The sequence below is a fragment of the Perissodus microlepis genome, chromosome 20 (genome assembly GCF_051167445.1).
Source record: "Perissodus microlepis isolate ML-2025 ecotype Zambia chromosome 20, ASM5116744v1, whole genome shotgun sequence".
Classification (NCBI taxonomy): Eukaryota; Metazoa; Chordata; class Actinopteri; order Cichliformes; family Cichlidae; genus Perissodus; species Perissodus microlepis.
In genome coordinates, this window is record NC_140480.1 from 3,148,942 (window position 1) to 3,212,056 (window position 63,115).

Consider the following 63,115-nt stretch of genomic DNA (forward strand, 5'->3'; position numbering starts at 1 on the left):
AATGCAGTAGTGTTAGAAACATCTCTGTTAGCTTTCTCTTTCCCCCCTCCACTCCTCTGCACATGCCCAAACCATCTCAGCCTCCCTTTCTCTAACTTTGTCTCTAAACTGCTCAACCTGAGCTGTCCCTCTAATATACAGCCCGATCTGGTCGGCCCCAATGAAAATCTTCTGCTCTGCTACCTCCAACTTGGCCTCCTGTCTTTTTTGTCAGCACCATCATCTCCCTTTCATTCTTGCTGCTATCCTTCCGTCACAAATCACCCCTGAGTGCATTTCACTGAATATAATCAGAAATCAGGAATATTTAAAAAAGTTATCTTAAATAATATGACTGGCAGAGTCTGGCCATGATCATTAATAATTAAAAGTTATAAATAGCATTAGAGCACTTTATTAAAAACATTATTACAGTCTAATTTTGGTGGTAAATAATAAAACATCTGGATCAGAATATCTGTGAACCAAACTATCCCAGATACATTCACAGGATGTTGCTGTCATGCTTTAGTTCCTGGGCAGCTGCACAGTAGCTGCCATATAAGCATGCAGATAATACACTTCTCAAAACATTCCAATGTGACCATAAAACAATCTGAGCAATTTATATTTTGTATTTTTTCACTACAGGCGACACCATATAACCCCCCTCCCCGGCATCCATTTTATCAATATTAATCCGGAGAGGCAACACTGACCTCTAGTGGACATATATTTAACATGCAGCGTATGTCGCACACTGACACACGCTTTGGTCATATTGAACACATGTAAAAGGCAGATACTACGCATGCAGATGAAATGTGACAGTCGCAGCTGGGGACCTGGGATACGAGCTTTCCGACCAGTATAAAATAATAATGCTAGGAGTTACTTCCGCCTGGATCCCATAGTGCACACTGATGGTAGAGAAGTCCTCTCTCCCCCCTGAATTTTTTCCATGCAAATGGCTGTTTAAAAAAAAAAAAAAAAGTTAATAAATAATTATTTTAAGAACAAGCTGCTGGTTGTTCAATGAATTTTCCATTTTCTCCCGTATGAACGCAGATAGATTTGTGACGTATAAATGAGGACGAATGACGAAAGTGCGTGTGCTTCGTCTTAATTGGATGATGCACGGACATGTACTAGGAAGTGATGCAAACTCCGGCCTCTGAGTGGACAGATTTTTATTTGTGAGTGCTCTATAGAAAGAACCTAATCATAATTTATCACTTTCACTGCCATTGACCCAAAAGGCACATTTTTAATAGAATATTAGTGATGAGCTTTACTGTATAAGATTAGCATGATAATATACAACTGTTCTCTGTTCTATTTTGAAGAAGGAATACTGTAGACTGCCTTTTACTCTAGCCCAGTCCTTTTCTGACATACCATAGCTTACCTTTCAGTTAAAAAAAAAATAAATTTAAAAAAATATAAAAGATGAGTGGGGACAGTTGCGACATGTTTTTCCACTTATCTCAGTTACTCAGAGACAGTTTGGGCTACACTGATCCAATTTGGATATATTAAGCGTATATCCCTGCTCTAATTACTTAAGTCCACTGAAAGATGAATATATACCTATCAATCACAATTGTATTTTAATCTATGATATAAGATGGGGGGGGGGGGGCACAAGCAAAAGCATGGTGTTCTGAAAATAAGCATTGTATTGCATTGTTGAGTGCATCTAAGTGGGCTGTCTGGGGTCCTATCATGCAACCTCACAGACATCTGGTTACATGGTAAGGCTTGTAAAATACAAATACAAATAATGTATAGGCCTGCATCAATATACCCCAATTATCCACAATAATATTAGAAAACCACTAAACAGGAAGTCAGCTTTGGTCACATTACAATGCAGTGCTTTACTTACAAGTCGTTGGGTCTACCCATCTAAACATTGCTGCAATGCACACACCCCAGTAGCAAGTGCCTTTGTATAACTACTAGAGTGAAAGCGTGTCTGTAAAGACCGCAGGTACTTAGTTACAAAGTTATTATACAGTATTTGTAAGAATTAGTTTGAATTTATGAGCAAGATTTCAAGGGGGGAAAGGAGCTTAGCAAGCAAATCAACTTTAGTATCTGACTGTTTCGTAACTGAAAGACAGGTTGCAATCCAGCTTTTTCCAAAAGCAATTCATGCTCTGCAGAAAAAAGATTCAAAATGCACTCAAACAGGTGTGAACTCTGATTACTCATTCAGCCAAACACTAAGTTGTTGAATGAGTACTGAGCCATAAAGTTATAAAGCATACAGCTACCAGTGGGGATCCATTATGTAATTCTTCCTTTTACAAGTTGATAATATTGGTATAACCATTGCGCTTATCTTCTTGTAAACTGCGGTTCTTATTTGTGAAATTATAGGATACCTACAAGTGTTTTTCACTGAGGACTGTGTACATGTTCAACTTCACTACAGTGAAGTTCAATATTCAAACAAGCGCAACTGAAAAAATAGGCAATCAATTTGTAGAAGTGTTTTTAAAGCAGTGGTGTTGTGCATTAGATGGTATAAAGCGGATAGAAGTTTGGTATCCAGGGGTTGTAAAAAATTTCTTCTATAACAAGCATGATTAGAGGCAGTAATCTGGACTCGTGCCTAACAAATCATCACTAGCTTGAGATCAAGTTGCCTATGACGCATCTTTTTTATTTAGGGTCGACAGCAAATATCCAAACATAACTCTTTATTCAAGTATTAAAATGTAAAGCACATTATTTTGAACAAAGTACAAGAGTCAACACAATTAGAAAAGCATAACTCAAACGTTTCCTTCACAATCAATGTGTAATACATGTCACTTCTCACACTTATCGCCTCTCCTCGGGCTCCTCCTTAGTTGTGTAATGCATAGAAATGTTTGCACAGTAGCTTTAGTAAACTACAATCCTGTGTCCCAAAAATATCTCAGTTGGTCCCTTAACTAAAATAAAGGGAATGACAACAAAATGAAAGTATCTGATGAACGGATCTGACCAAATTAACTAAAGTGGCCGCTAGCCAAGCAAGTTACTGCACTTAGCAAATCACTTTCACACATATAGACTGATCGGATCTGAGGGGTTTTCCAGCATTTGGAGTACAAGAATGTTTATGGTGAAGCTAATAACATTATTAGCGTTAGTATACATATCTTCATGAGCTGTTTAGCATTTGCACTGAAAGCCAGATAGTATAGCTACAAACATAATGCCGCTTACCTATTAAATAACATCAAAATAAGCCCAAACCTATCAGGAACATCATGCTTGATTTTTTTTTTTTTTTAAATCAAAAAATCAATGTAAGAAAGGCACAACAAAATGAGATCAATATCCCAGCCTAAATTAGAATTATTGTTCTCGCACAATTTCTTTTTTTCTCTCTCTCCACCGTGTATTTTAGAGTACTTATTTAGATAAATTAATTGAAAACAGTTACCTCATTTTAAATGAGAAGATTAGCAGGCAAACCTCCCAGTTTGACAGGAACAGAGGCATGGATATTTAAAGAGCTTTTGTGCCTATGATTTGGTTTAACTGGTCTATATGCCCTTGATATTTGACATCGTCATAAATCTGGTAATCAGAGTAGCACATTACTTACAACTGATGTAATGGGTTCAACACTTGGGAGACATCTTGAAATAACCAGCGTGACCAATGGGAAAAACCCAGTGGGAAGTCCAAATGCAAGTTAAAAAGGTGCTGCTATGAGACATCATTTAACATTCTTCCTGTTAAAGCGAAAATGGATGAAGGGTGAAGAAGACACACGAATGAAGCAATTGACATCACCTTGTAGCCACTTTGTAGGGGTTTGCCCCGAGCACTCTCAAAAGAGGAAGCAAAAACCATTATTTCTACTTAAGTGAAAAACATACTTCCTTACCAAAGTGCCTGTGAGTGCTTTAGATTGCAACATCTTCAGAAAATTAATTCAGTTTATAGAAGCAGTGCTATCCTTGCGACATGAGCCATGTACTGACTTTATAACGTGGAATTAGTAACAACTCAACAAACATTTCTGAGGGGGGCAATTCAACAAAATATGTCTGCTTATATAAGAAATAAGATGATCCCCAGAGAAGAAATACACATTAATATAACATAAACATTAAACTTAAGATTTCCTAAACAATATTAAGTACCATGAATTCCAACAAATCACAATGCTCTTAAATATGTGCGTCACATATCAGTCCCTGCTGCCAACAGTGGAAGCTGTAATACACGGATGCACTGCACTCCCAAGTATTTTCTTCCACGTGTAGCACTGGGATAAACTGAAAATGAGCAAACTGAGGAAGTGAACTAGTGGAATGATATGGGCTCTGCTGCAGCATTAGACTCCTGTTTGCTGAGGTCTTTGTCTTCAGTCATCTTTTAAGAGACGGGCAGTCTCAAGAGCAAAACCTGGAGCTGAGTCATGTCCACTGCAAGGACAATCAGAAAGTCCTACAAAATCCTGGAAGAGCCTGTCACTTTCCTGCCATCAGTCCGCTGTGATGCCCTTCTCTCTGAGCTCCTCTGTCACTCGCACCAAGTACGTGGGGTCAGGATAGCCGAAACTGTAAGAAGGAATAAAAAGCCATCACTGCGCCGGTATGAGTTCAAGCTCAAGTAATAGTGGCAACAACTGACAGCACTTCTCTGTCAAGAACATGGATGAGATGCATTACTAACTGTTCACCTCCAGCTGAAAGTGAGTACATACCAGCGTGGCCCGCCCCATATTGAGGTCTTGTGGTGAATGTCATTCCAGGTGATGACGTTTTGCATGCCCGTAGTCATGGAGGTACCGATGGTGAAGATAAGGCGCTGTTCAAAGGCCCGGCGTAGCAGGCCCAGCACACGGTTCCCCTCAGGGCTGTCAGGGAGGTAGGCCACACGGTCTGTTCCTGGGTACCGCACACCCGGGTTGGGATGTTCTGGCTATTAAGAGTTAAAGTGTGATGAGCTTATAAACGCATAAATGGCTTTAAACAATCAAATGCCTCAGTTCTGGGGCACTGCTACACATCCAGGTCTTGTATTTTTAGCCATATTTTACACAGCAGGAATGTGTTTTTTATATAATCTATTACAGCTACTTTGTAATTTTGACAGTTTCTTCAATCCAGGAGAGATTTTAGGAAACAATAAAGACAATCTTAAACCTTAATTTGATAAGAGATAAGGCACCTGTGGCACATTCTGCCCCTTCTACTTGGCATCGGTTTCCTGGGAAGGGAAACCCCACAAAAGTGCAGTTTATTTTTTCAGGGGAATTCCGACATTGACACTTGTTTAAATTTCCTACTGTGTGGAAACCAACTTTTGTTCTCAACAGATGTTTTCTCAGCTCAAGTTTGACGTTTACACAGTAAGACACAGAAAAGCTGAATACAATCTAGCGTGACAGGGTTTGGAGAGATTATGACCCTTATTATGTAGATTATCCTGCATCCTTAGAATAACCTTTTAAGGTTAATGAACTTCCCTCTGGAAACTGTAAATTTGTGGCTACATTAAAGGTCATTAAAGTCAAACAGCGAGACATCAGTCATGACAGAAAGAGTAAATATACGCGGTCAAACTGAGGAGCGAGACAGTCATCATATGTGCAATATGGTTTATTTTATGCCAAAGTAAGACTCTCTTACATAAATACACTCCTATTCTTAATTATTCACTGGAATTCTAATGATTAACAATGTTTAACAATCTGAATTATAAGTCCAACAAATTTCTTTACACACACAAAAATGATTACTAAAACTTTTTCCCCTGAGTTGCATCTACTGTCCGCATCTACTCACCGACTGTAAGCCAGGAGGGAAGCTGTAGATGATGCAGATACACCCATAGCCTTCATGGCCAGGAAGCTCCAGATCAGGATCTCGCTCTACAATCATCGAGCCATTGGCAGGCTGATTCCCAATCAGCTGCCCATACACCAGCCGACAGACGGGACACGCTTTCTTCACTTTAAAGGCTTGATCCAGGCAACAGCGACAGAAAGAATGGCCACATTTTTCCAGGGTAGTCTTCTCCACTATGTCCCCCATGCAGATCGAGCAAGTATTACTGTCCTCTGTTTCACCGTGGGAAGCCATGCTGGAGTCCACATCTTTCCTCTGGGCAGCCTCGTGGAGCATGACGCACGCCTCCTCGTCAACAGGCTTCTTTAACCTCTGCTGCTGTCTCTGGGAGCGTCGAGGCTGGGGAGGTGGAGGCTGGAGCAGGCTCCCCTCTCCGTTCTGCTCCAGGACTCCAACACAGGGCAGCAGAGCCCTCTTCCTCTTGGATCCCCCCTCCTGTTTGCTCATTTCTTTGCGGGCACAACGGCATAAGTCAATGAAAGCTTTTCGCGTCTCGCTGGAGATGGGTCCATCCATCACACCAGCCCCGACGCTCCTCGAGCCTTCCACCGGCTGCAGCCGAACAGCACAGCAGCCCCCCCTCTCTCCTCGCCTAATGATACCAGCACTCATCCCCTGCTTGTGCTGGAAGTCAATGAGCCAGGGCCGCCCAGCTGCAGTCAGGTAATCCCACACTGCCTGTGAAACCAGCACCTCATCACTGCCCTGGCCAGCACTCACACTCATCTCATCAGAGGAAACTGCACAGAGAGGCACATGAAAGTCATCAGTGTTTGAGCAGCAGAAGCAAGTTCAAACAAAAAGTGTTGCACCACGCTTTTTCATAAGCATTCATCTTTTAATGAGACATGGCCACAGGAGTCTTTTCACCTGTGCTGTTTTGTGCTTTTCTATATAATTTGGGCGCTGAGGCACACGCACATAAAACCACCATAGCACTCGCTGTGTTTTGCCTGCAGTGTATCTGTGCATGAGAAATTAATCTACGTCTATTTGCAGCGGATTCAGAAAGAAACACATAACAGGCAGCGTCGCGGCACTGCTGAAGACGTATCAGCTGTTCCCAAATTCAGACTGTAAACAAGGGAAACTTAATCCCGTCACACGCGCGACAACACGAGGGGGGGGGAGCCCACTGACAGCGGGGGCCACACGCAACAAAAACACTTGAGAGTGACACTTGTTTTGTGGTGAAAGGGTTACCTTGTGATCCCATAAATTCCTTCAATCGCGAATAAAGCGTCCTGTTGAACAGAGAAAGAGAGGAAGAGACTGAAGCACTGGAATAAACGTAATCACAGCTGCTCGCCGATATTTACACGGAGGCATTCTCCACCGCGGCAGCAGCGATATCGCAACATTAGCTTAGCCTCGCACACATTTAGCTTGAACATTTAGCTAGCTTAAGTGTCTCCACCACCCTCACCACACCAACCCCTCCACCTCGATCACTTCGACACCTCACCCTTTGCCGTAGCTCGTCGCTGCCTGTCAGGGAGGTTTCTGGCTGGATTAAAGAGCACTGAGCTCCATCGGAGGAGGCCTGTGTTGTTGTAGTTCTTAGTTATTGTTGTTGTTATATCTGACGTGCTGCTGCAGTTAAGCTAATCTTTTTGTAGTCAAGACATGATTCACATCTCTGAAGGATTTAAAACGGACGTTCCCCAAACCCTGCGCCTCCTCTTGTCAGTCACGCCTGTGTTTGCCTTCCTCATACGTCCTTGGCGTAACACGGAGTAAATAGCATTTGTAGTTGCTCTTCTTATCTGGCTCCGAGCACACTAGCCGTGTGTCCGCCTTTTACAGTCAGATAATTTGTTTCTCCTCTTCATTCTGCCCGCATGTGTCTGAGCTTTCTAATGTAACCGTGCCCTTTCTGTTTAGCGCGTGGCAGCAAACATTATTAAGGAAACTAGGACCTACGAGAAAATGTGACCAGGAAGCTCGTCACTAAGCTGACATGATTGGCTGACAAATGGTGTGTGTGTGTGTGTGTGTGTGTTTAATAATGTGATTCATTCTGTAATGTCATGATTATCAGCTTTTATGATAACAGAAGAATGCATGGAGCATGACAGCTTCTATGTGATATTTTATTTATTAATGTCACAGTTTAGAATGTTCTGTATACTACAAATAACAATACTGATATCTGTCTACTTATCTATCTAATCTAACTGGATATCTTATCCAGTTTAGGGTCTTGGGGGAGGATAGGGTAAGAATTCGGATGCACACTGGACACGTTGCCAGGGCTAACACAGGGTTAGAAAAACATTGTAGTAAGCATATGCACCAGTAACAATATATTATTTGGAACATGGTCATCATTTACTATTCATCCTGTGGTTACTAAACAATGCAAAAGTCTTGAGCCATCCTTCATTTGTTTATATTTTTTATCTACGAGAATAAATGGCAAATAGATCATATTTATTAATGTGCTTATTAGAGCAGCTATTTTATTACCAATATCAAAACATTAATTAAAAAAAATCCCTTTTCTTATGCTTATAATAAGGTTACACGTTTTTCTTTTACTTGCCTGTGTTTATAATTTTTCTGAACAATAACCAAGATCTGAGATCAGGGTTGCATTAATGGGAAATGACAGTAATCCGCCATCATCCTGTCATGAATTTACTCTGTCCTTAATGAGGCAGCAACACGGAGCCTGTTAAAGGAATTATTAGCCCTCACAGAGAGGAAAAGATAAGGCAACTCACTGCTCGCAGAGATGACTGAGGAGATACACCACACTAAACATCTGTTCATTTTCATTACAACACTTTCTTGCCAATTTATCAATTAAACAGCTATTGAGTCTATAGACATCAATCAGCATCTGTTCGTAGAACAGGAATAGAAAACAACAGTTTCCTATTCACTGTGATAATAAAGGTTTCCTTTAAGCCTAAATATGTCTTATAAAATACAGCTCAATATTATTAACCAATAAAAGTGAGCCCTTTGACATTTCTCTTATTCTATAAAATTTTTACTTGTTTTTTTTTTAAGCTAATTTGTATATTAGTTTTGTTTCTTGGCGTTCTATCTTTCTGAAATAGATAGCTCCATTGACTCCATCATAATCAAACAGATCATAAGTAAACTTCTGACTTTAAAGATTTTTCCTGTGTGCTGGAATACATACGATCCTTGAGAAACTGGGACTGTTGTGGAGGTCTGCACTAAAAAGCTTGTAAAGAGATCAAATTAATATTGAGCAGAACTGAATTTAGCCTTTTGGTTCAGCCCTCTGCATCAGTCTCAGTTTCTCATTAATTAATTCCCACCCCTGTTAAAAAGGAACAAGCAATGTGCTTAAGAAATACAGTGTTTTTACAATATCACAGTCTCTATCCTTCTTCTTTTCACTTTATGTAGGTTTGTGTATGAATGAATAATGAATGAATGAATTATGATATGTGTGCTTTCAATAAAATGAAGTCACACGAGACACTAACACACGTTTACAGATCTACACATACGATACTTCACATTTTCAAATAAATGTTGATTTAAAAGTTGAAGTAAGTTTTCATCTTCCACTTAAAACAACAGTGGACACAAGGGCATAAAGATCCTTCTCCAGACTGATGTATGGTGCACAGTTCATGAAAAAGGCTTTCAGTGAAACAAAAATTCTAATATAAGTCTAATAAAAATTTAAAAAAAATAAAAATTAGAAAAAACATGTCAGCTGCTTCCTTCTTTGTCTTAATTTCCACAAACTGCTTCAGGTGAATATCTGCGATAATGGCTACCCGTCCAAGGTGTACCACCATCTAAAGAGGTTGGAAGGTTTTGTTTTCTTCACTGTCCAATTGCTGCTACAGCAGCGAAACAGAGCATCATGAAGCAAAGTAATGCAAACAGTTCTTAAAACCATCGCCCTTAAACTGTACTGCGATAGTGACTGTCTTTGCTTTTTAATTTTTTTTTAAGACAAGATGAGATTTATATGTTTAAAATATAGTCATATCTTGCTGAAGACACCATGCCTTTAGCACAGTGACTAATGGGTCATTATTCACTGAGACTGGGGCAGCTCCAAGCTTTGTGCACCTGGCCTTTTATTTCTGCTACACTTTGAATATTATATCTCAAAAGGGTTTTTAGTATTACACGTGTCATTTTTATGCTTTCTTCATGAAAATTGTCTCGGAGAATGGCACGGATACTTTATTGCTCTGAAGAATAATACATAAATGATAGATTACAGTAGAATTACCAAACCATTATGACAAAGTAATCAAAGCCCTCTATAAATCCAGCCATGGGGGGCCACAAGCCAGTGCTGGTCCAAAGCCCGGATAAATGAAGAGGGTTGTGGCAGGAAGGCATCTGACATAAAAATCATTGCCAAATCAAGAATGAGATTCCCATACTGGATTGGTTGGAGCCTGGGTTAACAATGACACTGAAAACTGTGCTAATGTTGGCTTAAGACAAAAGAAGGAGAGAAGGGGAAGTGTGTTTGGAAGGTGGGCTATCTTGTAGAAGGAAAAGACAAAGACCACAGAAAAGATTAATGGATGCAGTGAAGGAGTGGACACAATAAGATGCTAGAGATACGGTGATTATGGAAGCAGCCAGAAGAAGAAGAACCAAAACCCTCTATGACTGTTTACATTGTTCAGAGATTTAATGTGCACCATCTTACTGTGCACAGCTTTAAAATAACGTTTTTGTTTTGTTTGTTTGTTTTTTTACATTAATTACATCTAAAGCACATTCAACCATTTTTTGCAGCATACTTGTCAGGCCATTAAAGGCGATCAGGACAGTAAAAAAGAAAGAAACTGGCTTTAAAACTCACAAAAAAACAAATTATGGATTATTATCTGGCAGAAAAACTAGAAAGATAAGCAACAAACTATTGTTAGATCATCATTTCTTTAAAAAATCATTAACTCACAAAATTAGTTGGTTATAAAGCTGCTGGGGTAGCTTTAGGTAGATGAAAAAAATTGCAATATTGAATTGATAGTGTTGATAGTGTCTACTCTATCAATCTACAAAATAAAGTACATCCTGTCCCTTACATTTCATCATCAATTTCATCATCCACTTACAGGTCTCAAAACTAGATAAATACAACTTCAGATAGACAGCAATCCATGACATATTATACTGTGCCATTATTTAACAAAACTATGCCAACATGCAGAAGCACTGTGTGAAAAACACAGATGAACTCAGTACCTTGTAGATCACGGCTGGTAGAAATGACTTGAAGTTTACTGTCAGATGTTTTTCAGTCTCTCGCATAGTTACAGATGAATTTATGCCCACTCGTTTTTACAATACTGCTTCAGTTCATTGAGGTTTGTGGTTTAAGCTTGCCCAAAATTGGGTCATGCAACAGAACAATGAGTCCAAGCACAGCAGCACATCTACAACATGGCTGGGAAAGAGAAAAAAAAAGATAATCAAGATGCTTTAGTGGCTCTGTCAAAATCCAGACTTCAACCAAGTGAAATTCTGTAGTGCAGCTGCATGTTGCATGACTGAATTTTGGCAAGACTTTAGCCGTCAGGCGGACAGATTTGCATTTTGGTATACCATGAACTCCCCCATTGTTGCCTTAATGAGTGCAAGGTGTGCAGGTCGTGTGGTTGCAAAATAAAAGCACCTCAACAACCATGCTTGAAAGTTGGTATGAGACGTTTGTGCTAATATGCTATGTTTGGTTTTCTCCCAACGTTGTGCTTTTGGCCAAACCTCTCCACTTTGGTCTCTCCGGCCCAAAAGACATTGTTCTCGAAGTCTTGTGGTTTATTCAGGTGTAATTTTGCAAACCTCCGTATTTTTCTAATTGTACTGTCGCGAACATTTAACCTGCAAATAGAGTCTGAGTAGCACTTGGGGTTTTTGCAATTTATCTGAGCATTGCATCATATGACTTTGAGGTGAAGTTGCTGGAACGGCCATTCCTGGGAAGATTGTTAACTGTCTTGGGTGCTGGAACACCCATTCCTGGGAAGATTGGCAACTGTCTTGGGTGTTTTCCACTTGTGAATAATCTTTCACACTGTAGAATGATGAACTTTAGATTGTTTGAAAATGGTCTTATAACCCCTCCTAGGCTGATGGGAAGCAACAGTTGCTTAAGGTCATTGCTGACACCTTGCATCCTTAGAATTGTGTAAACAAACACGTGAATGCTCCACACCAGAAAAATGCCCAAACCTCTGCTTTTACAAAGGCGCTCACATTTAAATGTGATCAATTTGTCAAGTGCATTTATTAACAGCACCTAGCTGCTACTTACACTTTTAATTCTTATGGAAACAGTAATAGTGTGCTTACTTTTTCACACACTACCTTAACTTTTGTTAAATAAATAATGACATAGTGTAATATGAGATATTTTGTTGTTTATATGACAATGTTTTTACCCAATTTTAAGACCTGCTAAGAACCAGATTACTTTTGTTAAAGCCTAATACAAAAAACCTGACAAATGAGTGTACATTCAGTAAAAACTTCATACAGCAATCCCTCCTTCTTTGCTTCCACTGCCTCCTATTAGATCCATGGAATCAGCTGTTCATAGTCTACCACACCTTAATAAGCTGGAGTGAATGAAGGACTGTACTGTCACCAGTAACCTATACCCTTCAGCAGAATACATGAGGCATGCAAAATGTGCCATTACTGTCTGATTCACATAGCTCCCCTTTCAAATATTAACTACCTAACTTCACTGCTTCTGTCCCACGCATTCAGAAGCTGCAAGCATTGTTATTCTACCCGTTATCATCAGTGTCATCTGTGGCTCAGTCCTCAGTGAACACTCATATGACTGTGTTGTCCTCTTCTTTCCATCCACTGGCTTTTGTTCTAATTGTGCTTTTTCTGGCAGCTGCCAAGCCTCATACTGGCTATACTGCCTCTCTCCTCTCCTGTTCAAGTACAACTGCTTGAAGCAGCTCCCAAAGTGACATCAGCTAGCCACTGATTACATCCCCCGATGGCCTTCTGTCAGTTTTCATGTGATTTTCTGTGAGCTTAAGTGCTTTAGTTTACAAAGAAAGCCACTAGAAGTAAAACACAGAAGTAGCAGGTGCATATGACACCCTCCATTCCCATGGGCCTAAAAAGCTGTGCTTCACTATGATTCATAGCCAAGGACAATGCTAGAAAGTCATCTATCGAGCAAGCTGTGAAGCTAGATGCTTTGGTTTCCACCACTGTATCTCGGGCATTTCTTGTCTGTTTTGTAGTAAGATAGGCGTCACTACATTCACTCCTTCAATTATTTTTTTTGCTCATATTTTAACTTTGTGTATGAGTCTTTTGTGTGTATTGTAGCATGACGGGAGGAGTACTTTGTGTGAAGACTCCATTTCTATCCAACGTTTGCTAACATGAGCAAAGCATTTGCAGTGAACCTCTCCTGGGAGGTGGTTTGCGTCCCGTTAATCAAAATTGGCTGCAAATTGATGGCACTCAAACAATCCTTCTTAATGAAGCGAGCAGGTGAAATTAAGTGGGGGCTGCATTAGGAAGGTCATCCAGCATAAAAAATAATCTACCAAATCAAACATGTGGAGCTGCCTAGTGACACCTTGTGAATAAGGGAGTAGCTTTTATTCCCTTATTCACTTTTATGTTTTTGTTTTTTTACTGAGAGGTCAATTTTGCCTGTAGAACACTTTCTACTTTAAGGATTTACAGCTATATGCTATAGAACATCATCGCTTGATGAAGGCATATAAAATAAGAGTGAAGCTTTCCAGTCTAAAACCCTGCATTATTTGTAATGACCAGCAGGAGGGAGAATCCACTGCATGGAAGCTTGTTTACACCAGTGAGGGAAAAAGAAACATTTTGATTGGCAGAGCTAAGTTTAACTTTAATGTTATCTCAAAATGTTGAGATAACTCAAAATTTTAAGTTATATTCTCACAATTCTGAGTTAGTAAGTCGATATTTTGAGGTAGTATCCCAAATTTTTGACTTATCCATGGCAATTGTTTTTCAGTTGAACAAACAAGCTTCTATAGGTCACATATGAAGGGACCCGAGATTTATTTTACTAGACTGCTATACAGTTTCTATATAGTTTCAAGTTATTTTTTACTCACTAACTCAAACTTGTAAGAAAATAACTTGAAATTTAAAAAAAAAAACTCAAATAATTGCCACCAATATACCCAGTGCATTGGTTGCTTCGTGCATGGCCGGTAACATTATCACGGAGTCACTTCTATTTATGCCGTTACAGCACAGGTAACCACAGTACTCTCCTGAATGATACATGTAGCCACTCAGACAATACCTCCACATCAGCACTGATATAGGAGCAGAAGAAGTCAAAACCAGAAGCAAAGAAAATTGCAGTTGAAGTTTTTGTTCAACCTTGAGACCTCAGAATTAGGGAGACATTCGGGGGGGGGGGGGGGGGGGGGGGGGGGGGGAGTATACATATATATACAAAAAACTTGAATTTTACAGTGTTTATTTATCGGATAAAATAAGTTAAATGTCAGCGTTATTATTGTCCGGCAGACACGCCCTTCGCGGTCTAAGTGGGCCAGGTCCCACCAGGTAGACTGGAAGTGAGCAACTGTGAAATGGGATGGTCTAGCCTTCAGAGTTACGTCATGAGCTCTCTCGGTGGAGTGAAACTCTGCCGTCTGCTCCTTGCTATCTAAAATATAACCGGACGCTGGCGTAAATTCTCGACCATCTCACACTTCTGTTTAATCCGTTTTCTGTTTTATTCAGCTGTGTGAAAAGCCCCAGAGGAACCCTCCTGAGGGATTAATAAAGTTTTATTTAATCTAATCTAATCTAATAACTTTAATCTCAGACAAACCGATTTACTCACGAACAATTAAAACACTGACAAAAGCCAAACAATAACATGTTTAAGTTATTTAAGTGACTTATATATCATGTTTAACCTGAGTAGCGAAAGACTGCAGGGGTTTGAAAACGATGTGCCGGGAGTTCGCTGTTCTCGCCGGCTCAGATATTTGAAGTTTACACAGCTACATTCTCGCCAGAAAATATGTTAAAAGTTTATTTTGGGACCCAGAAAGAGTAATAAGAGTAATATTAAAACTAAGTAGCTGCAGTAGTAGTAGCCATTGTTGGAAACTGGAATTGGCTGGGCCAAGCTGGGATATGGTTTTTCAATTTTGTTGTCCAGGTGGAAAATCGGGAGAAAATCGGGAGAATGGTGGCTCCGGGAGATTTTCGGGAGGGGTACTGAAATTCCGGATTCTCCAGGAAAAATCAGGAGGGTTGGCATGTATGGCAGTGACAGCAGTACAGCATACCATGTAAAAAAAAAAAAAAAAAGGCGCATGACCTACAGAAATGGCAGCTACCGACAGCAGACATGACACCAGCTTAAATGTCACCTCTGTTGTCCAGTGCCAGCAGCACCACACAGAGGGTGTAAAATGGCCCTTAAATAAACAATGGGCCATGTCCATCTTTTATATACAGTCTATGGTTGTGCCAGAAATGGTCAGCTACTACTACGACTGTGAACTCAAAGCAGTAATTGCTGTAAAGTTTAAAGTGACAGTGAAAGCACTGGTTTGCACCTTGAGCAGCTCGCCCAGTTACAACAATCAATTAGTTTTCATAGTGACCCAGTTATCCTATTACTGTAGAACTCAAGGAAGCCTGCTTTCATCGAGTTGTAAAACTCATAAAAGTATGAAGTGTCCTCGCTCGCCATCAGGTAGGACGACATTATTCAGGTGGTGGAGCTCTTTCACTGCTCTGGTTCCATGAGTATACTCTTTCTAGAATAATCTCCGGCGGCTTCGATCTGCCGAACACCGTGCTCACGTTCCAAATACCGGACGTCACGAGAGAACGTGAAAAACGCGATATTTCCAGAGACACCAGTGCATATGTTGTAAACCCGAGTTAACTGTTTAGTTGTCAGTAGTCATTTTTGCCGGGCACTACTGCCAGACAACAGTGTGAATACCGTGGTTCTTCGAGGGAGCTTAAATTGCTAAAACAGTGAATATGTAAGTCTTGATTTACCGTGTTTACCTGGTAACTAAGTAGCTACTTGTTAGTGCGGATCACCCACCTCATACTAGCTAAGTGAGCTAGCACACGAGTTAGCCTCAGCAGTTCAGCCGTACTTAACACTGTTGCCGAGACAAAAAGGCACAGCTCTTCGTTAACGCCACAGGCTACAACTTTCCATCAACCTACTGTATTTTTGCACAATCCTGTCTCAAACTCCTAAACGTGAGCTTGCATTGTTTATGGACCTGACAACAGCTCAGTCATCGTTAGCTAGCATGCTAATGTCAACGAACATGACAAGGGTAATGCTAAGAGTGGAAAAGCATGGTGTCACGCTCCGGGTTATTCACTTTAAGCTAACATTAAGCTAACGCGAGCTTTCACTTTAAATGTGATTGCAAGACATTCTTCTCTTAACCCTGTGAAACAATGGCCTCAGTGTGGTTCACATCTAACAATGGCGGATTATGGTAGTATTACCCGAAACCTTTCAAGTGCGATAATCTAATTGTACCTCCGATATATATATATATCAACAAGTGCATAGTTTGGCTTAAAAGATATTGTAAACTTTTTTTTGGCGAACAAGTATTAGTATAGGACGAATAAAGAGGGCGTTTGGGAGGCCTATGTGCTAATCTCAATGAATGAGTTACGCCTTTCTCAATTCCACAGTGTGTGGGTACTGCACCCTATACACGTGGGCCAAGATCTTATAATGCCCACACTAGGCAGTGGAAATATGAGATTAGAGAGATGGATTGGTTATTTTGGATTGTCTTAATGTTCATTTTTCATTTTTGTTCTTGGTGTATAGGCAGCCTGCAGCAGCCAAGTGGTATGACAGACGAGAGTCTGTCTTTATAGAGTTTTGCATGGAGGACAGTAAAGATGTGCAAGTAATCTTTGACAAGTCAAAATTCACTTTCAGGTAATTTGCATTGTTAGCATATTAAATGATGACATTGTTAAAACCCTGTTTGCTAAAAGTGTCTTTAAAAAAAGTCTTTCATTTCATCTTACAGCTGTGTCAGTGGAACAGATGATATCAAACACCAGAATGCAGTGGAGCTTTTTGGGGAGATTGACCCTAAAGTAAATTTTTAACTTGTGCAGACAGTTCAGGTTGGACCCTGCGTACCATTGTTGGGAAACCTTCACCAGTTTCTCCTTCTGATATACAGGAATCCAAACACAGACGCACTGACAGGTCTGTGTTGTGCTGTTTACGAAAAGCAGAGCCTGGGAAGTCATGGCCAAGACTTACCAAAGACAAGGCAAAGGTAACTCTCAGCAGTATAACATTTACAAAAACTCAGAATAAATCAAAATCTCATAGTATACATCATTACCTTGTTGTTAACATTGTCAGTTACATTGATCCTCAAAGAGGTAAGATCAGGGTTTAAGTTGAAAGGTGGAGCATGTAATTTATTTTTTTTTTTTTAAATAGAAGTAGGTATAAGTGGTTGACATTTTTGGGAGAATCAGGTTGTTCATCTTTCATTCAATAAAAAGAATTAAGAAAAAGGAAGTAGATAGGGATTCGTCTCCATCAGGTTGCACTTTTATTAAGTATTTTGCAACTTGCAACTTACTGTTTAAAAAATAAAATAAAATAAAATGACTCCACAGTTTCATCTGCTCCACTATGAAGGACTGTATTATAAACAGTAAGCTCTCTGTTGCACAAACAGTTTGAAACCATTTCCACATTACCCCAAGCGTTGTTCTGTTTTTAAAAAAAATAATAATACCTAAGTAAATATCAAAATTATAAAGTGACTGAATTTTAAACTTTGCCTAACCAAAACATTTTAATCTACTTGCTTTTAGTGCAACTGGCTAAGTGTGGATTTCAATAATTGGAAAGACTGGGAAGATGACTCAGATGAGGACTTGTCAAGTTTTGATAAATTCTCAGAGGTAAGCGTGTCAAACATGCACAGTCTGCTCATCGTTTGACTATGTTCAGCTAAACTGACATGTTGATTTGTGTCCTGCACCTTCCTCCAGATGATGAATAGCATGGGTGGGGATGATCTACCAGATTTAGATGGAGCAGATGAAGAGGTATAATATTTGTTTGTTTTATATAACTATAGTACAGCTGTAATTTGGCATTTAAATTTTATATAACAGGTGTTACACATAATTTTAATTGTTTTTCCTTTTTTTGCAGCACGAGTCTGCAGACAGCGATGATGAAAGTACGTAGTGATCTGAAAGGGCTCTGTTGTGATTTATAATCTGTAGTCACAAGATCACACGAGTCCCAAAACTCTGATAATGCCTGGCAGTGCGAAAAAGTGTCAAAACAGATGATTAATTATGGAATAATTTGAGTAAGAAATTACGCGTGTGGGGAAAAAGTCACAAGTTATGAGATTTTATTTAATAGAATAAATTTTTATTTATTCACTGTTTTTGTTTTTTTACAACAGGGACAATACATGTTAAGATTGCTGTGTTTAAACAAAATGCAACTAATGCAATGTACATAAGACTTTCAGCCACAGCTAATTTGCAGACCTTGTCCCTGGTTACGCTTTTTTCAGACAGTTAGAAAACAGCAATAATAAGAGAATTAACAGCAACCATGATAAATAAATCCCATAATTCATAGCACTAACACACATTTGGTATATCAGAAATTGTTTATTAGTTTCTTTAACAATCCACTTTATCCAAAAAGCCCATGGACTTTTTTTGTAATGAAATCAAATTTCATACTTAGATCATGTTTTTAACTTTCTCTTTCAGAAATGCCTGATCTTGAGTAGTTGAATATGGATGCCACCTCAGTAGTTAACAAAGTGAGTTCTAAGTTGGTTGAAGAGGGAGACTAGGCATGAGTTGGCATCCACGTTGAAGAAGAACCTAATCTCGACGCAGTTTCCAAAGCGACACCCCTGAAGGGAGTGGCAGGGAGTGACTGTTGGATGGAGACATGCACAGAAATCCATAGCAACATACAGTGCTGTGCTTTGCTGTTTTGTTTTGCATGGACAATTCTGTTCAAATGAAAATGTTATTGTTCATTGACTTAAATGATGATGTTATGGGATGTACTGATGTCTTACAACTTCTCTCCATCTCTTTTTTTTTTTTTCTCCTTTTTTTGCCGATGTCAGGTTATGTATTAAACGTTGTGATTTCTAATGAAAAGAAAAAAAACCTCAAAAATGCCTATTTTCCAAAAAAGTAGATTTTTTAATAACAGATTTTCCCCTTTAATGTTTGTATTGTAAATTGCACATATTTTCTTTGTTAATTTAAGAGGCAGGAGTTCTGCTTGTAATGGGTTTTTCAAATGTATGCCAACATCTACAAATATTTAACAATAACTTTTTTAAAAAATATGTTTCAGCATTTAAAATAAACATGCTTGTGCAACTTAACAGCTTGTGTTGAGGTTATGGTAGTGGAGTGCTGCTGTTGTTCCACGTAGTCATGCCTTTGCAAAGATGAGTTTCTTTATGCTGTTATATGAATCATCAAAATTAATTTTCTTACAGATATTCCGAGGTGACGGCAGAGATCCTGTGTAGTTAACAAAGTCACACAAATGGTTTAATCCCGTATAGATTATAAATGTTTATCATATAGAACAGAACTATGATTGGAGGTTTGTTTGATTCAACATGTGTTGAATTCTTTCTTTGTCTTATATTGTGGGAGTTTGGCTATTAATTTCTAATAAACTTTACTGGTCACTGTAATTGTTCTCTTGCCCATAGTGGCCATAGTCTTGCCTTCCTAACAGTTCCATTGTAAATGATGGAAGACTGCACTAATATATGCAAGTTCAGCTTGATTAATATTGAGACTTTTGCCGTGTGAGTCAGCATATTATAAAGTTTTCCTTTTAAGAACAAAGTTCTCAATAGGTTTTGTTTTTGCTGGAGCGATGGTAAAGCTCGAAGAATTGTATTAAGTTACTCCAATTTGCTCTTCAAAAGTATTTTCACGCAGAACAAAGACTGCAAACATACCATAGTTCTTAAATTGAGCTTCATAAGGAAGGGGTCTTTTAAGGGTCAGTGCTAAGAGATTTGCAGCAATTAAAAGTCCATGTCGATCTGTAGGTACTGCATTAAAAAACTCTGAAAAATCTTTCTATCCCATGATCCAATTTCTATGAAATGTGAAATAATGGATTAATCACGTCATAGTGTCAGGCTTTTCACAGAACTGCACTCAACTTTTCTCTAGCCTTTAAAAGGGAAATTCAGGGGCTTTCCATCTTCTTTGTTTACTAGAAGGAACTACCCAAAGGTCACAAGTACTGTAGTTCACCTCAGTGAAGTTCGTGGGCTAGATAAACTATTGCTATAAGGTTATAGTTTGTTGATGAAAGATGTCAGTGATGATCCCAACTTCTCATAACAAAAGCCTGTTTTATATATATATATATATAAAGACATAACTTCAAGGAAGTTGGCCCATTTTTTATATAAGCATCTTCAAAAGTTTATGTTGTGTTTGCAGTTACCCAATCCGTGTCCTGTATTCTGCAGTTCACATTTTCACCACTGTGTGGTGAGTATATTCCAGAGCTTCTAATCTAATGTGAGATGTTTAGGTGCTGCATGTTAGGTATGCGTCAGCAGTCTGGACCCAGAGAACAGGAAAACACAATGCAAGCACCTTTTCAACACCCTCCCCAGTAAAACTGAACTGTGGGCTTAAACCCACAATAGGTGGCTTAGGGAGTCACGAAAAGGCCATAATACTACTCTCAATAGAGATGCCCCAACTGGACCAAAGTCATAAAGTGTCAGAATTTAAAAAAAAAAAAAGAAGAAGAAGAAGATAAACACTATTTAACACAAAGTTGTTTTATTTAAAAGTTGTCTGTTCCATCATATTAAACAGGCAACTTCAAAGGTGACCTGCTGCAGAAAATTAATATTTCTACCAATTATATTTGTATATAACCTTTACAGTGAGCAAAAACAACCCTGGAACAAACATATAGTCACTCTGGGCTGTGGAAAAGTGAACTCAGATTCAACATTGAGGTTAATGCAAACAGATCATAGAAACTAGCAGAAACTGTTACTGCCAGCGTTTTGTTTAAATGGCTGAAAGGAGAAAATCAGTGAGCTCAGCATAATCCTTTCAAAGCACTGCAGCCGTCCCTTTGGCTGTCCTGGTCAGCATGATGCTCCAGTGCAGATGCTCAATGCCAGGCCTGCTCTCCCCTCTTCCTCTCCAACCGTGGATTTTCCACCGCTTTATCTGACCTGAGCCTCCAAACTATTCCAGCCCACACAATGTAAAACTCTGCCTAATCAGTTCTGTTGCCATCAGCCCAATTTGTACCAATCCAGAGAACAAATGGAGAAATTGAGAAATTCCTCGTGCTTTATAGATCACACCTCTGATTAGTCAATGTGAACTGCTGATGCTACTTTAACTAGATGAAATAAAAAGAAAATAGTTTAAAATCATTAAAAAAAAAATTCACACAGTATTAATATTATCTTCAGTGCTTGGAGAAATATCTGGATTGCTGGAAAATCAAACAAGTTAGTGCAGTTAGTTCACTGCACTAACAGGTTCTTCCCACCACTTGCTCACTGCTCTTGTTTTTCAGGTTCAAGACCACTGCAGTTTCTCAGGGGGGGTTCAGAGTCAGCGATGGGTTACTGATCGGTGTTTTATTGCCAGCTTTTTTGGTTGAATGCTTCAGCCAGGCTGTTGGAGGTACATAGGTGCTCTCATTCTCCTACAATGAACCCAGAGTTGTAGCTGAAGCCCTAAAAAGCTGGAAAACCACATGGAAATGCAAGAAGTCCAAACTGTAAATGCTTGCCAACCATGATTTTTGTTCTCTGGCCCACTTTGATTAGTTCATGGCTTTTTAGGTTTGTGTTTTTCTTTTACAATAAGCTGAGGGTAATCAAGGCAAGAAAAGGGTTAAATTGCTTTGTTTTGATTTGCGGTATTGTGCAGTGACCCCTCCCCTGGACTGTGTGGCACTGCCTTGGACCTGGGGTGTTATAAAAAGGCCCCCGAGCTCCCCCTGCTCTGGTAAAGAGGCTGAATGTCTGCAGGACATGCTTACTGTTTGTCTGTCCATGTTCTTCTACTAACAACCAGCGGGGTTGGCATATAGATGCGCAGAGACTGGCGTACTGCTCCACTCAGGAGCTCTCTATGACAGAAAGCAGAACAGCAGATTATTTGCAGTTGCACGAGAGTTGCAAGTTAGTAAGGTGTAAATTTTGTCGCTATTAGATTGAGAGAGGTCTTTTTTCGGTTTAAGAGCAAATTTTGCTCTTTGTTTTTTAGTGTCAAACTCAGTCAATCCTGTGGAGAAACAGCTTCTCCTTTTAGTTGATTAGTTGTTGACTTTTCATCCCTCCACTCAGAAGTTGCTTTTTGACCTTTCGCCACCATGTGGGAGTTCAGGTCCATGTCTTTCTGGCGGGCGGTGTTTGCTGAGTTCTATGGTACAATGTTCTTCGTGTTCTTCGGGCTGGGGGCGGCCCTCCGCTGGACCACCGGGCCCCATAATGTTCTTCATGTTGCCTTTTGCTTTGGTTTGGCGGCCGCCACCTTCATCCAGTCTATTGGCCACATCAGTGGAGGACACATCAACCCAGCCGTTACCTTTGCCTACCTGATTGGCTCTCAGATGTCCCTGTTCCGTGCTTTCTTCTACATCATTGCCCAGTGTCTCGGAGCGCTGGCTGGTGCTGCTGTGCTCTATGGGGTCACACCCAACAACATGCGGGGAAACTTGGCACTGAACACGGTAAGATTGCCGTCACCTGCTGTTACCTATCATTTTCCCATACTCGGAAAGGAACTATAAATTAAAATACTTTACAACTAGGTGCACTCTTTCTTGAGACAAAAGATGAGCGTGGATGGATGTATTGAAAGCTAAATGTCTGTTTCAATTTCAAACAGTGTTTGTCTTGACTTTGAATGTATGCACCTCTCAGTTCCCTCTGTTTTTCCCTCTGCAGCTGCAGCCAGGCATCAGCTTGGGCATGGCCACCACAATTGAGATTTTCCTCACCCTCCAGCTTGTCGTCTGCATCTTTGCTGTGACAGATGAGAGACGCAACGGACGCCTGGGCTCTGCTGCTTTGGCCATTGGCTTCTCTGTGCTCATGGGGCATCTTCTTGGGGTAAAAACCAACCCGGGGTCTATAAATTTGAAAACACACTCCGAGTTCATACAACGATATCCTAACAAGCTAAACAAGCATCTTTACAGTCCTAATCCCGACTTGTCTTTCTTTCTCTTACCTAGATGTACTACACTGGTGCAGGAATGAACCCTGCAAGGTCCTTTGCTCCAGCTGTTCTGGTCAGGAATTTTGTCAACCATTGGGTAAGATAACTGTATCTACAAAAATTTTGACACTGCAAAATTACTTCACACCATAGCATGAACATGACATCCTCAGACTAAACAACACTGTCTGCTCTCTGTCATATCTGTAAACAACAGGTGTACTGGGTGGGTCCTATGATTGGTGGTGCCATGGGTGCCTTGCTGTATGACTTCATGCTGTTCCCTCGTTTCCGTGGCCTCTCCGAGAGGCTCGCCACACTGAAGGGCGCCCGATCCCCAGAGGCCGACGGCCAGCAGGAGACCAGGGGGGAGCCCATCGAGCTCAAGACACAGGCCCTATAAGCCCGGAGTTAGAAGATTGGCTTTTCTGAACCCCCTCCTCCTGCCCACCTCATCCCTCACCTGTCATGCCTCCCTCTGCACCCTCAGTTCCTGGTCCATCCTCAGCCCACACACTATTTTTGCACACATACCTCCTCCCTGTCTCAACACATGCTACTATAGATCCCAAACGTTTTGTTTTCCTTTTTTTGAATCTAGAACTGGACCTCCTGATTTACAGTAAAGGGGCACCCACAGCCCTGGTCATCCTTTCTGATTTTACCACTACCCATCCTACATTTTCTTCTTCTCCCCTTGGATCACAGGACAAAGATGGAGGGTTGGAAGAAGACTTGCCACTGACAGAAGCACCCTGTGCCCTGTGGTGTGGGGAGTCAGTCACTCCTGGCTGACCAGGTGGCTATATACTGCTCAGGACAGGGGCTGCTATTGCTGTCTTTCCTTTGCTTCCCTTTCTCTTTCTTTTCTATTTTTTCCCTCCTTCCTATTTTGTAGTCTGCTAGGAGTGACGCTACAATAGAGCAGTGGACTTCTGAATGCTTTTTTTCCCGTTTTGATCCAGTGTGATCTCGCCCTTTGTTTGTTTTGTTCCATGAACTTTGGGTAAATTACATGTAGTTATTGTACTTCACTAGTATTTATTTGGCTTATGTGCAAGTGCATGCGTGATGAGGAGTGAGAGAAAGACAGTGTGCTTGCGTGTCTGTGTGCATGTGTATGCTTGTGTGTTTGTTTTAACTGATCATTCCTTTGTTTGTGTTTTGAGTTTTCTTTTCATCTATTTTGCCAGCTTTTTGAGAGAAAGACGCTCCCTTTTTATTGCGCTCGCTAAAACCACAAAAGTCCAATACACCAATTCAATCAATTCCATGTTTAGAGTGGTCCTATTGTTTTTTAATGGCAGTTGAAGATCATTAATGAATTTGAATCCAGTCAGATTCAGGCAGTTCCAGGTTTGTGTCTCATCTAGTGAAGCACACACACTCACATTCATATTTGTATTAAAATAAACAACAAAAACACCCAGTGAAATTATTTGAACTTTCAGAAATTCAGTGAAGTTATAATTGCAAATCCCTAAATTGTATTATTGCACCCATATATGCTAACCATTGTTTGTTTGTTTTAATTATTTCATTTCAGTGGGAAATACGCTGGTTTACATAACCTCCACCATATCCCAAAACAGCTTCCTGAGAATTTGTTTTGGATGGTGACTTCCTGAGTTCATTTTTTTCTCCAAGCTTTAAAGCAGTGCTTACCAGATATTCATGTACAAGTGTGTAAAACTGGTTTGCTTTTACCTTTACGTGCCTGCCATGGTAAAACAAAGAGAGCAAACCTGACAGGAACAAGCATTTTCTCTTTGGACTGTGCTGTTTGACATGACTGAAGGGTCGTTCTACATCAGCTTGAGGTTAGAAATGAAAGAGTGCATGAGGTGTGACGGCTTCTTGCTGGTGTTAGCAAACACCTGGTGACTTCTCTTTTCTTAACTGTGCTGGGTGGCTCTCAAAGAGTGAGATCACTTCACTGGACAAGGCCCTCGGATATTTTGGGGGAAGAGACTGAACTCTTTAGTGTGCTTGTACAGGGCGGTGGATGTACACCTTTATTTTCATACAGTCTACACATGAGAGAATGAACTTTGAAGTTGAATTGGCCTGATGTCCCCTCTCTCTTCCATCCCTCCTTCACTCACCCTACCTCCTCCCTTTGTTCACCAGGCAGCCACTCTGTTCCTCTGTCATGAGGGAACATCTTCAGCTGCTGGGATGGAGGGAAGGGGACAAGGTACCGAGATAAGTTAGCAGTTTACAAATTTCACCAGAGCAGTCACTGAACCAGATATGTAAGCTGATTCTCTTTCTGCTTCCTCTACATAATCTTTGTGTGTGTGTGTGTGTGTGTGTGATTTCCCTGGCAGTGGTTGAGTAGAAATTACATTTTAATGGCCTGTTGAAACTAGAACTTGTTTTCTAATGGGGGGAAAAAGCTTTGTGATGTACAGTGTATAGTGTTCTTTTTTTTTTAATTTCATGACTGTTGAAACTGGACAGACAGGAAATATAATACGCTAGCTATGCAATGTCTCCCATTTGGCTAATGGATTATGGAAGCAACGCTGGTTATGTTATACAGCAATATGGTTTAATTCAGTAGACAGCCTTTGTGGTAACAGGCATACCTTCCCATCAAAATGCCACTGATTATTTTTATATTTAAAAAAAAATCTGAAAATTATTAAGTTTCCAACTCCTGTTTTGTCTCCTTTCTTTTAGAGTAAGTGTAATAAAAAGAAATACAGGATTTAGATATATGCTTTCAGTCAGCATAGACCAATAAAACAATTCTTATATTTATACAGCAATCGTCATATAGTTAATAACACACTTCTCACTCCCAAACGAATCATTTCCATAAACAAAGCAGATGAGATTGTGTACCCCGAAAGCTGTAATTCATCTGTCCGCAGCTGCTTGTACTGAAAAATATTTTCCACTGTGCAGTGATAACTCATGGATCTTGACTTAAGGGAGAAATGACCAATTTCTTGTAAATAAATTCAAACAAATGTTTTTGACTATTTACAGAAAAAGTGAAATTTTATTTGTCTCCACAGTGAAAGACTATAAGGATTGTAGTAGTATCCCCAGGGTGATATAAACAAAAGTCACTCCACAAGATATGAAAGGTTAAGTATACATATAACATCTGTTCTCAACATCCAACACACACTGTTATGTGATAACATGCACAGCACTGGCAGTGACAATAGGTAGTGCTAAAATTGTTGTAAAAACATCTTTTATGGGAATGACTGGTTTGGGTTAACATTCAATGCATATAAAAACAGCCATAATAAAATTTAAAAAAAAATAAAATTAAAGCTCGGACAAGTGAGAAAACACTATAATGTGTCAGAATTACCGTTAGGTCCATGGGCGTTTGTACAACAGCACAATGTTTGTAGTTTTGCATCTGTACTCCACCCCAGGGGTTTCTAAACCTGACAATCAACATGTGATTGAAGTGCAGATTTTCAGCTTTAATTCAAAGACTTTATCAAAAGTATTGCATTAAATGATCAGGAATTACAGACTTTTATAGACTATTCCATGGCAAACCCTCCATCCAAAATGCTGCAAAACAGTTTAAAATAGTGTTTCACATTGCAAAGGGACCCAAAGCAAACTGCTAAAGCAACCCAAGAGTTTGTAAAGGCAAAGAAAATAGGCTATACTTCAATGGCCAAGTCAACCACCTGATGTCAACCCAGTACAGCACGATTTTCCTTCCTGTTAAGTGCAGAAATGTTAGTTTATCTAGTTATTTTTAAGCCTCTAAAATGGCAGTACTTTCCCGAACTGTTAATGCAATATTTTTGTTACACCCCTCCATTTGAAGCTATAAGTCTGCACTTCAATCACAACTTGAATATGTGATTTAAAAATCCACCGTTGTGGTGTACAGAGGCAAAACTACAAAGATTCTATTATTGTCCAAACATCTATGGATTTAACTGTCTGTTTTCCTGAACTGCTTACTTAATAACATTATTGTTGTGCTTGAAAATAAAGGGAAATAAGGGGAAATCGGTTTGAAAATATATTTTTACTTTGACTCTTTTTTGGTATTTTTTTAGTATGCTTGGGCCATCAAAATGAGAACTTAAAAAAAACATGCACCGTGGCACAAAGTTCGTTGAAAACAATAAAACTAGAACTAGTAAGTATCAGCTGACATTAAACAACAAGAAATTGCTTTGATATAACAGAAAACACAAAATTGAATTTTTAATTCAACATACAGTAGATCTAATATAAACTTTGCCCATCACCCTTCATAACTTCTGACATTTTGCGCAGTCTGTCAGTGTTGTGACAGTCTCACAGTCACCACTGCCAGAAAAGGTGTTTATTCCTTAATGAGTATTTACCATGCACTATATGCAGAGACTGAATGAATAATATACTGCGAGAAAAGTGAAAACACAAAGGGTTACATACAATGTATGACTAAAATAGACCAACATGCAATATACTCTAAACACGAATAAAACAAAATCCCCTGGTGTCTTAAAGTCCACTGGCCAGCAATGTCATGTGCCATTGCCCTTTTTATACCCACTGTCACACTTATGGCCACTGTTGGAAAAATGCTATAGTCTGTACAGTAATCCAAATCTTTTCCTAAATACAAGCAAAGAAACACACAAAACAGAAGAGAAAAGAAAAGCAAAAAAGAAAAGACATTAACAGACCTGCCACTAGGCAAGAAACATACAAAGTTCTTGTTGACATGCACACAAAGGCACAGATGGCTGCAAAAAAAGCATTTTTGTTCTGGTTTGTTCTCAGTTTTACTTTGGATTTAAACTGATTTTCTCCTGTCGTGTAACACTTTCTTAACATGTTGAGTCCCAGACAAATCAAGTTTGTCTCAAAATCTTCACTGGTCGTAGTCCCAACTTTAGATGTTGAGAGTCAAGGAAGAGAATCTGCTCAAATGGTGGCACGTTTGTTACATGACACAAGTCTGGCTTCAATCTCTAGCCGGCTTCTTCTTTGCACAGCCCACAGGAAGACTCTAGATTAATCGAAAAAGTTCAAATCTGGTAGCCTAGAAAAAGAGAGCGCAAGCATAAGATGTTACTGTCTGATAATCAGTCACCATTGCAGTGGATGTCATACAGAAATTAACCCAAAAAAAAAACGTACATGGGTTCCATGCCAGGAGCTGTTGTTGCACCATCTATTATTTCATCAGGGAACTCTGGTGAGTTGAACGGTGACTGGAACTGTTGCCTGAAAGAAGTAGCAATAGTGAAAAACCACAAAAATAATAAAAATTAAAAAAATTAAAAATACGTATAGACCCCAGAAATCCACGATATAGATTCACAGATAAATGCGCGATGTAGTGAGTCCATGAAAGATGAACCGCGATGTGAAGCAGGAATACACGCACATGTATAGATGTTTATTTCCGTGGCACCGTTTAATGTAAATAAAATGTTTTCACATTTTTCTCAAACAGACTGTCAAGTAGCATCGTAAATGTGGTACACAACAGTGAGTTTCCTGTAGATATGCTGTTTTCAAGACGCAATAAAGAATATTCAAACAAAGTTGTACACATTTCAATATTTTTTGTGCCCAGAATCTGAATATCTGATAATTTATAGATATTTATGTTGAAACAGGGAGTGCGTGGTACGGAAGTGAAATATATAGAGTTATCACATTATCACTGGTTAATATGAACAGATTGCTCTAAATGAGATTTAAAAAATGTGTAGGCTTGATACTTACATAGAGAAGCTACTCTGTGAGGTTTCAGGCCCTTGTACTATAGGTGTTGGGGCTATAGGCTCCCTGCAAATGTATGTAAAATGAAAGGTAAGAACACAATGTGAAGCAAAAGGAAAGTCCAGATCAGTAGAAAAAAAAACAGTGGGTCAATCAGTTATTTAAAAGAAAAACACTGAAAGATTTAAATTAAGTAATTGGTGTGGATGTTGAGTATAAAAGAGAAATACATAAAAGCAACACTTACACATTGAAGCTAGAGTGAGGCGAGGGCATGGTATCCCTGGACATACAAAATAAAAGCACTTAATATGAAGTGTAACCAAAGTCCAAGATAGCGAAACAAAAAAGGCAAACAGTCCAACAGCACAGCTACTGCAACATTATCTTTTCTAACTATTAACAACAAAAACAAAATGAGACATGAAATGAAACATGATCTGTCATAACTGAAGTATATTAAGCTTCAGTGCATTATGGCATTAAGCATAAATCAGGATGTTTAATTACACCACCTAATGTGATATTTATGCCATACCTACCTTAAATTAACAGTATTGTTCATTACCATTAATGTTAAAATATAATTATTGTTGTTATCGATGAACCTTCAAATGCACTGTTTTATAAAAAAAACATATCTATCTATCTAAAACTTCAATAACTTTTAGCTTTAAACACTAAAATGTTTGTGTTTTCTTATTTTCATGACAGGTGACCTCATAGATTTCATTGTAAATATAATTGTGACTATAATTGGGTAGCAATTACATGAAAGGTGTAATTGCTGCCTGTGCTAAATGACTCTTCCTTAAATAGCAGAGGTGAATGATGGGTTCAGCTGGTGGTATGGAAATACTGTACCAAAGACTGTACAAGTGACACTCACATGTTGAAGGAAGATGGTGTACTGGAAGTTGGGCGTTGGGCATCCCTGCACACATAAAAAGATACACACACATACACATGACATGTTCCCTATATGTATTATTTTGGTATGAATAGATCCTTACATGCCGACTTTAAGTTGGAGAGACACAGGGATGTAACCCGCGTTGGTGGACAACGTAGGCTCTGCTTCAAACCACAAAAAAGAGGTTAGTTTTTTACTTTCACTTTCTTTTCCTAAACTGAGAACATATGACTGTCTTTGTACAGGACAACCATTACCTGTGTAGAATTTTCTGAAAACGTCATGTTTAGGAAATTCAGGATACAGATACGTTATGTGGTCAATGTCGCGGATGCGGTCCCCGAGACCACGGATCTCAAGATCTCTCTTGGTGAAAGGCTGGATGTTTTGGATTTTTTGTCCCCCATCTGGAAAAAAAAGTTTGATCTGTCACTTCATGTTTATAACCGCCAACTGCAAAACGAGTCGAAATGCAGTGTAAAATGCAAATATTTTACACAAAAGTACTGGCTGCCAACAGTGCTACCCCTCAGCCTCCTAGTAGATGCACCTTTGGTACAAATTTGAAAACTGTAGGTGATTTTCTTGAGGTCAAGGTCACTGAGATTCAAGCTTGTCAAAGATTTTTAGCAGGTGCACATAAGGAGCTTGGAAAGAAAGTGACTGACTTCTTTAAGTTTCTTGAATACGTTTCACCTCTTATCCAAGAGGCTTGGTCGGTTCTACAACCGAAAGGTGGAGAATCTCAGGTATTTCAACCCTAGTTGGGGTTATCTCTTAAGAAGGTCACCGACCCACTTTTAATCCCATCACAAGGTAAAAGCATGGGTCATTACTGACAGAGATTTTGGGTGAAACCCCTGTGAGGTAATGCCTCACCCTATCATGTGACCTTTTGAGGTCACCTGAATGCAAGATGTTCTTCTTGCACTTGCACTTTGGGAGGAACACCCTTCAGTATGAAAGGGAATCAGGAAAACTAGTGGACCACCTCTTGCTTTGACATGAGAGGTAGACAGGCTCAACATAGAAGAGCAGGTGAAACCACTGTGAGAACTTGCATTATGCTATCACGTGAACTATTGAGGTCACCTGAAAGCAACATATCAGTGAAGCTTGAGACTGCATAGTAGGTGGCAGAGAGTTGGTGTCTTAAGCCACCTGCTCTGTTTGATGGTTGTTCACAGAGAACACAGATGCCCCTGTTTCACTCCTCTTTCAAACCATCTGTCTTCTCTGTCCAAAATTTGAAAACTGGCATCCTTGGAAGAGTGGCCTTTATCCTTTAGGTCAGTGTTCATTTTGACAGCAGATTTTGCTTTAGTTTTATTCATAATCTTTTGACTAAAATGTCATTTAGTTTTATCATAATTTAAACATCTAAATTGTTTTCAGTCTGGTTCCCGTAGACTAAATATCATGGAATTATCCTAGACTAAATCTGATTTCTGTGAGTCGCTCCACAAAGTGTCTTATTTTCCCTGATGTTAAATGTGAAATGTGGTCACATGTCTGCTATTCTCTTATAACATTTTTATACATTTTTGTGAGAAACAGGGAGCACCTGTTTCTTGGCAGCAGATCAGACGTGTGCATCTAACCTGACTCCATAAGGATATTACTGATTGAATCACTTCCAAACTTGTCCCGCCTATGTACACAACTTAATTAGTTCTGATTGGATCCCATGACCCAGGAACATTTTCATCGTGTTTTTGTTCATCGACAAAAGTGTCATCATAGTTTTTGTCGTCGTGCATTAGTTTTTATTTAGTTATCGTCTTATATTTGTTAGGAAAAAAAAACAAGTTGTTGACGAAAACTATGATGGAAATTATTAGTCAACAAGATTAACATTGCTTTAGGTGCTGAGATAACATTGAACTGAACATTAACCGGTGGTCTGTCAACACTTACTTTCAGTAGCAGACACATAAGCGATGGTGATGCCTCCAATTTCCGAGTCACTAAATCGAAGCAGGAATGTTCCATTGGGCCTGTCTTTGAGAATCAGGTGGAGATGCTGCTTCCCAATAAAACCAAATATCAGCCTGTTGGAGCAAAACACTGTAAGCTTTTTTATCACAGGCTATTAACATTCACTGGTGAAACAGCAGCAGAATCTTCCTACCCTTCGCTCCAGTAGGTCTTCAGGTGTTTCTTGGTCAGCTCCATTACTCCCTCAAACCACTGCCAGAAGGTAAACGGTCGACCTGGGAGAACCTCCTGTAATGTTGAAAGGCACCGTAAGATTTGTAGGTCAAAGTGACCTGTGCCAGCGAATGGAAGCACATGCGTACCTTATTAAACTGGGCCCAGGAAACCATCATGTTGCTGAAATCCTCATTAAAGTCGGGCTTATCAAAGACCTTCTGTGCCAAGAAGTGTTGGTTGTACTGGTCCAAGTTGTGCTGCGTCCCAACCTCAGATGTAAATTTGCTGTTGAGAGTGTTGTACATCATCCTCCACGGCACGCGGTCCGGCACCACAAAGGGTACTCTGTCCTGATGGCAGTGACATAAAGGCGGATAAAGCGAAAACACTGATACACATATATTTTTTTTAAATTTGTGAGGGGACGAGTAAAACCAAATTTAAAATGGAAAGAGAAAAAGGAAAATATATAAACGCACTATTATGGATATGTTAAATGCAGACTTTAGAATTTTGGTGAACTGCGTTTATTCCCTCATGATAAATGTCTGCTATTTATTTATGTTCTATTTTTATGACATTTCCACTTTCCCACACACGGGCTCTAGGGACACTCAACTCTTGCCAAGTTCAGGAAATTGGGTCAAGTGTGTCACTGCACTCATATTTTTTCCACATGACTGCTGCCACACCTCTTATCTAAAGTTCAAGTTCAATTTTTATTTGCCACATGCAGTGGCAGGTTGCCCTGCAGTGGAATGAACCCCGCCCCTGACCTTACACACACAACACAGACATCACATGGAGATACAAGTCAGAGAACGGTTGCATTACAGGAAAAAACACTGAAATAAACACTACAATGGGAAAGTACAAGAGGAAAAAAAGAGACCTCTACTCATGCTGGGCTATAGGAGGCAGCATGAGAACAGGAAACAAAAAAACTCCTCTGCACAGAAAGCACATAAATGTCCACATTACACCATAATAGAGCACGTGACCAGCAACGGGGTTGGGTAGGGGATGAGGAGTAATCCCAGGCAACACAGCAGCCATCCTGCCACTGCGCCGACTCTCCAGCGCGGGCCCAGACCCGCCTCGTGTTCCCAGGAGGCAACAAGCATCGAAGGCATAAAGCAGCGGTCCCCAACCTTTTTTGCGCCACGGACCGGTTTATGCCCGACAATATTTTCACGGACCGGCCTTTAAGGTGTCGCGGATAAATACAACAATATAAAACTAGTACCGGTACCGAAAAAAAGAAGATTTATTCATAACACACGTGAAAAGACCCAGGAAAACAGAGTTAACGATAAAAACGATAACAAAATAACGCTAAAACCGATAAAAACCCTGAAAACCATACATTTCACACCTGAGCCTCAACTCTCGCGGCCCGGTACCAAACGACTCACGGACCGGTACCGGTCCGAGGCCCGGGGGTTGGGGACCGCTGGCATAAAGGATATGCTGTTAGCTGCTGCTTCTCCATTTGTGCATTTTATAAGCAACAGTCACCTCCTAACAGTTGCCTCTGTGTTTCTTCCACCGCAAGGGGAAGTTGATATAATGCCTCGCCAGTCCCTGCTGAATTCCAGTTCAGGGGTGAAGTCGAGAGTATGAAGCACATATTGTATGTTGTGGCTTTCAAACACTTGTAACAGCAGAAAAGACAAGCTGCAATACTGAATGTAAAAAGGAAAAATCAAAAGAAGAACTTCACACTTACTCGCTCAGAAAATGCACAGTCCCATATGATGGTGGCCACAGCATTGTTGTCTTGACTGCCGTGAACAATAACAACCACTGGCTGAGAGATCACCTGTAATCAGACATGTTACGTTACCCGACCCCTTTAATAGTCACCATAACTACACCGTATGTGTGCTCAGCATGCATTCAACAAAACAGATCATGAGTTAGCAAAATAACTCAAGTCAACTGTGTAATGTGAACAGTTAAACAACAGTCAGAATGCCGGATAGGGTCAAACCTGTATCCTGTACGGAGTCTCACAGCCTGTGATGTTGATCTCTGAGGAGAACAGGAGGGCAAATTTCTCCTCTGTCACAGACTCTGATCCTTTTCTGTCTGCCCTCTTGATTTTCTTGATGGACTGTTAAATCAAAAACAAAGTTTGCATTTCCCAACGATGCTGATCATCAATCAAATATGAGCTGTAAATGTAGACCCGCACATACCATGTTTCTGAAGTTGGAGCATGTGCTCTTGGTGGCTGCGTTGTGTTCTAGGACGGCCGAATTGTTGATGAGTTCACCAACATTATCACTGCAGGTAACATCATTTTATTGTCAGTTATTTCCTCATACAACTACTGGACAGTCAGTACCTTGATATTAACCACTTAAAGCTTTAACCTCTGTAGTTAATTTGATTTAATTATGTGCTAATCTACAAGATGCTAAAAAAACAAACAAGATCGTGACATACATCCTGCACAGCCTCAGATCAAATTCACACAGCAGAAATGTTTGTTGATAATATGAGGTGTTCAGTGTTAACTAATAAATCTAGCCAAAACGAAACCAAACAGCTGACTCTGTTGTTAATGTTACTGTAGATAAACACTACAATTGTATAGTTAGGCTTACTCACACTTTTGCCTTTCAAGTAAATAATAAATGGTTGCAGCTGATTTCTGTTATGTATCCACATTATTGTGTTAAAATAATGTGGGAAATAATTATTTTAAGAATTTTGGTGATTTTAATTTAACTGTGAACACAGCATTTAAACTTTAATAACAACACAGCAAATAACAGGAGCTTTAGAAGAGCTTTGAAAGTTAGGTGTGAATGTTTCCTGCCAATTGTACTATAAAGAATAAGAAAACATGCCCATAGTTTCCACACTTCCGATGTGGGGAAGATTGCAACATTAAGTACATGTTAGATCTTGTCCCATGCTCTGTTTGCTCTGCACAATTTTCTGCAGGTTCTTTGTGGCCTATTTGCTCTGTGTGGCACAGGCACACGTTTGGGGAAGCAGACATGCAGACCTAACGCTTCTTATGCATCCATGACAGAGAGCAGAGGAGAGACCCAGCGATGGAGCTTGGTCACAGTTTTGATTTCTTCCCTCACAATTTGCCACAGCGAGGATATTCTGTCAAAGTGTGAGGGATTTCAGATTCCAGCCCGGAAACACACGACTCACCCATGTACATTTGCCAGGTTCCTGGCCTGTATTTCATTAATGATCTGCGCCTTCACCAACACAGGCTTCCCAGGAGCTACCTTCTCTCCCAGCAGATATCGCACAGTTGTGGAGAACTTTGACTGTGTCTTTATCACCTGTGGGGGCTGCTTGTCCACTATAAGAGAGCTGAAAGGGTTACAGAGTTAGAAAACTGTCTTCTTCTTTTAAAAAAAGGTAATAAAGTGATTCCTTTACACTGCTGTTTGTGAGACAAGAAAGGAAACAATGGGACTGTGCTACCTTTCAATCAAAACCTGCACAAGTTGGGACAGCCCTTCCTGGAGCTCCGAGGTCAGTTCCCCAGTCAGCATCAGCTCTTGTCTCAGGTTTCCATTCATCCCAAGAAGCTGCTCAGCCCTAACAGAGAAAGTATAGAAAGAAAGCAAAAACACAAACACCCAAGCTGGTAAAAGATGCAAAATATTTGTTTAATAACTGACCAATTTATACATTTATAATTCATACAGTCATTCTCCATCAGGGATTTTTTGTCTGTGTTAAATAAGCTGAAATTCTGATGGAGTCATTGGAGTGTCCAGTAAGTGGTGGTAAGAATCGGTAAGTATTCAAGGAAGTGATTACAGTTGATCCTGAGGAGGGGTATAAAAAAGGACTTGAATCTAATGGTAGATTGGAGATCACCAAATTCATCAAACTGCAATCCATCCAAAACTTCTAATAATTCATATTTGAGCAAAATGAAGATTGAAACAACAGATCAAACCAACTGCCAGGCCGACTTTGCTACATCTGGGTACTGATCAATAAAGTTTTCAAATAAATCCAAAAAATCACTGAAAATATTCAGACTTCAAAAATCCATCTCTTAAACGAGAGTGCGCTATGTTACTGGATTGTGTGCATAAAGGTGCCCTCTTTTTAGTGTTAAACTTGAAACATAAAAACAAGTGTGTCAAAGACACTGAATTGTGGGTTTTAACCAGGACGGCATAAACCAATACCACAAAGGCTGTGAGTACAAACAGTGGAGTGGTGTGCAGCTCACCAGGTCTGCAGGGGGCTGAGGTTGTCATCAAAAGGAAATCCTATGGCTGCTTTGCGCTGCTCCCACCTCCACTCGTTCAGCCTGTTAAGAAATCGGTTCTGGCAGATGCCCAGCAGCTCCATAGACTCCTTCAGCAGCTGTGAACGTTTCTACAAAAACCAGAATCCAAACACATTGCAATTTGATTATTAACTGAAAACAAGTAATCAAGTAATAACTGTTTATCTATTAACTACCAGTATATTTAAATGAGCTGAGGAACATCAAAAAATCAAACAGGTTTAATTAAACGGGATGAAGATCTCGTCTTGTTCTTTGGTGTTAATAATCTGAAAATTTCTAAAGACATTTAGTTTAACTTCTCTCGAGGATGCCAGTAATGTTGATGATGGTAACATAAGCCCCTGGCTCACCGTGGCCATTGCTTGTATATTGTACTCCAGCTGTTGGATGTGAGTCTGAAGTTTCTTGATTTCTGCATTTGCAGAATCAAGTCCATTCTGCTGGAACGACCCTGTTAAAACAAGAAGCAACATGACATATCGAGTCTTTCCTGCATTGTTGGGAAATGCTGCTTTGCTTTAAGTTAAATAATAAAATGGAATTCCTGTGCTGTACGTAGAAAACGTTTTTTTCCCCTCAGAAACAAGCTTTCTGGCAAAGAAAAGATTGCACAACCTAAAGGTGAGTTTCTTTTGACAGACTGACTTTTATGTTGGAGACCTAAAAAAAAAAAGGAACATTCATCCATCCATTCATCCTCTTCCACTTATGCAATTCAGGGTCACAGAGGGTTGGAGCCTATCGTAACTATCACAGGGCAAAAAGTGGGGCGCACCTAATGTCTAATGTCTGAATTATGTGAAAAAGCCACATTGTAACCCCACTCCACAGCATTCCACCCAATCTGACCTGCATCTGCCAAGAAATGTGACAACACACTGAGTCGACAGAGTCCGCAACAACTTGAATGGCGTGCAAGGTTGCGGTGAGGAGTTTTCAGATTCCAGTGAAAGTTAGTGTTCCCACAGAAAGACTAGATTTGCAAACTGACTTAATCCATGTATGTCTTTGGACTGTGGGAGGAATTCCCAGAGAGAATACGCAAACTGTTCACATAAAGGGCACGGCCAGCCACTGGATTTTAACCTACGACCTTCTTGCTGCAATGAATGAATAAATGATCAGTATTTATTCAAATTTGGATGTACGCGTTTGAAAAAAACGTTTGCATAATGCTTTCTTTAAAAAGTGTAATTTCAATACGGCACATGAGTACAATCAAAGGGTTTAACTGCATATATGTGTTCATTCATTCTGAAAAACTCTTGTTTTTTCTCTTTTGAATGTTTATTATCAGTCATTATTAAGACAAAGGTATTTTTATCCAGTTACTTGATTAATAAAATGAATAATTGATAGATTACTCTATTACCAAAGTAACTATTACTAAAATAGCATGCAGCCTGTTTCATTTGCTCCAACTTTTTCTTACTTTTTTCTTTGTCCTTTACTTCGTACTTTAGACTGTTCGTCTGTTTTAATAGCTTTCTTATCAAAAATGTAAAACAGATCATTTCCTTAGGGATTAGTATTCTGATTCTGATTAATCAGTAGCTGCAGCCCTACAAACAAAACAACCTTGTGGTTCCAACAGCTTCACTGCTTGAACAATTAAATGCATAATAAAAAATGATATCTAATCATACTTCTTTGAGGACATCATGCAAGTACTGTTTATGATGAGGGTCAAATGACCAACATTAAACAAAAAGCACCACGTAGAAATCCTTTGGTAGTGGGCAGCACCTCCTCTATTGATCATTCAGTTTTATTGGGTCTTCAAAAAGTGAGTGAGTGCTTCACATTTGATCTTACTACATTAAGTCTTGTATATAATTAGACAAAGCTTGACCTCAAAAACGGTTTGACACATCAAATCAGATAAAGATAAAAATAAATATCACTAGCAACATCCCCAGACAATGGGGTTAAGGTATCTAAAAAAAACAAAAAAACGCCAACATCCACGTAACTGTGCCATCTCTACTTATTCTGCTTTGAAAAATGATAACATCTGCCACTTCCTACTGAGCAGACCAGCTAGAGCTCCATTCGCAGCACCTGGATGTTTTTAATTCATGTCGCCGCCAGAGAATGATCTTTTAAATAAAGTTTTTATGAAAACTCTTTCTTTTTCAAGCATTTAAAAACAAATCCTCCAAAAAATTTAACAAGTGGAATTAAAATAGCTGAACAGACTCAGAAGCAAAGGAAGCAGAAAATAAAAAGAGATTATGATTTAACCTTGAAAAACAGGAACTCTGTTGATGTAAGCTGTATTTTTGCCATTGAAGTCTTTTGGCAATTATTACTGCGGTCTGACTGCTTACGGTATTTAAGGCATGTAATCATTCATGTATTGCTAAAGGAAAACATGCGTTTACCCTGTGAGTGTGCACTCTCAAAGTTTTGCCTCTCCCAGTTAAGCTCCTCTTGTATCTGGTGCATCTTTTTTCGGATCTCCTGGACTTCGAGCACCTTCAGGACCAGTTGATCCACGTCCTGCTTGGATATATCGTTCGTCGCGTACGCTGGGTACTGTGCAGGGGAGGTCTATAAACAGAAAAAACATTAAATGGACTTGCAAAGCACCACAGCTTGACCTTTTTTGCTTTTGTGGGGTTTTTTACACAATAGTTTACACAATCAAACATAAACTGTATCTGGTAAACACATCAGCTTCACCTGGTTCCCCCTGAGATACAACCTCGTGGCTTGTGACTGCCAGCTATCACCAGTGTATTTTTATAAGGGTAGAAGTAAACTTGAAACAGTGATGTCTTGTGGGGATTTCTAAGAAGAGCTAAGTTGTTTTATGTTGCAATATGACATATTTGGAAATGCAAGTTAGATTTGATCAAAAACACAAGTATCAGGTCAGCATGCGTTATGACTCCTGGCTAATGATTATATAAAGAAAATAATGTTGTTTTTTTAAATAACTGCACAAATTTTATTGCCACTCATTGCATAAAACAAACGCCTCTTCTGGTAGATAGTTCCTCTACCTAACAGATATGAAGTTCATTAAGGAAGATCTGTAATCAGTCACCTATCTGCTTTCGTGGCTGTTTTTCTGTTCTTAAAACCGCTCGCTCTCACTACCACTTTCCCACACTGTCAATCTCAATAATGAAATAGTTACTCTAGTTCAATCAGAGCCAATCAGCATCCACTTAAATCTGTGCTCTCTGCTTGCAACAGGCTTCCTCCCCCCATTTCCACCCCACCAACTTGCCACACCCGCAATAACACTGTTCCTATTGACAGACTCAAAGATGCTTTAATATCAAGGATTTGAACTGTTGCTACTACTGGGGATTTACGTTTCAGCAGGAAATCTATGCAGTGGGTACGTTGTAATCAAAAACCCCTATGAAACCCTAAAATGTAACCACCCTGGAAATATAACAACATGTCTGAATAATAAGGAATAATAATCACAGTATCAACATAAGGATGAAAACGAGAGATCGCCAAAATAGGCAGAATTGAGGTGAGGACGTGGAAAAACTTGAGGGATAAATACGTTTGCCTTTGAAAAAAAACTTTAGTTAGACTTAACATAAAAGGGACTTACTCCATTTATCAGAGCCCTCTCCTGCCTGAGGATGTCTCTGACCATCAGTGCAAACTTCAGTGGCTGCTGGTGAAACAGTTCCTGTAAAATAAGCAAATAATACCACTAATTATAAGTATGCAATGCAATAATGAATGCAAATGATATCAAAGACAATGCATTCCTAACATGTATGTTGTAGCAGGTTTAAGGAAGTTTCTAAAGTTGTCATAAAGTCTACCAAGGTTTTTGCATTCTTCAGAAGTTTGAAGGGGTCCAAGCAACAAATGCTGCAGAAGGTTGAAAAATCTAAACAGGAATTTCTGCAAAGGTGAAATTTTATGGGTGATGGTAAAGCCCAAAAACTAAAATAAAATGTCACTTTCTTTTTTAAAAAATTGATAATTTCTTTGGCTTTATTACCATGTGCCTGCTCATCTGCATCAGCTTCATCTTCTCGACAACATTGGCATTCTGCTGAGCAACGGATTGCATCATGCTGATACCCTGGTCCAACAGAATTTGAGCTTGATTCTCTTGCTCTACCTTTTCCTGTGAAAAGTCCTCCCTGTGAGAGCACACACACACACAGTCCCTTATGAATAAACACATGCAATATTTATTAAGAATAAACATGCATAGTGTGTATATATAAACTATACAAGCATGTACATGTACAGTATGTGTGTGCATCATACCATCGTTGGTTCTCTATCCATTCAGATATGTAATGCCTGACTTCAATCGGGAAGGTGTTTGGTGGATAGAGGCTGCTGACTGTCTCATAAGGCAGATGCTGCAAAATCTGGGTCATGTGCATCCACTGGGCCATGATCACGCAGGGCTAGGGAGTAAAAAGAAATGACATGTTTCAAACCTTTCCCATGACTGTTTTTTTTTAAACACAATGGAACTAAACAGCGCATCTTTCTGATTTAACAGCATATCAACATTCAGGTGCTCCTTCATTCACCAGGAGACGCTACAGTCAGTAGTGTTTGATTTGATTTTTTGCTCTAGATGTCCATCCTGACACAACCCCCAAGGGAGCTGTGCCTCCTCTGGGATCAGACTAGAGAGCTTTTCCTTGTTAGGCTAATGTGTTAACCACTACTTTATGGATCCAGAGGGAGAAAGAGAATACAGATCAAAATTATCTGAATGTTTGTCAAAGAGACAAGAGCTGGATTTTTTAGGTCGGCGTCACTCTTTATGGAGAAAAGGTTAGGTTTTTTAAATTTATCACCCAATATGATTTTCATCTCTATACATACATACATACACATGCAGTATGTAACACTGTTCGTGTTTTTATAAACAAGCCAGCCATTGCTGTGATACCCCTTTAGCCCTGACAACCATCTGTTCAGCCGACTCTGCAACATGTGCTCTAAGCAGGCCTGAGCACATTTAAACAATGAGAAAAAAAACTCTGAGCTGCTCTGTTGACACAATATTTTATTTCCTATCCATCACTAGTCGCCCTTTCCGCCATACCAGACAGCACATAAGCAAAACAACAGTAACTGTGAATCTCTGTGATAGGCCAGTATTGGTTGGTCATACTAAGGATCCACTGAATAGCATAACAAAGCAACAAATTGTTTATTTTTTATTAATTTGTAATATCTGCAACGGATATCAGAGCTCAACTGCGCCAGTAGCAAACATGCACATACGCTGTTCATAAACAGTTTGCACAGCTGTGGAGATATAAATGTTTTTAAATGATCCTGCTGGGATCAACCAACTACAGTCTAACCGCACGCTTGTTTTTCTAAAGCTAACATGAAAGTCAGACAGTTGACCATAAGTTAAACTTTGATTGATTTTTGATTGAACTGATTCATTATTAATGTAAGTTGGTGGAAACATGAGGCACCTGTTGTAGGACCTCTCCAACAGAAATGATATGCTTTTTAAGGCGGTGTGACACAAGCAAGAAAACTGCTATTCCCGAGTCACGATTTCTGTTTTGTAACATTGAGCAACTTTTTTTTTAAACTTTTGTAACTTAACTGACAAAACAAAGCATTGCGTAACAGCTTTTCCACCGAGCAAGCCAGAATCCCTCAAATCCAGCAACTATCACTCCACAGCTGCAGAGATTAGTGAGTGTGCACGTGTGTATTGGATTGTGTTTGCAGTGTTACATATTCACATGTATGTTTTTGCATTATGAATAGCAAACTTTTGACAAAGTGCACTGCTTCAAGAGCCTCTTTAATATAAATAAAAAAAACGTCAATTTTTATTATGTTACAGTCTCACATTTATCTTTTACTGAAAATGTAAAAAATGCATCATCTCAGTGTTGTGGCACTTTTCACCATGCTATCGAAAGCTTTGTCAAATATAAACAGCTTTTCAGATCTTTATCTTTAAAAATGCCAGCATGTTAAAAACAGTAACTGGCACAATCACAAAGGCAAATGTAGAAGTCTGTCTGTGTGTAGACATTTTGTAAACACAAAAACACAGCAATGTAGCAAAACACAGTAATAAAACCCAGTTTAAACATAGTTGTAATCTAAAAGCTTATCCGTAAAACTAACAGTAATTGACCTGTTACCTGTTCCAGTAATTAAATTCTTCCAAGTCCCAGAATTCTTGTGGACGTTACGTTAATATGCAACACCCACGTAAACATTGCCGTAGATCTGACAAACCCCATAAAACCCACTCCTTCCCTATAAGGACAACACACACCACTAAGGATGAGTCATAAACAGCCAAAGGAACACAACAAGAGATTCAAAGCTGTTGATCTGATACAGATCCCAGTAAGATCCAGCAGTAAAAGTCTATTCCACAAAAGTGCCACCCCTCAGGTCACAGAATCCCAACATACTTAGGTGCCATGCATCATTACACAACAATGCAACCAGTTTTAATGTTCAGAAGAAACTTATCATGTTAAGAGTTTTAGTAGAGAGCAGCTCACTCTAACCCGACATGATCATTTAGTGACCAGTCTTTATATGCTTATGAAGACTACAACTACAGATATGATGTTTGATTTCCCCACTTCACTCATGGTCGGAAAATGTATGGTAAATGTAATGTTGGATCCTGTTAATGCTGACACCAAGAAACCATCTATGAAGAGACGTTTATAACAGTAAAGGACTTTATAACTTTGACATAGTCCTACATGAATATGATTGAATATTACTAGTCAGATGGTAGCAAATCGGTTGATGAATAAATGCACAAAGAAGCCGACACAATGTACATGTTTAATTTGAATTTTTACTATAAAATAGAAACAGCATAACAGAAATAACTTCAATGTACATCTGATTTCGTGTTCCTAGTCCCTCTGGTTCTGCTGTAACATTAGATTTGGGCAACACAAGACCCAAAACAGCTCAGAGGGAAATGTGTGGAAAAAACGTACAGGCTGGAATACAGGGCTTTCATGATCTTGTTTCTTGTGTTTTGACTGAACTGGTTCTAGAGCTATAATTGTGTAGGTGTATGCAGGAGTATGAAAAAGACAATGGAATTATTTGAGTCTTTTCCTCTTGCGTTGGCCCTGTGTTTATATACTGGGTTAGGGCTTTTGTAACGTGGCTCTTTGTTGTAGCCAAAAGGCTGGTTTGTTCGACAGTTTTACAAGTATGTTTACACTGTCAAGCAGCAGTTTATAACAAAGTTCTTATTCTCTCAGTTATCTAGAACCTTGCTGTGCTATACTTGCTATACTGGTTGGGTTAAAGATTAGACCCTAATAATGACTTTGTTTGAGTTTAAGTGTATAATCCATCACTATCTTAGCCTTTTCCTCTTTAAGCTGCTTAACAAACATAACTGAATTACTGCCAAGTCAGAGGGTTGCAAAATACAACACCGATGTTTAAGAAACAACTGTCGCAGTCAATCAAAGAATAGCATCATAGCATATTTGTCAGGTTACCAATTCAGGCTTTTAGTGGTCTCTGCAAGTTTCTGCCCCTTATGTCACTAGTTTGTAGATAGACGTGGAAACTCGTGCCTGTCTGCCAATTCCTTGCTTTCTGTGCCTACATTTTCTGTCATTTATTTAACATTTTTCCATTAAAGAACACTAATCGGTTTATTTTTTTCAAGACTGTGCATGTTTGTATTGTGTGATTACACGATATGATTATACTAGCGTTATCTCAACATCAGGAGCCTGCTGCACGTACATCCCTCTGGTGTGCAGAACAGCTTTCCAGCATTTATCCCCTGAGAGTAACTCAGAATGATTACGTTTCTTCTGTCACTATTTGGCCTCACAAGTTGACCTAGATGACAAAACTGCAACAGGTCCGGCTGAAATCGTTTGCCAGGCCAAATATTTACTTCCTATTTCTATGATAATGTCTAATATAGGCTAGATGTGAGTGGACGTGTCATATCATGGGAGTTTCCCCAGTTGGGTGGCGGGGGGTTCTACAGTGTGGAACAAAGTTAAAGAAAGAGATCCCTTAAAATTGTCTTCTAACATGTAAACTTGCTCATATTATTCAATTCTACACAGATTATTTTATGGGAGTTTGCTTTTTCAAGCAAATCTTTATCACGTGGCTACAATATTATTGTCTTTTCTGGTTGCATTTTCATAAAGTTACCCAAAATGTGCAGCATAGAGAAATCCCCCTTAAACGGGAGCACTGCATGATCAGCAAATGAAAACAGTAGTTTTTATCTGACTGGCACGTTTGCTGTGAAATGTAATAATTTAAACGAGAATCCATCAGGACAGCTGAGAAAGTGTGCAACAGTTGTATTATGTTTTGTACTTTATCACTCTGTATTATTTTTCCATATTCATTATTATTATCAGTTAATGCATTATTCAAAAACCTTGGCCAGTGAAGGCTTGCAGTGTTTCAGAGACTACGCTGTCTGCAGACTGCCCTGGTGAAATCAGTCAAAATACGAAGGATGACAGACGCACTGCTACACAGACACTGAGAGAAAAAGCGTTTCTGCAGAAGCTCATTTGCATCTTGTTGTTGTGTTGATGGACAAATGTGTCACCAGGTCAAGGTACGCTGTCATAAACAAACAGTGCCATAAAAAAAGCCCCTTTTATTTTCACAGCTCAACGCTTTCAATTGTGTAATAAAAACAAATATTCAGCTTTTCACCAGGGATACAATATATCTATTTTTTCTGAATAAACATTACTGGGTGAAATAGGGAAAAACCCAGACCTACCTGAAGACCTTCTGTTCATATCATTATATATGATAAAATCTGTTACGGGGTAGTCAAACCATAACTGGCCATTTTCCACTGGCATTCTCAGAAACCAATGTGGGGAAATTTGCTTTTCTTATGCGACTGTTTTGAACTCGAATCGAATTATATGACTAGAGAAAATCCTATAATTTGGCTCATGGGAAGAAGAATGACTCCTTTAAGCCTTTTCGTTAACTTCTAAATACACACCCTTACTAACACAATCTCCTACCACTGACAGAAAATAAAGATTACTTCTAATTAGTTCATCATTTCAATTCTAAATCATCCATTCAATTATTCTGTAAAATGGTAGAAAAAAACAAAACATCCCATAGAAGGTTAAAAATCTTTGGAAAATTTGTTTTGGTGATGAATTCAATTTAAGTCTGAAACAGCAGAGCGACTCATCAGTGATCCAAAGTACCTCCATATTTCAAAAACGTGTTGCTACTTTTTGTCTCAAACAATAGCAAATATAATATAATATAATATAATATAATATAATATAATATAATATAATATAATATAATATAATATAATATAATATAATACAATATAATACTGCAGAAAACACACTCAACCTTTACTTTTGGTGACTCATACATATCAAAAAAATTCTGACTAATAGTAAGAGTAACTGATTAATAAAATCAGTTGATTACTTGATGAGTTCAAATCAATATTCAATTCTTGAAAAGCAAAAGTGAAATTCCTGCTGAGTGATATTTTTTATTACAGTTTACAGAAGATTCCTACAGATCTACAGATCTACAGATCTGAACTATAACCATTCAGAAACAAATCCTATAAAACATCAAGATCGAGTCTAAATTTTGCTTTGGCCAATGTTGAGAGCATTGCCAGAACTCGAGCTGCTCCGCAAGTCAAACTAGATGATTTGCTAACATTATGCTTTATAACTGGTCATGTCATAGTAGAGTCATACACAAATGGATCCACGCATATCTAAAAGAGACAGAGAATCCCCTTGAAGCCTCGACATGTTCGCCATTTAATCTCTTAAGTGAACTAGTGAGTAAATATACAAAAAAACATAACAAGTAATGATTGATACTTATTTAAAAACATGGCGGGATATGAACAAATACACTGAAAGTAATCCTATACTGAGACACCTAACACCTTTTATAAATTATCGGCACTTTACACCTGGAATGACAAGTGCAGTATTTCAGAGATAGCTTGGCGCAGGAATACGTGTGGTTGGTGATTTGTTTAATGGGAATGATTGTATTTCTTTTGAGCAGGTCCAAAAGAAATATGGAATACATCAAATTGATTTTTTTGCATTTTTACAGGCCCGTCACTTAATTACTTCAAGTTTTGATACTTTACACAATACAATCCAACTAGGACCCATGGAAAATTTCTTTTTACATTTAAATGCAGATAAAAGTACTATAAGACAGTTTTATAATACACTACAAGGCCATAACAAACATAATATTGGAAAACTTATCAGGAGTTGGGAGGGAGACCTCCAGTGTCATTGTGATGATCATGCCTGGAGTGAGTGCATACAATCTGTGCATTCTTTATTCCTTAATAATAGATTTAAAGAAACACAATATAAAATTTTACATAGACAGTATAGAACGCCTACTTTTCTGAATAAAATTGATCCAAGTAAGTCTGCACAATGTACTAAATGTAAATCTGCGGCGGGGACCTACTTGCACTATCTTTGGACTTGCTCAAAAATTTCAAAATTCTGGCTCTGTGTAACAAAAGAATTAAAGGGTATACTTAAAAGCAGAATACAAAAAGATCCAGCTCAGTATTTATTGGGGCTGCCAACTCTGAACAAATTTCCAGATAAAAACAAATATAAGCTACTATGTAAATTATTGTTCTTGGCAAGAAAATGTATTGTTTTTAATCGGATCAACTGATCAACTAATTGAAAAACCACCAACAATAACTCAGTGGTATAAAGAAATCTTTAGAGTCTTACGAATGGAAAGACTGAGTGCAAAACTAAGCGGTAATGACAATATCTTTTTGGATATATGGCGCCCTTTAATAATAATAATAATGGATTGCATTTATATAGCGCTTTTCAAGGCACCCAAAGCGCTTTACAATTCCACTATTCATTCACTCTCACATTCAAGCTACAGTTGTAGCCACAGCTGCCCTGGGGCAGACTGACAGAAGCGAGGCTGTCATATGGCCTACACCAGTAGGTGAAGTGTCTTGCCCAACGACCAGGACAGAGAGCACGGGGATCGAACCACTGACCTTCTGGTTACAGATGCGCTTCCCAACCCCCTGAGCCACAGTCGCCTTACCTGACGATCTGAGGAAAATTATACAAACCCAACCTGCCATCGGCAGCCCCACTCCGATGGCAGGTTGGGTTTGTCAGGGTTTGTGGGGTTTGTGACACAAAAACAACAAAAACAAACAAAAAACCCAAAACAAAAAAACAACAACACAAAAAGCAAACCCAACCTGCCATCGGAGTGGGGCTGCCGATGGCAGGTTGGGTTTGTCAGGACAAATGTGTAAATGGGTGGTAGACCCAATTATTTACTATCCACCATACTGTATTAGTTTTATATGTCTCAGACTGCTTTTTGTGTTGTTGTTTTTTGTTTTGGGTTTTTTGTTTGTTTGTTTTTGTTTTTGTTGTTGTTGTTTTTGTGTATCAAAAAAATCAAATAAAGAGATATTTTAAAAAAAACAACAACTAGATGATGGCAAATTACTTTCAAATTAGCAAAAGGATTTGTTTCTACATTATGTTCTGAAAAAGAAAAGTTCCAGTATACATACCAGTCTGGCAGACCAATATCAGCTGGCCAATACATCAGTCAGGCTCTACTAAGGAGAATCAAAAGTAGTTTTAAATGCTGAATGTGGCATTTCTTGTTTCTCAGCCTGACAGCTAACTTCACAATGAACTCAACCAGGACATCACAACTAAAGCATTTGCTTCCCCTACTGACCAAGCAAACCGTATCTTTTGAAGCTAAACGCCAAATCATCCTTTTTCTGATAAGTAAGGCTAAAGTTCCCTGTGCTTTAAGTGAGATCACCAAAAATTACTTCCCCGGCAACTGAAAAAATTGTGCACAAAGCTGAAGTACAACATGTAGAGTGAGCAAGGCCCTCGGTTTTGACACAAATAAGGAGAGATTTCTCCTCCAAGGCCAACACAGATTATGTTGTGTACAGCGTAGACAGACGCAAACATAAAAGCCAAGAAAATGCAGAAGAATGTAGAGAACAACCACTTTTCCATGTGCAAAAGCATCTCCCTCTTTGCAGCTTATGCTTGGACTCTTTTGTGTGAGTGCAATAAAATAAAGGTTGTAGAGTCACACACAACAGTCACACAAATCAAACTATTTGATTTGAAAGAGAAAACCAAGAGACTTCCGCTTGTTTCTTTCGTGTACTGAGGGAAGTAGTGGGGAGGACTCTCGTGTTTCTAGGACTGCTAACTGATGGCGAGTTTATAGTGTGAATCATTTTCATGATTGTGCCCATCTGCCTGCCAGGAGCGCTGCCTTATCTCTGAACATTTTCAGGACATATCCTTGTCTTCACACAGCACCCATCAGCTACAAGGTGTGTGTTGTTTTCACAGCGGTGCCAGGCTGAAAACTGGATCCCTGCCAGAGTAACTATCTTTAGTTATTCTAAAGTTATTTTAAAGACTTAAAGTGCACACTTGCACGCAAAGGAAATGTTGTTTTACTAGAACTATAATATTTGTGAGATGTCATAAGATTACTGCACTAGATGATATGAACTTGATGCCTATAATTATTTCTGGTTCCATCCAGTATAAGTGTTGATGCCACAAAAACGGCACACATTTTGGAGTAATGAGGGTACAGGATGAAACAGTTGGACAGCAAGGCATGAAGGGAGGGACTAAGGTGGCAACATTCATGCTGCCTTGATAATTACATAACTCCCTTCCACGTTTCGTAAAAGACAAGTATTTACCAAATACTTATTTATAAGATAAAAATATATTAAAAAAAAAAATCCTAATCACTATTTTGGTGTTCAAAAAAATAAAACTATGTAAACTGCGATGTAAGGCTGTGTTTAAGGCCGACGGACGTCTATCCTGCCTGTTGTTACACAAGCAAAACATGACAAACACTCACACATCCATTACGCGCGATTCTAGGAACTGACACGGTTTCGTGCTCAGCGGAGATAACGCGAGCAGAATGAAACAAGCACAATGACGCTTACCTTCGGCTAAGTAGAGAACTCAAAACATTGAAAAAAACAATAGCTGCAGCTCGTCGCCTCTTCCCCCTCTGCTGGGCTTACAAGTCCACCGAACAGTCCTACAGAACGTGCCCTTCTTCCATCACTCAGTGTCTCGATGTAATGCTGAAGCTGAATTCGGAAAGCTGGGCAATACGCGTCGATAAAACAAAAGAAAACGGAACTTTCGGTGCCAGCCGTTCGCGTTGGGCGCAGGCAACTTTTAACAACGTAGAAACTAGGTTAGACTCACTTCCCTGTTACGCACGAACAGAGGAGCGCGCTTTATTTCCTGCCTTCAAGTTCGCACATGACCTGTGTGTACTGTGTGTTTGCAGTTGGGACAGCTACCAGGGCTGCTGTATGATTCACAGCGAAGTGTTCCCGAACAGGAAAACTGCTCTTTTTTTTCTCTTCTGTTTTTTTAGTCTGGGACTCATGTCTGTCTCGTCATTGCCGTGGAATTTAGGCTACTTGAATTTTGTACTGTGTCTGTGGAAGACCGCGATAGGGGGTATACTGCTGCCTCGGTATTTATCATCAAACAGAAACTGTAAGTGAGTGCAGTGGGTATGGTGAACTTCCAGAGAACGAGTCGTAGGCGGAGTAATGTTGAGTCATTTTGCAACATAATGTAGTCTGACTTCCAGTAAGGAGACACATGATACCATATCTGCAAATGGCAGTGCCTTCAAGAGGGATAACTTCCCAACGGTAAAGCAGAGGGAAACTTATCAGACTCGCACTATTCGTCAACATGAAGGATTTAACTTTCTTTGAGCTCCGTGTTCGTGGTAAAGTCACCCTTCGGTGGCTTGAAGTTTACCCTGTCAGGTTAATAAGAGCTCATTAAGATTGTCGTTTTCCTGTTGAGCTTGGTGCAGTCGCATTCAGATATCTTCTGTGACTAACGTATGACTCAAAAATGCTGTTGACATGCAGTTAATAAACATGTCTTCAAATAGCTTACTTAAGTAACGCAACTTCAGTAAGCAGATATCGGCCTCTTTGTTTTGTTTGACAGCTAAAGATAAATTAAGTAACAAGGATTTTGCTCATAAAACGTCACAGCTTAACTACTTGCCACAGTTCACTGCTTTAATACTGACGAACAAAGCCGGCAGTGGCGCTGTTAAGTAGTTAAAACTGGTTTAACTTTGCAGGGAAACATTCAAATGCAGAATAAACACAAAGGCATAATAACAATAATAAACAGTTAATGTAATATAATCAGGTATTTGACACCTTCTAACTTCATTTTCAGCAAGTGTTATTGGCCAGTTATTACAAAAGCAAATAAAAATAAAATCAGAACACGAAGATAAAATGAACACTTGCCCAATCCAACAATGCAGATTAAGTAGCAACATTAACAAACTACAAAGACAGATCACATAAATAAAAGTACACCACATCTAAAAAAAAAACAAAAAAAAAAAACCATTTGGTTTTTTGAGAGAAAACCATATTTTTTTTTAATCTAATATAACATAAAAACTGATCATAATTATAAATTCTTAGGTAACACACTATGCTATTGGAACACCGAAGTGGTGGTTATAAGCTCTGTGTTTCTATCCATTAAAAATCATAAATTATGTATGATTAATGATCCCATTAAACATTAAATGGACATTGTGCATCATCACTCATCAGTTCATGTTTCATAAGATTAAAAAGAAAGTTGTTCACTTTTGAAAATAAGGACATTATAGCACTCTCAAATGTTTTTCTTTGATATGTGTTTTTCTTTAATGGTTCTTTAAACTTCTACACCTTACGTAGAAAGTGCCATAGGGCCAAACTCCATCTAATCTATACATACAGTACTGTGAAATATTTGATTTCCTTTTTTTTTGTATTTGTCACACTTACACGTATCATATTATCAAACACATTTTAATATTAGACAAAGATAACCACATAAATATAAAATGTTTTTAAATGATGATTTAATTTATTAAGGGAAAAAGTACCCAAACCACTGCCCATTCTTCTGCCCAAAATTAGAATTTTAATTCAGACACATTTGGATGGTTTTTAAGCAAGAACGACCTTGTTAAGCTCAGGCCAAAACATCTCAGTTAGAGTCAAGTCTGTTCAAAACCTTCATTATGCTGTTTTAGTCATCCAGAGGTGGACTTGCTGGTGTGTCCTGCTGCATATCCTAACTGAGATTGAGCTTCAGTGCATGAATGGCCGTTGATTCTCTTTCATGATTTTCTGGCAGAGAGCAGAATTCATGTTTCCATCAATGACAGCAAGTCATCCTGAAGCAGCAAAGCAGCCCCAGACCGTCACACTGCCACCACCATGTTTGACTGCTGGTATCATCTCTTTATGAAATGCTAACATGACTCAAACCTTTCAAAACGTTCAGGTCTGTCTCGTCAGTCCACAGTGACAGTGTTGTTTTTGTTCAGCAGTGGTAGTCACCTTGGAGCACTCCCATAGATGCCCAGTCTCTTTCTTATTATTGAATCATGAACTGAGGCAAGTGAGGCCAGGGTTCCTTTGTGATCTCCTGGATAAGTTCTGGATGTGCTCTTTGAGTAATTTTGTTGAGCTGGCCACTCCCGGGAAGGTTCAGTATAGTTCCATGTTTTTTTCCATTAGTGGATAATGGCTCTCACCGTGGTTCACTGGAGTCCCAAAGCCTTACTAATGGTTTTGTAACCCTTTCCAGACCGATAGATATCAGTGACTTTGTTTCTCTGCTGTTTCTTTAGCTCGTGGCATGACGTGTTGCTTTTTCAGATCTTTTAGTCTACTTCATTTCACACAAGTTTGGGCACGGCTAGTGAAACTGAACACCCCTTTCCAAAAATGTGGTTAATCACAGTGAATACACTTACTTTTTCACACATGACCAGTTTGGTTTGTACAGCTAAATGGAATCTTTATTTAAAAACTGCATTCTGTATTTACCCAGGTTGTCTTTGTCTACTATTAAAATTATTTTGAAGATCTGAAACATATATATGTGAGACATATATATATATATATATATATATATATATATATATATATATATATATATACACATATATATATTAGGAAGGAGTCAAAATTTTTTGTTGTGAGCTTGGTCGAGCGACCAAGTAGGCAAAACAAGGTAGTCATAACAACAGGAGGAGTCTGAAATGTAAAGCATATTTATTTTCCCAACAAAAACAACACAAAACTACATTTCTGGCTAACAACAACACAAACAGCAGAAGTTTTGGCAGTTTGCTGGTCTGCAGCAAGTGTTTGTAAATACAGTGTAGCAAACACTTCAATCTTTGGAGTGGACATACCACCAAAATAAGTCCAAGGTCTGCCCTACGGTGCTCAGAGAAACTACACAAAGTTCAATAGCGACATCCCAGACTCTGCAGGCCTCAGCATTTTAAAAGTTAAAGTTGAAGACTGAAGAAGTGCAGCTTGTTTAGACAGGCTGCCAGGAGATAACTGCTTCAGTTTCTCTAGAAACCACAACACTCCTAGAACAATGTCCTTTCAAAAGACAAAACCAAAGGTGTGTAGATTTTTGGACATAATACGCAAACACTTCATGCTAACTAGCAAGACAGTGATTCCTTTTTAATTTGTTTTGCAAACACAGCACCTGGTCTCCTTGCAGTCCTGGTCTCCTTGCAGTCCTCCAGTTGTTCTTTTGCAGCAAATCTACAACAGAACTACTGGAAAACAAAAGAAGTGTTGTAATGGATGAGTCAAAGTCCAGACCTCAGGTCACTGAAATGCTGTGGTCGCAGTCCAGAGCCACAAACCTCAAAGAACCCAAGCAAATTCACAAAGAAGAGTGGGCCAAAATTCTTCTAACAACGACGTGAGAGACTCAATAGTTATTGAGTTATTGCTGCTAGAGGTGGTGCTGCAGGCTGCTGCTGCATGGGGTGTACCAAGGATTTACAGCACTGTATAGTCAAATGAAAAAGAAACCTTCCATATGTGTGCATGCATTCATAGAAATCTTGTGCATGCAGCAATATGCACATGTAAATCTATCTAAGTATTACTATTCTATGCACATTCACATTTTGTAAATATGGGCACTGATTCATTACTGTCTTAGTTCAGAATGTAAATCCATTTTACTATAATTCTGCTTTTACAATTTATATTTTATCAACATCCCTAACATTTTTACCTCATGATGATGGCATTAATAGTTATAGCCTTTATCTTATGTACTGTACCTACAAGTAAATGCAATAACGATATAGATTATACAGTGTTTATCACACAGCACTATACAGACCCTGCAAACATGCACAAGCCATTCTAGCTATTATCTGTATGAAAAAAATATGTAAATATATACATATGCCTTCAGGATCTGATGCATCTGCACACTAGAAATCATTAACATGAATGTAACAGTTCACTCTTGCATCATATGTTTATTACATACTGTAGATTTAAATTTTGACATATTTTTTAAATAGCTTTATGAATTATTCCAGCATCATTATAAGGTTGAGTCCTTTCTAATGTAATTTGTATTGATGGTTTTTAAGCACACGCGTGAAAGTCTTGCCAAGTGAAGCCAGCAGGGGTCGTCGATGTGTTGAAAAAGCTCAGCTTCTGTTTTTCTTTTTCTGGTTTTGAATTTGCAGTAATTGAAAGTCATTGTGGTTTTTTGACAGCGTCGGTGTTTCACATCCTATTTTATTATCACGGTTGGTGATTTCAAAACAACTCGAGACTGAATGTAGTGTCCTTTTGAACACACAGCAAATTATAATTTAATAATCCGAGAAAGAGAGAGAAGTTTGCCTGAATGTATATGTTAATGGGAATTTGCACAAGAATAAAACAAAAACTGCAAAAATTCAGTTCAGGGGAATCAAGAGTTACATAATTTTGTCACTTGTGGATCTGCAGTTTCACGGATTAGCCACAGGGGGGGAGTAGTGACATACATACAATCTGCCACATGTTCAGGGATATGAAATGTAGCGCCGCACAGGAGCATCTGCAGGCTACCCAGCATCAAGCAAATCTAACCTAGTAGAATATCTAATGTTAACCCTTTGATCCCCTTCTATAAGTATCCCTGTCTAATGCTCTTCTCTCACTGATATATATTTTTCGTTGTTCTTAAACACACAGTCTGTTTTTCTCCTGTATATCTATTTACTATTTATTTATTCAGTGATCACACTTTGGTCATGTGAGCGGGGGGCAGAGGCCAAAGTATTTTAGCAGGACATTCCACCTGTCAGATCTAATTTCCTGAGAGCTTTGATTGACCAACACAGAAACAATGCTGCTGCAAAGGCTTGAGCTTTTCCTTTAAAAGAACCTGAGCAGTTTCTTTTGTGTCCTGTGTTTTTTCTTGCTCAGTGCGGATTTTCCATTACGTATGTGGCTTGAAGGTGCAAACTTTACATAATAATTGTGTTGATGATTATTCTTTCGTTTCCCCGGTGTTGTCTCCTTAGCCCTCGTCTCTCTTTTCGGAAATGGCAAAATATTGAAAGCCTAAAAGATTAGATTCAGGTATTTGTGGTAACAGCTATGCCTGTTATTAAAGAGAGAGCCTATATCTAATGTTAAATGACAAAGAGCTTACTCTCTGGGAAGGCTGCACACTGCCTCAATATGATTTCTCTGTCACCAGTGTGGCAGGCACTGGAGCATATTCTTTAGATTTCTGCACTACAAAGCTCTGTGCTTCTCTGACGCTGTTTCGGGGTGCTCTTAGGTAAAGGACGCTCAATGCAAGTTTGCAACATCTGGAACCAATACAGATGTGCTAGCTATCTGTGGGACCGGGGGGCTCGGAGGTTGTAGGCTGATTTGGGTGGGTTGGGGAGTGAGGGGCTGGGCTAGTTGCTACTTTGGCCCTGGGGGTCTGTGTGTCCCTGGCTTCAAAATAGACTTGATTGCTAACAGCTGGCAGTCCTAACTCACCCCGTGTCAGAGCTGCCCTCTGATGTCAACCTTGTCAGTATCAAGGCCTGTGCAATGGAAGGCCGGCAGCACGTATAGGTAGGGAGGAGATCTGTGTCGGGGTGAAGTGAGATTCAGAGAATGACCCTTTTTTTTAATGATAGTTGTTACCATAAATAACATTCAGGTTTTGGGACCTTCAAATCGGGAGCATTCAATGACGATGAACATCAAGAAGATTAGTTATGAAGTCTGAGCGCACGCTGAAAAATATTCAGTCTTATGCTGCCTGATCTGAGAGCACAATATCAAATATACAAGCAGATATTAAAAACACGTATTATCAGTCCATGTCTTGGTTAGATTCATTTAAGAACATCTTGTTAATCTTATATGACCACAATTTCATATTAAACCCACCCAAATAAAGAAATTAGTCTGGCAATGAATAAATATAAATTTTAAATTATTCTGAATCTTTGCTTCACTGTGCCGCCGTCAGGGAAATGTGGCTGAGCTGTGTCCTGCTATTCACTACCACTTTATCAGTAAATAGGACAGCGACTCATTAGCATCTTTTATTATCCAGTTAGAAACTCTGCTCGCCTAATTACCTCCAATCAGCAGGGGGACAAAAATGATTGACTTCCTGGAGGACAGAACCCACTGTAGGACAAAAAGGACAAATTGCTTTTCAGGCTCTTCCTGGATGGACGTCAGGATATAAAAGTATTAAATGCAGAAGGTAACCATATGGGTTTTTTTTAAGTACCATCATTTGGTCAAATAATTGCAAACCCCCTCACTGCAGTGTCATCAAGTAGTGAGGGCAGCACTTTATAGCTTTATATGCGTCTGCTGCTTGCAGAAAAACGCGTTGGCTTCAGACCACAGTTGGTAAAATATTAGTAGCATATTTATTCATCATTGTACTCTGAAAACTCTCCCACAGCCACTGCGTGATCCGTCTACCTTTACAAGGTTATGTTGTTCTGCAGATAATGTTATCGGGATTGTGACAGCAAAAGATATTAAATAATTTTTAAACGGCTGCGGAGACAATTATCCTTCACCAGAGGATGAAGGGCAGCTGCTGCACAAGGTTGTGCTTATAACAGAGCTATGTATCATTATTAGACAATTAATTACTCTTGTCATTAACGCCAGCAGCACCACGCTTCCACCGGGATTCAATCAGATGTTTCAAAACGCCCTTTAACAACCTGTAACCGAGGAGTGACGGATTCTGTTTTCAGACTTAAGCTAAACTTTCACTTATTTGCATGGAGTTGCTCAAATTTACTTTTTAGTTTTGAGTGTTTGAAAGATGTCAGGAAAAGTCCAGAAATAGCGCAGGCTAGGCCACTGGGACGAGCTGTTGTTTACAGACAGTGACAGGGATGAAGGACCTCTGTGCTCTGGTGTTGGGCCTTAAGCCTCAGGGGTGTGTTCGCACTGCTTCTGGATGCTACAGCAGACACACACACGCTTGCAGACTGGCAAAATTATGTGCACAGTATCCTCAGTTGCCTTATCTTCATTACTCACATTTACAGGAGTCTTTTCTGTCTTTAACAGCACTTAATATGCTGACTGTACAACCAACTGTGTGAATTCAGTCCAAGCTAAAAAGATCCAAAGCCTTATGATTTAACTTTGTGCGTAAAACACACAAAACAACACACCGTCTATGTAAGCAACTGACCTCGATGCCGGGATCAACCATAGCTATTACTGTTACGTCAACCAGTGAAAAACTGCAACGAAATAAGTACAAAGTAATATTGACAAATTCTGTTTAATATTGTATGATACTCTTATCTTAAAATACAGTCTTTTCTGAGGTAGACTATTACAGTTCAAGAACATAATCATTTGTTTTTGTTTTTTTAAACAGACATCAAAAAAGACATGAAATAAATACTTTCATGTACAATATGCCGCAAAAATGAGGTAGAAATGGTTACAGAAAATGTACAATAACCAAGAACAAAGTTACTGTGATAACAGATCCAAATGTACACAATAAAAGCTTGTTTTGTTGGACAAACTGTGAGAAGTACAGGGGACAGGCAATCAAAAGGTTTTTTTAAATTTATGTAATTACCAAATGAATTATCGCTTGCAGTTCCAGCACAACGCTGATGGGCCAGGGGTTGTTCTGCTAGTTGGAAAAAGTGTGTTTTTGAATTTCCAAGAGGGCAATCAGTTTAGTCAGTGGGGGCTGTATGGCATGACTGAAGCTACCAACTGGAAATGGAGGTCTGCACTGTGCTATAGGATTGCTGGACATCAATCAGACCCCTTCCACTCCAGAGGAATCGGTATAAGGAGAGGGCAAGGGGGTGGGGAGAAGATGCAACGCCACATGGCCACTGGGTTTTGTGGCCAGGGGGCAATCCAATCTAATGAGATTGCATCGGGGAGTGAGAAAACCAGAAAAAAAAGAAAAAGAGTGATGAGGGCGGGAGAGACGGAGAGAGGAGAAGGACGGTAGGAAATATTACATCATTCTGTTTATACCTCCTCAGGACCATGGCAACAGTCTAATGCACACAACCTCTGCTGCTGCAGACAAAAGACGGGTTTTCCCCACTTATTAAAACAACCACAGAGCTGCTGGGAAAGGGGAGATTGCTTTGGATTGTCTACATGTTGGGTTCTTCCACAATATGTACACATCAGCTGTGAATTTTCATACTTTGGGATTTGTTAAAAGCTACACATACTTCTCAAAACTCGTCTTTTTGGATGGCATCTTGTGCTTCGTCGTAGGTGATTGTGTGTGTTTATTGTATTTACAGTTTCAAGTGATGTTACGCAGCAGTGAAATCATAAAGCAGACGTGCATATGCAGGATGTGTAAACACTAGATATCACAGATTTTTGCAAGCAGTTTGTCCAACAAAAAAGGAATATTTTCTGTATTCTACATAGCATTTCTTCAACACAATCGTCACTTCACCATAAACTACAATAAAAATAAAGGTTAAAAGAACAGGGAAAAAATGTATATATTCATATATAATAATACATGGATTTATGGCATCAAAAATCCTTTGAAATACCTGAATTACATTCAATGTTACTCTTTGTAGCAGATTCAAGTTTCTCTCCCGAGGTAAAAGCCTCGTTGAAGTGGGTACTACAAGACCGTCAGGTTTCTCCTCGCACCTTTATCTCACGCTCCGCCACTCTCTACTAAGACCCTACGATTACATACATTCTTTATTTCATATTTCTGAGGTAAAATTCTTCCTGAGCATTTCAAACGTGACTACATACTACAAAAAAACAAACAAAAAAAAAAAAGCAGTAAGTGAAATCGAAAAAACAGACATGCTGAAGGAGAAGCTGGATGTGCAGGTGGATTAATGTGGCTCTAATTGAAGATTTCGAGGGAAACTGGACTTAAGGCGGAATGTGAATAATACAAAATTAAGTATGTGATCTTTAACATGACAGGATATAAGATGCAGAATAGTAAGGAGAAGCTGCTGTTTCATGATTTGGTAACAAGCTGTCAACATCAATACACCGATTTGAAGAACCAGCCCATTTGGAGAAATTTGAGACTACTGCTGCTTTTGTATTTGGTTTAACAAGTTTTTTTTGGTCAAAACTGGTTTGCTGAAATGTTGCAGATCCCAAGCCCTTTGCACTGAATGATTAGTGGCAATTAAATGAGTAAATCAACATTTGGAAAGCATGGAAGTGGACTGGTAATAAATAGGATCCTGAGAGTAGCAGCCAAAGGGGAGGGGGGGGGGATTTTCCAAACCCTGATTATCCATAAGCTTGGACCGCTTCACCTTGCAACAAATAATTGATTTTGTCCTGGACCCAGGCTAATCAGGATCTCTGAGTCATAAAACAGCTATCTGATTTTCCCATTGGCCAAACTACTAATACACTTTAACAAGCCCCATCCTTATTTTCTTTGGGAAAAACAAAATATTGCGGGTATTTACAGCAAAACAAAAACAGCACATCATTGCATGCTTCTGCCAGTGAAACAACCTTGTCATCTCTCCCATATTTGTGAGCTTCTCTGGCTCTTTTGGCTGTATAATCTGTAATTACAAAAAACAAAAACATTCCAAAGGCTTTCTATGCCGATGCAGAGACAGGGTCATAAGGCAGTCCGAGTACTGTGACTGGCTGCTTTCTCAGTGGCTATACATCTTGCTCCACTCTACACAAGTGTCCAGTTCCTTTGCGGTGGTGTGTGGCCGCACCTTGCAGAAGGCATTCTCGAAGTCTGTAAAGTCGGGGGGTTTGCTGGACGTGGTGAGGCCGTGCATGGCTCCAGTTGAGGAGGATGCTGACGAGAGCACCTGCTGGCTGAGCTGCAGCAGCTCCCGCACAGTGAAGCCCTCCGTGCGCTGCAGCACACCGTTCAGCTCCCTCTCGCTCAGGCTGAAGCCCTGGGGCGACAGCGCCTGCAGCAGCACCTCTCTGCGCATAGCCACATCTGGTAGGCCGACGTGGTATCGCTTAGCAAAGCTGCGATGGACAGCATCTTGCAGCAGATCTGGCCTTCCAGTGGCACATACGAGAATCACCAGACCTGTGGTCCCCACCTGAGCTTTCTCCAGGGTGCTCAGCAGTACCTGCCTCAGGCCCTCCTCTTCCATGGCTTCCACCTGACTAAGTAGCACAACTGAGGGTTGCCGTGCCCCCGCCACCTGCAACAGAGACCCCAGAATGTGTTCTGCCTCAGGCTTCCCTTTAGAGGCCAGCATGGTTCCACTCAAACGGTAGAAGGAGGCCCCTAACTGCGACGCCAGTGAGCGAGTCAGTGTCGTCTTACCCCCTCCTCTGGGGCCGAACAGCAGGACGGTTCTTGGTGGCTGCACCACTGGACTTGGCCTCAACACGGGCCACATCAGGTCCTCCTCCAGGGCAGCTTTGACATGTGTGAGTCCAGCCAGCTCACCCCAGCCCAATGCGGGGATGCAGTCCAATAACTCCCCATTGATGAGGTCTAACAGTCGCGGGTCTGGACTCTTCATAGCCTCAGCAGTTGGAGCACATAATGGAGGGTGTTTGACAGCCTGGGAATGCTGCTGCTGCTGCTGCTGGGTGAATCCCTGTTCTGTCATGCCATTCTCCCCCGTCATGCCTGTTGGAGGGCTGTACTGCCCTGCCGCCCCAAACTGAGGAGACACCAAGGGCTGAGAGGAGGGCTTACTGGGCTTGAAGGTCTGAGGGTCTGTGCTGCCTGAAGTACTGAAGCCATTTCCATGGCAATCCGTTTTATCATTCACACTGTAGGGTGAGCTTCCCCCAGCCTTCACAGGGTCATAGCTGTATTTCCTGTACCGCGACCGGTCCCCACTCTCATCATCTTCAACACCCATCTCAAAAGCTTTTCTTTTCAATGTCCCTCCAGATTCAGATGTCCCAAGGCTCGTGCTCTGGTAACTATAGCTGCCTCCTACCACAGTGGGCCTTGAGGGAACAGGGGTAGGGGCCGGTAGACCTGAGGGGAGGTAAGTCGAAGAAGGGTGGCTGTAGCCAGGAGCAAGGTTGGTCTGAGGAGGGTATGTGCTGGGGGGGTAGTTGTAGACTGGCGTGGCAGGGCTATAGCTGGGCACAAGAGTGGGAGTGGATTGGAGAGTGTGGAGAGAGGCAGGGGGAAGTGCTGCGTTGGGTTGCGGACAAAAACCTGAGGAAAGATAGGTGCCATTGTAGCGAGAGGGGTACTCAGTGGACCCACTGCAGGAGCTGCTACCACTGTAACCTGAGTCTGAAAGGTTACTGTTCAATACTGACACGCTGCCAATCCCCGGAGGGCCCGTGGACGTGGCTGCAGTCTTGGACCCCGAATGGCTGTCATGGCCTCCAGGAGGCCCCAGGGGATAGGCTTCAGTGCTGTGCGTCAGTGGCCAAGCCTCCAGCTCAGTCTTTTGGTTATTTAGGCTACCAAAGGCCCCAGACTCTGGGTAGGTGCCCACAGCAGAAGGCCGGTCATATGGCGAGTCCAGCACGCCGGCATACTTCTCAGCATAGCGCTTCAACAAGTTGGAGGCTGTAAGGGCAGAGATGTCGTCATTGGCCCAGGCGTAGTTGTAGGAGCTGCGGCTACGGCCAGAGTAAAATTCTGACTTGTGGGCCGGAGAGGAGGTGGTGGAGGAGACGTCCAGGTGCTGCTCAGGCCACTGGCTGAGGGGCTGGGCATGCTCTGGGTTCCAGTGCATCTTTAACAGGCCTGATAGAAACAAAACAAAAAAACAGTAAATAAAACAAGTTATATTTTTCTTCTAAGTAGACTTGCATCAGAAAAAAAGTTATTAATCATTACACCTTAAATTTAGACAGGAAAGCCTGAAGTGTGCACTTTATTGGTCATCATATAAGTTCATCTATGGCCATGTTATGTGTTTACATGGGCATCTGGGTGCAGTAACAGCAAGACTTTCCATGATCTTAACCATGGTTTTATTTATTTATTTATATTTAAAACACACAAAGAAAGTGTCAGAATGCCTAACATTCAGTTTTTCATTTTAATTTTTAATTTGTGGGCAAACCGGGGGGGAAAGCTGATCAGTGGGTTGGATGTGTTGTTTCGCACTTTCCCAGCTTATGTTGGCGTAGCGATAAGATCCCACTACTATTGCCTGTACTGCTAGCATCTGCAGATCTCCCAGAGGAGCTATTGTTATCTCCCTGTGCATGTTGCTCTGAATGCCTGCTCTCTTCGCCCTGCCCCCCCACGTACCACCCACCAATCCACCCACCCACCGTACACCAGAGCTCCAAAGGCCCAGTGGCCGGCTGGACACGGGGAGGGGAGAAATGAACAAGGGTGTGTGTGTGTGTGTGTGTGTGTGTGTGTGGACAGTGGTGTGGAGAGAGTGAGAAAGAAAGCAAGAAAGAAAGGGGGGTGGGTGGGTTTGGAAATGCAGCATAGTGTGCTATTCATCAGCACAGTCTCCTATGGAACATTGGGAAAGTGGAATGCCTGTTCCTCTGGCTGACTTCAGCAGTGGTCGTGGTCTAATTGATCATCGCTGAGTTAACAGGACAGAGAAGAGCAAGAAAAATCTGTTTTTCATGTTTCCCCTCATGCAACGGATGTAATTAACAATGTTTAAAAGCTGGTTTAAAAAAAAAATCACAATCTTATAATTATAGGATTGTTCATTTCATGAAGAGTGCTGCATCTTGCTGAGGCACTAGCTTGACATTCCACACATAGCTTGGCATTACTGAACTGTCATGATTTACCCCAAGGTGAGGACTACGTCAGTCACAAACCGGGAGGTAAAAGGGAATATGGCGAAAGTCGTCATTGCTGCTGTCTCTGCCTTTCCTTTATGCGGACGCCTGATGATTCATTATTCATGGCTGTCTGTGTGTGTGGAGCCAGGACTCTTATTGCCATTTAAATCAAAGCTCAATATCCACAGTCCAAGATTAGAAGCTGCTGCTCTCTTGGTCTCTAGCTCACGCACAAACTTTGGCCTCCCTCCTTACCCAATTTCCAAACCTCCGCGTGTGTGTTTTCAGATTACGCCTGTTTATTCAGTCAGATGAGACCGGCATACCAGATGGCCATTGGATTATCATGTCCTTCATATTCAAATGCACTGCCTTAAGTTCTCAATGGCCAAACCAGTTCAAGCGCTTCCCTAAGCTTCACCCAACCCACAGAGCCTCACACCCACAGCAGCAAGATGTACAAGAACAGTCTTGCACTGTGTTCACTTCTATTTTTAAAAACATGCTGAAGACATTTGCTTGTCCACACCCAGATGACCACTTTTTTTTTTTTGGTCTGACTTGCAGGTCTTTGTCCAGGCTGCAGAAACCATATACATGTCCTGCAGGCCCTTCCCATCTGCAGCCCAACCAGTTTGTGAGCAGCCCCAATAATGGGGCCTGTGTGTGACAGAGATGGATGAGAGCCCAGGGGAGCTCATAAAACCTGCAGTGGGAGGGAGGGATGGTAAAGGCAGGGATGGAGGCAGGGAGGGGAAAGAGTGGAC

The 63,115-nt window shown here is 40.0% G+C and overlaps 5 protein-coding genes across 10 annotated transcripts in view; 2 read left to right on the forward strand and 3 right to left on the reverse strand.

Moving 5' to 3' along the window:
- Positions 1-2,672: 2,672 nt before the first annotated feature.
- Positions 2,673-7,805, reverse strand: dtx3 (deltex E3 ubiquitin ligase 3). 3 transcript variants are annotated; one of them, XM_084917784.1, is made up of 5 exons: positions 7,309-7,805; positions 7,047-7,087; positions 5,781-6,583; positions 4,697-4,914; positions 2,673-4,550 (listed from the first exon to the last, which is right to left on the reverse strand). In XM_084917784.1, exons 2-5 carry the CDS (start codon positions 7,057-7,059, stop codon positions 4,475-4,477), a joined length of 1,110 nt encoding a protein of 369 aa, XP_084773910.1. In that variant the 5' UTR covers positions 7,060-7,087; positions 7,309-7,805; the 3' UTR covers positions 2,673-4,474. The 3 variants fall into 3 exon arrangements, with proteins under 3 accessions (XP_084773910.1, XP_084773912.1, XP_084773911.1); XM_084917786.1 differs by lacking the exon at positions 7,047-7,087; XM_084917785.1 differs by lacking the exon at positions 7,309-7,805 and having other exon boundaries at positions 7,047-7,224.
- Positions 7,806-15,671: 7,866 nt separating this feature from the next.
- ptges3a (prostaglandin E synthase 3a (cytosolic)) lies at positions 15,672-19,579 on the forward strand. The gene is made up of 8 exons (XM_084916263.1): positions 15,672-15,850; positions 16,675-16,788; positions 16,883-16,952; positions 17,042-17,140; positions 17,694-17,783; positions 17,874-17,930; positions 18,040-18,067; positions 18,621-19,579. Coding segments are annotated over exons 1-8 (480 nt in total). The 5' UTR covers positions 15,672-15,848; the 3' UTR covers positions 18,641-19,579.
- Positions 19,580-19,701: 122 nt separating this feature from the next.
- On the forward strand, positions 19,702-26,293 carry mipa (major intrinsic protein of lens fiber a). The gene is made up of 4 exons (XM_084916262.1): positions 19,702-22,623; positions 22,841-23,005; positions 23,131-23,211; positions 23,332-26,293. Exons 1-4 carry the CDS (start codon positions 22,264-22,266, stop codon positions 23,515-23,517), a joined length of 792 nt encoding a protein of 263 aa, XP_084772388.1. The 5' UTR covers positions 19,702-22,263; the 3' UTR covers positions 23,518-26,293.
- An 820-nt stretch (positions 26,294-27,113) lies between these two features.
- Positions 27,114-49,652, reverse strand: stat6 (signal transducer and activator of transcription 6, interleukin-4 induced). Of its 3 annotated transcripts, XM_084916259.1 has the most exons (23): positions 49,200-49,652; positions 47,760-47,807; positions 40,442-40,587; positions 40,167-40,311; positions 39,765-39,845; positions 38,569-38,737; positions 36,535-36,635; positions 36,122-36,270; positions 35,356-35,472; positions 35,074-35,241; positions 34,098-34,185; positions 33,890-34,012; positions 33,626-33,718; positions 32,043-32,246; positions 31,874-31,968; positions 31,660-31,793; positions 30,000-30,149; positions 29,843-29,906; positions 29,719-29,763; positions 29,077-29,112; positions 28,833-28,895; positions 28,239-28,325; positions 27,114-28,140 (listed from the first exon to the last, which is right to left on the reverse strand). In XM_084916259.1, exons 3-23 carry the CDS (start codon positions 40,573-40,575, stop codon positions 28,113-28,115), a joined length of 2,274 nt encoding a protein of 757 aa, XP_084772385.1. In that variant the 5' UTR covers positions 40,576-40,587; positions 47,760-47,807; positions 49,200-49,652; the 3' UTR covers positions 27,114-28,112. The 3 variants fall into 3 exon arrangements, with proteins under 3 accessions (XP_084772385.1, XP_084772384.1, XP_084772387.1); XM_084916258.1 differs by lacking the exon at positions 47,760-47,807 and having other exon boundaries at positions 49,200-49,648; XM_084916261.1 differs by lacking the exon at positions 47,760-47,807 and having other exon boundaries at positions 29,843-29,903; positions 49,200-49,645.
- Positions 49,653-56,897: 7,245 nt separating this feature from the next.
- The window catches only part of fignl2 (fidgetin like 2), a 15,066-nt gene continuing 8,848 nt past the window's right edge, over positions 56,898-63,115 (reverse strand). For both annotated transcript variants that reach the window (XM_084917862.1, XM_084917861.1), the window contains one exon: positions 56,898-61,332. In XM_084917862.1, coding sequence (XP_084773988.1) covers positions 59,288-61,321 — 2,034 coding nt within the window. In that variant the 5' untranslated portion in view covers positions 61,322-61,332 and the 3' untranslated portion in view covers positions 56,898-59,287. The remainder of the gene's footprint in view (positions 61,333-63,115) is intronic.

Excerpts from the sequence above, each read along its gene's own strand:
- ptges3a (XM_084916263.1), top strand. Across the intron at positions 16,953-17,041 it reads TTGGGGAGATTGACCCTAAA|GAATCCAAACACAGACGCAC; the intron begins GTAAATTTTTAA and ends TCTGATATACAG. Across the intron at positions 17,931-18,039 it reads TAGATGGAGCAGATGAAGAG|CACGAGTCTGCAGACAGCGA; the intron begins GTATAATATTTG and ends CTTTTTTTGCAG.
- stat6 (XM_084916259.1), bottom strand. The coding sequence starts at position 40,575 with ATGGCCCAGTGGATGCACATGACCCAGATTTTGCAGCATCTGCCTTAT. Across the intron at positions 28,326-28,832 it reads TCACAGAGTAGCTTCTCTAT|GCAACAGTTCCAGTCACCGT; the intron begins GTAAGTATCAAG and ends TACTTCTTTCAG. Across the intron at positions 28,141-28,238 it reads GCTCCTGGCATGGAACCCAT|GCTACCAGATTTGAACTTTT; the intron begins GTACGTTTTTTT and ends CTCTTTTTCTAG.
- dtx3 (XM_084917784.1), bottom strand. Across the intron at positions 4,915-5,780 it reads TCCCTCCTGGCTTACAGTCG|CCAGAACATCCCAACCCGGG; the intron begins GTGAGTAGATGC and ends AACTCTTAATAG. Across the intron at positions 4,551-4,696 it reads ATATGGGGCGGGCCACGCTG|TTTCGGCTATCCTGACCCCA; the intron begins GTATGTACTCAC and ends TCCTTCTTACAG.
- mipa (XM_084916262.1), top strand. The coding sequence starts at position 22,264 with ATGTGGGAGTTCAGGTCCATGTCTTTCTGGCGGGCGGTGTTTGCTGAG. Across the intron at positions 23,006-23,130 it reads TCATGGGGCATCTTCTTGGG|ATGTACTACACTGGTGCAGG; the intron begins GTAAAAACCAAC and ends TCTCTTACCTAG. Across the intron at positions 23,212-23,331 it reads GGAATTTTGTCAACCATTGG|GTGTACTGGGTGGGTCCTAT; the intron begins GTAAGATAACTG and ends TGTAAACAACAG.